Source organism: Oryctolagus cuniculus, chromosome 15 (assembly GCF_964237555.1).
Source record: "Oryctolagus cuniculus chromosome 15, mOryCun1.1, whole genome shotgun sequence".
Taxonomy (NCBI): Eukaryota; Metazoa; Chordata; class Mammalia; order Lagomorpha; family Leporidae; genus Oryctolagus; species Oryctolagus cuniculus.
In genome coordinates, this window is record NC_091446.1 from 35,019,685 (window position 1) to 35,091,773 (window position 72,089).

At 40.4% G+C, this 72,089-nt stretch overlaps 2 protein-coding genes and 1 pseudogene across 2 annotated transcripts; 2 read left to right on the forward strand and 1 right to left on the reverse strand.

Moving 5' to 3' along the window:
* The first annotated feature begins 7,870 nt into the window (after positions 1-7,870).
* Positions 7,871-33,992, forward strand: LOC138845497 (cytochrome P450 2C15-like). Its single transcript, XM_070058332.1, has 7 exons — positions 7,871-8,003; positions 10,876-11,036; positions 13,007-13,183; positions 20,034-20,166; positions 21,593-21,780; positions 29,173-29,314; positions 33,350-33,992. Exons 1-7 carry the CDS (start codon positions 7,907-7,909, stop codon positions 33,529-33,531), a joined length of 1,080 nt encoding a protein of 359 aa, XP_069914433.1. The 5' UTR covers positions 7,871-7,906; the 3' UTR covers positions 33,532-33,992.
* Positions 33,993-38,472: 4,480 nt separating this feature from the next.
* Positions 38,473-39,250, reverse strand: LOC100351690 (general transcription factor IIF subunit 2 pseudogene; annotated as a pseudogene).
* A 1,698-nt stretch (positions 39,251-40,948) lies between these two features.
* On the forward strand, positions 40,949-50,761 carry LOC138845335 (cytochrome P450 2C25-like). The gene is made up of 6 exons (XM_070057555.1): positions 40,949-41,141; positions 41,549-41,601; positions 45,410-45,572; positions 45,759-45,908; positions 49,437-49,524; positions 50,576-50,761. The coding sequence occupies exons 1-6, from the start codon at positions 40,964-40,966 to the stop codon at positions 50,634-50,636; spliced, it is 693 nt and encodes a 230-aa protein (XP_069913656.1). The 5' UTR covers positions 40,949-40,963; the 3' UTR covers positions 50,637-50,761.
* The last annotated feature ends 21,328 nt before the right edge of the window (positions 50,762-72,089 follow it).

A 72,089-nucleotide genomic window follows, 5' to 3' on the forward strand; every position in this document is an offset into this window, starting at 1 on the left:
CAATATATCCATTTAGCAGCATACCCTAAGATGATGCTTTCTATTAAATTATTCATTCAAGTTCACTCAGCTTTCAACAGGATGAGGAAGTGGTTGCAGGCCAATCTGACAGGAAAGCAGAGTTGCTAACCACTTACTGTTAACTCCTATAATGTTTAATCATTTTATTTAGTTTCCTCCAATTCAATCCATGATGAATCATCAGCCCTCATGGTTGGTGCAGGTTTGTTTATAGGTGGGGCTCAGCTCAGTAACCTCCATGGTGTGGTGTGATGCAACTAGCCATTGTGTCACATGGGTCTCTGCACCAGACTGGGACATGATGCATGGACTTCATCCTGTTGAGGATCTGCACTTGTGGGAAGGGCAGCAAATGCTGAAGACATTCAATGCAGATTCACTGGTGATAAGGGAGCATTTCTCACTGCTTCAACCATGTCCATGGTTGAAATGGAGGGTGCTGTCATGATTCAAGTATTCACCTCTCTCTGCATTAAGGCAGCATTTTTTTAGAGTGGTCATCACAGCAAGACAAAAACCTGGCATTAGCATATCAACATTAGCTGCAACATAATTGAAACCCACAATCAGTTTTCTTCAAGTTTGCAAGAAAATGAATATTCGGAAGTGTCTGCTTACATGGACAGGTCCACACCCCTGATACATCGGGTTATATGCAAGGTAGCAAAAAATCCTGGGAAAAATTCTCACTATTCAGAAAACAACAATTTGTTTCAACTTCTGCAAGAAAGATCAGGGCTCTGGATATGAAACCAGTTCCAGCAAAACACAGAAGTCAAAACACAATAGAAACTACTAAGGGCAACTGATGAAAAGCTCAGGATTTCCACAGCGAGCTGAGGGACTAGTGTGCAGAATCAGACCACTTGTCTGCAGGACAGTGGCTCAAATTCAAAGACCTAGAAGCTCCCTTGGGGGAACAGAATGCAGGAAATGTGGAAACAAGAGATGTAGAGAATGTTGACCACCCAGGGAAGGGCACAGAGCCGAGTGCACAGTTAGACATTCCAAAGTAAAAGAACAACCCAGTTGTTGGGATGCTCTTACTGCTTTGGGAGATTCCTCTGCTTGCCATCTCTTTAATCTCATGTAATTCTCATTATCAGCATGTTGGCACTCAGCGCTTTATTCCAGCTCCTTCCAGAGACAACCTCTCCAGTGAGCTCTCGGTAAACACTGTTTACCATCCAGCAGTTTGGAAGGCAGATGGATGATTTTGAGGTGCACTGACTGAAGGGGGTTTCCCACAAGAATCATGAATATTTGAAAGATCTTCATCCAAAGTAAAGGACGCCACAGTTCTTCCTTGATTCTTGGCAATCCACAGTTTCTCAGCTTCATCTCTTTCAGGTACTTGAGTCCATTGAGGTGAAAAATTTTTAGAAACCTTGACCAGACACACTCCAGTGTACTGTTTGGCTCCAGTCACATAGAATTCCCTGTGGTTGGCCCTGAGTCTATTGGAGGTGGAAGTGAGTGAACTGGAGCAGCGGCCTCAGGTTCTTGGGTGCTGTGGGGCAAGTCTCCTGAGCAAAATGTAGCCAGGGTAGAAGGTGGACTGCAAGGAGGCAGTGCTGATCACTGGCCAGGGTACTAGGAAACCTGGAAGTGAGGAATTCAGGAGGTTATGATATTAAAATATGAATTGTGTGGTCAAGGATGGTAGTGTGGAGGAATCACCATGTTCATAAATTTGTATGTATGAAATGCAGGAAATTAGTATTCCTTATATTAAAATAAGTGCTGGGAATCAATGACTTTGAACAGTCCTTGTCTTGACGGTTGAGGAGCAGTTTTTTGTTTTCCTTCATAGTATTTTGTTGAACACTTTATTCAACATAGAGTTAATCATATTTGTATAGTGTAAATTGAAAATGATATTAGTAAAATCAAGAGTTTGAATTAGAAAAAGAGGAGGAGAGCCTAGGGAGATTACTGACACCATAAACAAGAGTGTCAAATTGTTAAGTCAACAACAGGAGTCACTGTTTACGTACTCCTCATGTAGGATCTCTGGCCTTAATGTGTTGTTCAATGTGAATTAACACTATAACTAGTACTTAAACAATATTTTACACTTAATGCTCTGTGTGGGTGCAAACTGATAAAATATTAATATATACTAAATTGATCTGTATATAAAGAGAATTGAAAATGAATCTTGATGTAAATGGAATGGGAGAGGGAGCGAGAGATGGGAGGTTTGCAGGTGGGAGGGTAGTTATGGGGGGGGAAAGCCATTGTAATCCATAAACTGTACTTAAGAAATTTAGATTTGCTAAATAAAAGTTTTTTGTTTTTTTTTTTTTAAAAAAAAAGAGGAGGAAGAAGGGTGGGAGTATGGGTGGGTGGGTCAGCATTGTGGGAATATTAACTGTTGTACCTGTGAAATGCATAGTTTGCAACTGTAAAATTGTATAGTTCTGCATATATTTGCAAAAATTTACATCTAACGGTACAGTTTACAAACTTACCAGGGGATACCAAATCCCTTTAAACTCAGTGGTAAAAAAAGCATTTTAAGTGTTAAAGTCAGTATTTGATAGGATTAATTTTGTTAAACTGATCATATAGATTGGATTAAGTTTTTGGTAATACAAATGGAATTAAAAAGGAGTGAATATTCCAACATGGGAAGCAATCCACACAGCAGACTCACAGAATGGAGCATCTGGGACTTGATTTGGAGCCAATAACGATGCTGAACTGCAGGTGGTGGCTTTACGCATTATGCCACAGCACCAGTCTGGAACACTGGGATTCTAAGACAATCACTTTTACTAATGTACTGATGACACTATATATCACTGAGGTAAGAATTGCTCATTTCTGAACATCAAAATAAATTTGGGGCTGGTGCCGTGGCTCAACAGGCTAATCCTCCGCCTAGCGGCGCCGGCACCCCAGGTTCTAGTCCCAGTCAGGGCGCCAGATTCTGTCCCGGTTGCCCCTCTTCCAGGCCAGCTCTCTGCTATGGCCCGGGATTGCAGAGGAGGATGGCCCAAGTGCTTGGGCCCTGCACCCCATGGGAGACCAGGAGAAGCACCTGGCTCCTGCCTTCGGATCAGCGCGATGCGCCGGCAGCAGCGCGCCAGCCGCGGCGGCCATTGGAGGGTGAACCCACGGCAAAAACGAAAACCTTTCTCTCTGTCTCTCTCTCTCACACTGTCCAGTCTGCCTGTCAAAAGTAAATATTCCTTAAATAAAAGTTTGAAAGAAAAAAACACTAAAAAAATAAAAATAAATAAATAAATAAATAAATAAATAAATAAATTTGGAATAGTTGATCTCAGAGATCATTTTATCTTTCGATTTTATATGATCGTGGGACTAGTGTTTGGTGTAGCACTTAATGTGCCATTTGGGACTCCTGCATTCCCTAGCAGGGCCTGAGTTTCAGTCTCAGTGCTGCTCTCCATTCCATCGTCCTGAGAATGCACACACTGAGAGGAAGCAGGCTTGACTCATGTTCTTGGGGCCATGCTACCTATGTGGTTAACTTGTGTCGAGTTCTTGGCTATCAGTTTTAGTCTAACACATCAACAGATACTATGGACATTAGAGGAGTATCCCGCAGATGGGAGGTTGCTCTTTCTCATCTTTCTTTCCCAGTACATCTCTCTACTTTTCAAAAAAGATTATCCATGATTTTTATAAACAGTATGTGCATATAAACAGTCCAGGCAAGACGTCAACTCATGGGAAAGGAGGAGAAACAGAGCAGGGTCACTTATCTTCAAGGAGTAATGTGTTTGCTGTACAGAGAGTGACAGAGCTCAGAGAACACAAAATAATTGGTGTGGTTCTGTTAAGAGTTTAGAACTATGTGAATTAGGCAGAAAATTTCTTCTCTTTCTCCTGAATGTTGCATGAATCATAAGTGGAACTGTTCAAGTTCTAAACTGTATTGAACCCGATTTTGATCAATTATTGTGCTAATCATTCACTAAATTCATGTTAATTTTGAAAGTCACAGGTTAGAGTGAATCACACAATAGTGAATCAAAGCACACTCTGAAAATGTTGGTGAACCCAGTTGAACTGAATGCCTTTTTCAAAGAAGAGAACAACACATGGAACACATGGAATCAGTTCAGAAGTCGAACATCAGCAGTTTGTGTGTCTTTGATCTTGGGACTGAATCTCCAGGCCAAGTTTCTCATCCCTCAAATGGAATCATTTTACCTTTTTTAGGCAAAGTTAACAGAATCCAAATAATGTGTAGGGTGTGAAACTCTTTGTTAATTGTCAGAATCTCTCTATTCATGACCAGCAAAACATTCTCTAAGGTGTTTCAAGACAAAACTTTATTTTTGCGAATAATTTTAGAAATAATAGCACTAGCCAATTTACAGAAACATCTGATAATACTGTAAAAACATGCCTTTGTATAAGCATAGTCGTTGGTGATCTAGTAACGTTTATCTTTCAGTGAGGTTTAGATTCTCATGAACACAGTGTCACCTCCTGCTCAGGTCAACAAGTTGTGGTTCTTTGAGCTGTGGGTCCACTGAATGATTTCCCTTCCTCTTCTCCTCTATTACATCTGCAAGAGCATTCTTTCTAGTATTTCCCTGAATTGCTGCATTATTTCACTTTTCATTTCAGACCATGACAGGCCCAAACCAACAGAATCATTCTTGGCTAGAGTTGAACTTGAGGTGAGGGTAGTTTTAGTTTCCAGCAAATTCTCTGAGATTGTCTCTTCTCTTGTTGGCACCAACCAAGCTTTCCTCAACAGTGATTTAAAGTGAAGAATCCTGTCTTTTTCTATTCGTGTGAGCACATGTGATTTTTATCCTTGGAGTCAATTAAAGGAGCTCCTATTGAGTGTAAGGTCCGTTTCATTATGAACATAGTTTGTTGTTTATTGAGAGTAAATATTAGTTTACGTTTCATTTATTTGTTGAAGTTGTTCTGGAGGCTGCCTTTGTGTAGGACACAGTACACAAGATGGGCGTCAGAACTCATAGAAATCCCCCGGAATAGACACTGTGGCATAGTAGTGCAGCTGCTGCTTTTGACACAGGCATTCAATGTCAGAAACTTAGGTTTGATTCCTGGCTTCACTGTTTGAGCTGGTTTATGCTAGTGCTATACCTGCTATACCTGTGGTCAGCATATGATTTCTCAGCTCCTGGGGCCCTTGCACCCATGGGGTAAACCTGGATTGGCTTCTGGGTTTCTGATTTGACCTGTCTCAGCCTTTGCTGTCACTGGAATTTGGGGGAGTAAACAAAGATACAGGAAATGATACTCTAAGTCTGTTTACTCTTTCTCTTTTTCTCTCTATCTCTCTTTCTGCCTTCCAATAAAGAAAAATAAAGTTTTAAAAGTTATATTAAAATGTATTTAAAGCAACTATCCAGACCAAATTGAACACAAAATCTCAAATTCTCTTCTGTGATTTGTGAGCTCTTTGACCCTGGCCAAGTCCTCTGTTGTCTATGAGTCTTTATTCATTTGAAAAACAAAAATTAATATTCTCTGCTTTCTCGAGTTTTCCTTTTAAAATTTAATCATGGAAATCATGCCACTTGATTTACCTAGTGACTTGGTAATTGCTTTTGTTCAATATGTATGGTTTATGGTTACTTTCTCATGTTTAGTTATCTATAATATTAGTAGAGTATTTAAATATTTGAAGAGCTGCCATCATTGAGTACTAAGTGTTTAATTTTTGACATAGCTATAAGACACATTAACATATATATTGTATATGCATATATAATACATTGATATGCAAGTCCTAGCATACTGTGATTTCTTTAGTCATAAATTCTCCACTGGTCATTATAACACAGACATAGAATTTGGCATGATTTTGTTGTATGATAATTAATTCTGTATCATGACTGCACATTGAAACCCTTGTTTGTTTGTTTTTTTTCAATTACCAATACATTTGCACAACCTAATATAATGAAATTACAATTTCCCGAGTGGGCACAGGAAACAAATTGATGGGACTAAATAATATGTTGTTTTCATCTCTGTCATGGAGGCAAAGTCCACTCAGAAGAGAGGATAAAGTGCATCGTTGCTTGACCCATCAGAGAAGCATATTAGCAACAGTGGTATAAAAGCCTGTGTTTTCCAGCTCACAGGATCCCAGGAAGAAGAGAATGGATCCAGTTGTGGCCCTGGTGTTGGGGCTCTGCTGTTTACTTCTCCTTTCACTCTGCAAGCAGAATTCCGGGAGGCGGAAGGTCCCTCCTGGCCCCACTCCTTTCCCCATCATTGGAAATACTCTCCAGATAGATGCTAAGGACATCAGCAAATCCCTAACTAAGGTAAGTATTCATTATGCTCCCCCTGTGGCATGCTAAGGGTAAACAGATAGACTCTTTTTAAAATAAAATCTATTCTTGGATGCACAATCTTAAAATAGATGATTACATATCAAAATGCTCCCTGTAAGCTTTGATGCTTCTTCTAACAATTTCAGGAGTTGAGTAAAGAAATATTTAGGTCCTGCAGGTAGAATCAAAATAACTAAGTGACAAAAATCAGGAGTATGCTCACCTTCTTTGATTTCAGCCATTTGCCTGAACATCAGTGATAAGTGAAGAGCTTCTGATAGAAATTTCATTCAGGAAATCATCTATTGTATTATACATGTGGTTTCTTTTTTCAGAATATCCATGAATCTTAAACTTCTCGGCAGATTCAATAAAAACTGGTATCACTATGGATTCTGGAGTAGTCTAGGTGAATGAAAGAAAGAAGTAAACTTTCAGTGGCCAACTGGTGGCATCATAATTCTTTTAGATTCTGAGAAACCCTGCTGTGTGGCCCAGAATGCACAGGATGGAAGAAACTGCTCCTCCCTGCGATGCTGCATGCCATGTCCTGGTCCTTCCTCTGGTGCTGCTGTTGCTTCTTCTTCTTCCTCTTCTTCTTCTTCTTTTCCTTCTCCTTCTCTTCTTTCTCCTCCTCCTCCTGATGCTCCTCCTACTTTTCACACCACCATTTCCCTTGTCACCCCTCCCTCCTCCTCCTCCTCCTCCTCCTCCTTTTCTTCCATTTCCTCTTCTTCTCCTCCTCTGTCGTGTTCTATTCTCCTCCTCATTCTTATTCTACTTCTTCAAGATTTATTTGATTTACTCAAAAGACAGAGTGACAGAAACATTGGACAGCAAAGCAAGAGATCTGGCCAGCGTTGCAGCAAAGCCACTTGAGCCTCCTATTGTGATGCCAGCTTCTTTATTTATAAAGTAGTGCAAATAAACTTGTTCAGTGTATTATTTGAGAATTAAATTTAAACTGCATACCAACTACCTCTGCCAGTGTATGGTGCAATATAGGTCATTCAGGAGTGGAGGCATAATAGTCACTATCATATTTAGTTATAAATAAAAATATTTGAATCCAAGTCAGAATAAAGAGATTACATAGACAATGCTAATTTCCATCTGAATCAGACACACTCTGTGGCTGAAATGTACTTTCTTTGGTGATATTTGTTTCCCTTCCATTTCTCAAAACTCTATGGCCCCATGTTCACTGTGTATCTGGGCATGAAGCCCACTGTGGTGCTACATGGATATGAGGCAGTGAAGGAGACCCTGGTTGATCTTGGAGAGGAGTTTGCTGGAAGAGGCAGTGTGCCTATACTTGATAAAGTTAATAAGGGACTTGGTAAGTGTGTGTGTGCGTGTGTGTGTGTGTGAGTGTGTGTGTAACAGTGGTAATAGGGTGGAAAGGATGGAAAACAGAGACTTAAAAAGCTCCACAGAACAGCTTGGCCATCTGTGTGGCTGCCTCATGTCAGCTTCTTCCTACTTGCTGGGATCTCCCTCCCTCCTAGTTTCTATTTCTCATTCTGGCAGGAATCGTTTTCAGCAATGCAAAAACATGGAAGGAGATGTGACGCTTCTCGCTCATGACCCTGCGGAATTTCGGGATGGGGAAGAGGAGCATTGAGGACCGAGTTCAAGAGGAGGCCCGCTGCCTGGTGGAGGAGCTGAGAAAAACCAATGGTGGGTGACCCTTACCCCACATCACTGACCTCACACTGCACCCTTAATATGCTGCCCTGGGAAACCTTGCAAGGTGGGTATAGCCTTCATCCTGAGGCCTGGTTGCTGCTCCCATGGTGGGAGGGGAGGTTTGGAGCAGAGAAGTGGGGAGTTTGTGCGGATCTGTGTTGTGTGTTCAGCATGGTTCTGAGTCTATTGTGGTTAGAAAAATAAACTTAATACTCTTCTGTCCCAAGCGGTTTCTATAATTTTTTTAAAAATTTTTTGACAGCAGAGTTAGACAGAGAGAGAGAGACAGAAAGTTCTTCCCTTTCTGTTGGTTCACCCCCCAAATTGCTGCCACAGCTGGCATGCTGCACAACTCTGAAGCCAGGAGCCAGGTGCTTCCTTTGGTCTCCCATGAGGGTTTATGGCCCAAACACTTGGACCATCATCTAGTGCCTTCCTGAGCCACAGCAGAGAGCTGGACTGGAAGAGCAGCAACCGGTACAGAATACAATGCCCCAACTGGGACTAGAACCCAGGGTGCTGGTGCCACAGGCAGAGGATTAGCCTAGTGAGCTGCAGTGCCAGCCAGTTTCTATAATTTGCAATCAGAAATCATGACTATAGTTTTTGAATGCAATTTCTGAAAGTATTGAAGAGCAATATTTTCCCCATAGACTGAATGCTGCTACCTATCGCAGAACATTTCATGGTGGAAACTTGGCAAATGCATATGGTGGCAATGACCCATCAGCCTCTTAAGGGACAAGAACCGCCCCTCGTGGGCGTTCACATCTGCATGCTCAGCTTCAGTGACATGTCTGAGGTTCCCCAGGCCCGTGCTTAGTGCTGGACACCAGTGGTGCTACGTGTAGATTGTCTCCCCAGGCAATACCTAACAAAGTTCTTGTCACTTACTATGCTCTGCCATCCATATTTTTCTAAATTGCTGCCCCTTGTTGTGTCTACTTCCTTTATTGATTTAAATTTTGAGTAAATATATCCTGTAACATAATACACGTACACTCTACCATAAAATGATTTATTTAACAAGATTTCCACAGTTAAAATAGCTCTTAATTTCATTTTCCAAAGTAGAGAGTGTTTCTTTTCTACTTTGCTTTTCTCCTTCTGTTCTTTAGGATTTGAGTCAGAAATTGCGATTATAATTTTTCTACCACCACAAAGTCTACTACTCCATGATGTGTTGTTCACAATGTGCCTGATTATGAGCTCAGATAAAAATTGCCTTGTCTTATAATGCTCACTTCTAAGCAAAGTAAAAAATTAAAATTAGGTGTTTTATAAATAACACATACGTACACACACAAATACCCAGGTCTCAAGGTTTTCCAAATGATCCTCTACCTCACTGAGGTAAAATAAAATTTCATCTAAAAACTTAGATTTCTGTACACGTTAAAAAGTTTTAAAAAGTGTGATATAGAAACAACTAAATCAGGTCTCCTAATGTCCTATACTCCACCATGTATTGTGAATACCTCAATTCCAGACACACTTATTGGGGCGTACAGAGTGTATATAGCTATTTATTTGGGAGAAATTTTCATATAATGCTTGTTGATAACTTGATTATAACATTTGCATTGTACAGATCTCCCAGCTAAAATGAACACCTCTCTTGTGTTTTCATTTCTTTACCTGTAAAATAATGGCTTAACTTATGGGTAAATTTTAAATTTTATTAAAAAATCTTTTTTTATTTGTTAGCATTGTATGGAACAAAATGTTAGAATCTACTAAAAGGCAGCTTTGTTCAAGTATGTTAAATATGGAAAGCAATTAGAGATATTGGTTATTCCTTTCTTAAGAATTGATTTGTTGTTTTTCTTTAATGTTGAAACTCATTTTAAAAAGACTCCAATTTTTTTTATTTTTGGCTTCCTTTTTCTGAGACGTATGCTTGAAATAAAAAAAAAATTAAAATTGTCACTTTACTCCTTTGAGTAAACAAATCCAACTGAAACTTATTTTTCCTTATTTATTTTTCAAAGTTTTCCTTTAAAGTTAAAGTCAAACATATAGATAAACACACAGAAAGAGCTCAGAGAGAGAGAGAGAGAGAGAGATATCTCTCATCTACTAGTTCACTCCCCAGATTCCCACATAGCCAGGCCTTTAATGGAGCCAGAAGTGGGGTACTCAATTAGATCTCCCACTTGAGTGGCATGAACTCAGCTATTTGAACCATCACTTAATCTTTCCAAGAGTCTGAATTGTCAGGAAGTAGAGTTAGGAGTGGGGCCTAGTATTGAACCCAGCACTCTATCTGGAATGCATTTCGTCTTCAATTGTATCATAAGCATTAGACCAATAGCTTGCTTCTACTGTTCATTTTTTAGTTTTTTTTCTCATAGTATATGTATGCTTTGACATTTTTTCTTTAAAATACATGAATTTACCCATAAGCTATCTCTTAATTTCTTCCCTACTGGTTCAACACATCATTTTTCATTATTTGTGACTATTCATTATTTTATCTTTAAGAAGTTTCCTGACCCACACTATTTTCTGTGTACTATTTCAGTGCCTATTGTCTACAGACATTGCATAGGTAACTGATTCTAGTTTGAAAACTTGAATTATTAATTTTAAACAGTTTTCATTTTCCTTCTCAAATAGCAGATCTCTTGTGATAAAAATGTGAACATAAAAACATTAAATGTGAATTGAGTATTAGAGAAATATCATTATTTAGCCAGCTGGGATGTAATGGTCAACTTAGGCTTACAGTAAAGCGATGTTTGATTTTATGTGTGCCATTTTTTTTTCTGTCACCGGAATTTGTAGGCAATTTGTAGGACAAAAATAATGTGCTTTATTTGTATATTTTAATGGTGTTTTAAAATTGTTTTCAATCCTTCAGCCTCACCCTGTGATCCCACCTTTATCCTGGGCTGTGCTCCCTGCAATGTGATCTGCTCCATTATTTTCCATAATCGCTTTGATTATAAAGATGAGAAGTTTCTTAAACTGATGGAAAAATTAAATAAAAATGCTAGGCTTCTGAGCTCTCCATGGTTGCAGGTGAGAATGAGATCTTTTGTTCCTGAGAAACCATTTATGTTCCTTTATCTGACAGGTGGAAAGATCTACATGAACCAAGATGTGAAGAGAAAGTTCATAGTGCACAATCCCAGTAGAGCTGATGTCACAGAACACTGTGAAAGATGATGGAAACTTTTGGCCAGCGCTGTGGCTCAATAGGCTAATCCTCCACCTTACGGCACTGGCACATGGGGTTCTAGTCTGGGTCGGGGCCCGGATTCTGTCCCGTTGCCCCTCTTCCTGTCCAGCTCTCTGCTATGGCCCGGGAGTGCAGTGGAGGATGGCCCAAGTGCTTGGACCCTGCACCCCATGGGAGACCAGGAAAAGCACCTGGCTCCTGCCTTTGATCGGCACAGTGTGCCGGTCGCAGTGTGCTGGCGGCAGCGGCCATTGGAGGATGAACCAACTGCAAAAGGAAGAACTTTCTCTCTGTCTCTCTCTCTCACTGTCACAAGAAAATGAGTGTCCAAATACTGGGCTAGTGTTTGTGTTCATTATCTTCTTGTCCAGTGATTTTTCCACTAAACTCCAAGCCCTATTTCTATAAAGGCGCTTTGATGACTGGACAAAGAATGTCTTTGTCAATGAATGTATATCCACGCCCTTTTATTCTTAAAATATTTATTTATTTGAAAGTCAGGATCAAAGAAAAAGTGAGTAAGAGAAAGAGAGAGAGAGAGAGAGAGAGAGAGAGAGAAGATCTTCCATCTGCTGGTTCACCTTCTGAATGCCCAAAAAACCAGGGTTAGGCAAGGCAGCTGCGAGGAACCAGGAATATAAGTGCTTGAGCCATCACAGATTGCCGCTCAGGCCCAGTGGCAGGAAGTGGAGTAGTTAAGAATTAACGGAGTTGGCTGGCGCCACGGCTCAATAGGCTAGTCCTCCACCTAGTGGCACCGGCACACCGGGTTATAATCCCGGTCGGGGCGCTGGATTCTGTCCCGGTTGCCTCTGTTCCAGGCCAGCTCTCTGCTGTGGCCAGGGGGTGCAGTGGAGGATGGCCCAGGTGCTTGGGCCCTGCACCCCATGGGAGACCAGGAGAAGCACCTGGCTCCTGCCTTCCAATCAGCAGGCAGCCGCGGCGGCCCTTGGAGGGTGAACCGACGGCAAAAGGAAGACCTTTCTCTCTGTCTCTCTCTCTCACTATCCACTCTGCCTGTCAAAAAAAAAAAAAAAAAAAAAGGAAGTGAACCAAGAATTAACGGAGCACACAATGTGGGATGCTGGCATTCACTGCAGTGGGTTTACCTGCTGGATGACAATGCTCTGATTTCCTATTATATTTCAATTTTGTAGCAAAGCATTTATGTAAAAAAATAAAATTCATATAAAGAAGATTTTACACTATAAAAATTATATAGGAGTCTGGGAAATGACTTTCATCTTTAATTTTCTTGTCAGACTACTCTCCTTCAATATGTCTATAAGCATACAGAACTACCACACATTTACAGTAGAAGTTTTCCCATGATGATGGACACCATATTTTTATTTATTTATATATTTATTTTCTTTTTTTGATAGGCAGAGTGGACAGTGAGAGAGAGAGACAGAAAGAAAGGTCTTCCTTTGCCGTTGGTTCACCCTCCAATGGCCGCCGCGGCCGGCGCGCTGCGGCCGGCGCACTGCGCTGATCCGATGGCAGGAGCCAGGAGCCAGGTGCTTTTCCTGGTCTCCCATGGGGTGCAGGGCCCAAGCACCTGGGCCATCCTCCACTGCGCTCCCTGGCCACAGCAGAGGGCTGGCCTGGAAGAGGGGCAACCGGGACAGAATCCGGCGCCCCGACCGGGACTAGAACCCGGTGTGCCGGCGCCGCTACGCGGAGGATTAGCCTAGTGAGCCGCGGCACCGGCCGATGGACACCATATTTTGTTCATATTTATAACTATAACTCCTAAATAGGGTATATATGTATGTATAATTCAACAAATTATTGTTTTCTGTTTTAGGTCTGCAATAATTTTCCTGCTCTTATGGATTACTTCCCAGGAATTCATAAGACATTTTTAAAGAATATTGATTATACAAAAAATTTTATTATGGAGAAAGTGAAAGAACACCAAAAATCCCTGGATGTTAACAGTCCTCAGGACTTTATTGATTGTTTCTTGATCAAAATGGAGCAGGTAAATTGTTCACAGCAGTTCATTATTTTATTTCTTGTACATTTTGAGGTTCATTGAATAATTTTGTATCTACAAAGGATGTTAACATGGTCAGACTAGTTTGACAAGCACTTTACAAACCACATAAATTAACTGCAAATAGCATAAAAATATTAGAGTATTCATATAAAGTTTGTGAAAATAAAGAATTAAAAGGTAAGTTTATTTTGGTCTAAAAATGGAAGCTTGTGATTTTTTAAAATAATGTACATTTCCATAAATGTTTTGAAGACACATAATGTAAAATTAAATTGTTAAATGGTTAGAATATCTGGGACTTGCTCTTTAGATGAAAAGAATCTACCAAGGAGGAACATAATGCACATCTCAGGTGACTTGAAAACAATTACAAATAAAATCACTGACTATCATGCTGTAATATGAAGTGACATCATCACTGAGCAAGTGTAAGGGAGAGGGGCACATAGCTTAGCTTGGGAGGGTTTTGCATATCTTGCACATTGAAGGAGGTTTTAGAAATCTGCAGTGTAGGACAGGAGAGGGAATTTCAGGTGGAGTGAGTGGTGTGTGTGGCGGTGTTCAGTGTGCAGTGGGAAAGAGTAGGTGGAAGGAAGACAAAGACTTAGTTCACTGTAACACAGTAAGTTGTGCAGAGGTGGAGAGAGAGGTTGGTGTCTAGGAGGCAACTTGCAGGTGTGGGTCACGTCATCACTGCACTGTTTGTGTACAAGGCTATTTATTCCCTGTTGCATTACCTTGGCACCCTGTCCAAAGGTCAGTTGGAAATAAATCTAAGTTGGTTTATAGGCTGTCATTTCCACTACATTAACCAATTTCATTGATGAACATAGATGCAAAAATCCTCAATAAAATTCTAACCAATAGAATTCAACAATAAGCTAGAAATTTCATCTAACCAGACCAAGTAGGATTTATCCCTGGTATGCAGGGATGGTTCAGCATTCACAAATCAGTCAATGTGATACACCACATTAACAAATTGCAGAAGAAAATCTGTATGATTATTTAAATAGATGCAGAGAAAGCATTGGATAAAATACAACATGCTTTCATAATGCATCTTTTTCGCGTTAGGAATTAAGAATATACTGGCTTCGTAGGAAGGATTTGGGAGGATTCCCTCTTTTCAATTGTTTTCAATAGCTTGAGAATAATTGGCGTTAGTTCTTTTTTAAATGCCTGGTAGAATTCAGCAGTGAATCCATCGGGTCCTGGGCTTTTCTTTGTTGGGAGGGCCTTTATTACTGATTCAATTTCTGTCTCAGTTATGGGTATGAGTTTGTTAATGTGGTGTATCACATTGATTGATTTGTGAACATTGAACCATCCCTGCATACCAGGGATAAATCCCACTTGGTCTGGGTGGATGATCTTTCTGATGTGTTGTTGCATTCTATTGACCAGAATTTTATTGAGGATATTTGCTTCTATGTTCATCAGGGAAATTGGTCTGTAATTCTCTTTCAATGCTGCATCTTTTTCAGGCTTAGGGGTTAAGGTGATGCTGGCTTCATAGAAAGAATTTGGAAGGATTCCCTCTCTTTAGTTTGTTTAGAATAGCTTGAGAAGAATTGGAGTTAGTTCTTCTTTAAATGTCTGGTAGAATTCAGCAGTGAATCCATCGGGTCCTGGGCTTTTCTTTGTTGGGAGGGCCTTAATTATTGATTCAATTTCTGAGTTGGTTGTGGGTCTGTTTAGGTTATCTATGTCTTCATGGTTCAATTTAGGTAGGTTGCATGTGTCCAGGGATCTATCTAATACTGCTAGATTTCTGAAGTTGTTGGCATACAGCTCTTTGTAGTAATTTCTGATGACTCTTTTTATTTCTGTGGTGTCTGTTGTTACATAGCCTTTTTCATCTCTAATTTTATTGATTTTGTTCTTCTCTCTTCTTTTTTTGGTTGGTTGGCCAATGGTGTGTCAATTTTGTTTGTTTTTTCAAAAAACCAGCTCTTTGTTTTGAAGATCTTTCGTAATTTTTTTTTGGATTCAATTCTGTTGATTTCTTCTCTAATTTTAACTATTTCTCTTCTCCTACTAGTTTTGGATCTGGTTTGCTGTAGTTTTTATAGATCCCTGAGATGCATTGATAGCTCATTTATTTGGTGGCTTTCCAATTTCTTGATGTAGGCACCTATTGCTATAAACTTTCCTCTTAACACTGCTTTTGCTGTATCCCATAAGTTTTGATATGGTGTGTTGTTATCTTCATTTGCTTCCAGATTATTTTTGATTTCTCTTTTGATTTCTTCTGTGACCCAGTGTTCATTCATGTGCAAGTTGTTCAGTGTCCATGTGTTTGCATATGCTCTAGAGATTCCTGAGTTGCTAATTTGCAGCTTCATTCCATTGTGGTCCAAGAAGATGCATGGTATGATTTCTATTCTTTTGAATTTGCTGAGATTGCTTTATGGCCTATTATGTGTTCATAGAGTAGGCTCCATGTACTGCTGAGAAATATGTGTATTCTTCAAGTGTAGGATGAAAAGTTCTGTAGATGTAAGTTAGATCTCTTTGGGCTATAGTGTCGATTAAATTTGCTGTTTCCTTGTTGATCTTCTGTCTGGTTGATTTGTCTCTATCTAAAAATGGAATATTTAAGTCCCCCAGTACTACTGTACTGCAGTCCATGTCTCCCTTTAAGTTCCTTAACATATCTTTTAAATAACCCGGTTCCCTGTAGTTAGGTATATACGTTTATAATAGTTACATCTTCCTGTTGAATGATCCTTTAATCATTATATAGTGCCCCTCTTTATCTCTCTTAACATTTTTTGTGTTAAAGTTTATTTTGTCTGATATTAAGATGGCTATGCCAGCTCTTTTTTGGTTTCTGTGTCATAGAATATCTTTTTTCAACCTTTCACTTTCAGTCTGCATGCATCTTTGTTGGAAAGATTTGTTTCTTGTAAACAGCAAATAGATGTGTTTTGTTTTTTAATCCATTCAGCCACTCTGGGTCTTTTAACTGGACAGTTGAGGCCATTTACATTCAATGTGACTATTGATAAGTAGTGACTTTGCCCTGCCATTTTCCAAAGATATTTCTACTTTGAAGAAGATATTCATACTTTGAACTTCCTGTGATCTTTTTTTAAAAGACTTTATTCATTTTTATTTGAGAGGTAGATTTATAGACAGTGAGAGGGAGAGACAGAGAGAAAGGTCTTGCATCCATTGGTGCATTCACCAAATGGCCGCAATGGCCAGAGCTACACCCATCTGAAGCCAGGACTTCAGGACTGCCACCTCCCAGTCTCCCATGTGGGTGCAAGGACCTAAGGACATGGACCATCCTCTACTGCTTTCCCAGCCGTAGCAGAGACTGGATGGGTAGAGCATCAACCTTGACTAGAATCAGTGCCCATATGGGATCCTGGCTCTGCAGTTGGAGGATTAACCTAGTGCGCCACGGTGCCAGCTCCACTTCCTGTAATCTTTTACTGAGAGATTTTCTTCCTTTACCTTCTTTGTATTGATGGCCGTGTTTCTGTGTTTCTGTGTGTAACACATCTTTAAGCACCTTTTGCAGGACTGGATGAGTGGTGACAAATTCTTTCAATTTCTGTTTGCTATGAAAGGTCTTTGTTTCACCTTAATTCACAAATGAGAGCTTTGCAGGATATAATATTCTCGGATGACAGTTTTTTTCTCTTAGGACTTGGGCTATATCTCGCCATCCTTTTATAGACTGCAGGGTTTCTGAGAGAAGTCTGCTGTGAGTCTAATTGGAGATCCTCTGAGAGTAATCTGGCATTTCTTTCTTCCACATCTTAGAATCTTTTCTTTATGTTTCACTGCGGTGAGTTTGATTGCAATGTGTTGTGGCAAGGATCTTTTCTGGTCATGTCTATTGGGAGCTCTGTGTGCTCCCTGTACTTGGACATCTCTCTCCAAATCCAAAAATCTGCTAGTATTTCACTAAAAAGGCCTTCTAATCCTTTCTCTCTCTCCATGCCTTCAGGAACTCCCAGAATCCAAATGGTGGGTTTTATTATAGTATCCTGTATATTCCCAACAATGTTTTATAGATTTCTAATTTCCTCTTCTTGTCTTTGATTTGACTGTATACTTTCCTGTGCTCTGTCACCTTCAAATAGAAGTAATCATACTTCCTTTTTATTTTAATGTATTTATTTCTTTTTCATGTGTAATTTTTCTGGCTAGACCTTCTAGGGCTATGTTGAAAGGCAGTTGTGAAAGTACAGTTCCTTGGTGGATTTTTTCCTCCATTATTTCATAGAACAAGATTTTAAGCTTTAAGAAATTATTAAGATTCAGTTTTGTAATTTTTAATATGTCATATCAATATAAGAAAGCTTCCTTCTATTTGTAATTTTCAGAGATTTTTTTATCATGCACAGCATTTAAATTTTCAAGTCCTTTTTTAAGATTTATTTATTTATTTGAAATAGTTACAGAGAGAGAGAAGGAGAGGCAGAGAGGGAGAGAGAGAAGTCTTCCATCCACTGGTTCACTCCCCAATTGGCTGCAATGGCCAGTGCTGTGCCAATACGTAGCCAGGAACCAGGAGCCTCCTTGGGGTCTCCCACATGGATGCAGGGGCCCAAAGACTTGGTCCATCTTCTACTGCTTTCCCTGGCCATAACAGAGAGCTGAATTGGAAGTGGAGCCTGCGGGTCTAGAACTGGCACCCATATGGGATGCCGGCAGTGTAGGCTAGGGCTTTAACACACTGTGCCACAGAGCCAACCCCTCAAGGACTTTTTAAAAAAGCTGTTGAGATAATTTTTTCTCATTCTAAAAATTTTGTTTTTATATTTATTGCTTTTCTTTAAACCATCCATGCATATCTTCGGTAAATTCCACTTGATCAGGACATGTAATCCACAAAGATATTTAAATTGCACCAAAATATGCATAACAGAAAAGTTGTATTGATTATTTTTAATGTAATGTCAGCTGGCATTAAGCACATTCACTTTGTTTTGTAACTGTCACCACCATTCATGCCAGAATTATTTTATACTACAAAACAGAAACTTCATATCCATTACATAGTAATTACTTACACCCCAATCCTTGCCAACCTATCATTCTATCTCTGTCTCCTGGAATTTGGCTATTTTAGTGACTGGCTTTTCCTACTTGGCATAGTGTTATTGTTATTATACACTGTATCTTTTTATATTATATCTAGTAACACATTTGTGATTCTGCTATCATAATTTTTATTTAAAGTCACATAGAAACAAAGCACTTATATTAAAAATTTAATAATATTAGTTTTACCATTACCTGTATAGTTACTCTTACTAGGAATATTTATCTCTTAATAAGACTTTTACTTGTTGTCCTGTGTCCATTTATTTCAATGTGAAAGCTGAATCCCCGTAATATTTCTTGCATGAAATATTTACTGTGAAGAGATCCCTATAACATTGCTTTAATCTGGAAAGTCTTAATTTCTGCTTTGCTATGGAAGGTTATATCTTTCCCAAGAAATAGGATTCTTGTTTGACACTGTTTTTGTGTCAGCACCTTAAATAGATCATATCACCAATTTCTTTTTCTTAAAAAAATATTTATTGATTGATTTGAAAGACAGAGGCACAGACAGGAGAGGAAGGAGCAAAGAGAGAGAAATCCTTCATCTGTAGGTTCACTCCTAACATGGTGCAAGGCCCGAGCTGAGCCAGGCAGAAGCCAGGAGACAAGAGCTTCATCTAGGTCTCCCACGTGGGTGCAGGAGCCCAAGTACTCATGCCATCTTCCACTGCTTTCCTGGGCACATTAGCAGTGGAGCACTCACAGTGTGTGAGAACTCCATGTAATTAGACATTTAGCTCTGGCATCAGCACTACTCCTGTTCTCTCCTTCATCTGTGGGCACAGTGAACGTCTCAGGTCTGTCTTCATGACCACAGCCTCTCTTCACCTCGTACCTCCTGATTCATTCCTGTGCCTGTCCCAGTCCATCTTGCCGGTTGCCTCCCTTCTGGACACAGTGGTGCTGACCTCATCTTTTCTTGAGGAACCCATTATCATTCTAGGTTTTGCTGCCATATCTGCTTTGCACGATTTTGATTTCTTAATGAATCTGCAAGTAACATTTATTCCATATCAATTTTTGACAGGAGAAGAGAATTACAGACTCTTATTTTGGGCTTATACTACATTTCATGATGCTCCTAACATATTAATAGATTTATTCTTGAGACTGTGCTTGTGTACAATTAAGAGATAATTTCTTTTTTTTTTAACTTTTATTTAATGAATATAAATTTCCAAAGTACATCTTATGGATTACAATGGCTTCCTCCCCCATAACTTCCCTCCCACCCGCAACCCACCCCCTTCCCTCTCCCTCTCCCCTTCCATTCACATCAAGATTCATTTTCAATGTTTAATAATGGCTTAAACCACAGATTGAGTCCATTTATCTCAAATGCAAATTGTCTCAAGTTGAGCAGGCATGGCAATACTAGAATATTTTGTACATAGACTCTTATACTATTAATTAAATCTTCCTCTCCCAAGATGATGTCTGTTTCTTCTCAAAAGTGTTTTCATCACAAAGGAGAAAACAGGCTTCTGTTTGCCTTCTTTTGTGAATTATTCATGACATACCTCACTGAAGCATCTCATAATGGGATTTTTATGCAAGAACTAAGTAAGCGGGTAGTCAATGAGTTTGATGTCACCTTTTCTGTAGTCTACCATATCCAACAGCATGTCGTCTTAATATGGCACTTTCAGTTTTCCCTGTTATCTTTCTTCTTTTTTAAAAAATAATGTGAGTTATTTTGGATTTAGTGTAATAAAAATGCTGGCAAATAATTTGTTAAATTGCACCAAATCACTCTTAGGAAACCCATTTGGAGTTCACTCTGGAAAGCTTGGTAATCGCTGTGTCTGATTTGTTTGGAGCTGGGACTGAGACAACGAGCACAACGCTGAGATACTCCCTCCTGCTCCTGCTGAAGCACCCCGAAGTCGCAGGTACAACTCAGAGAGGAGCAAACTGCATTCAGGAGAGAAGCTGGGGAGCTGAGGCTACTCTCCTCCCCCTGGTTTGTGCTAGAGGAGTCTCACTGCTTAAAAACTTCTCTGCCAACAACTGTACTCTGGGCAGTGTAGTAATCAGAATAAAACAGGCCAACGTGGTACAGTGCGGGAAGAGATCAGAGAGAAGTGCAGACAGCATGGCTGGAGGAAGAGCAGTGATGTTCGGGGGCTGTGCTGGATCTCATGGGAGTGATGTGTGGTAGGCACCGCATGGCATTTTCTTTTCATAACAAAAAGACTCCATTGAGGAGTAGGTATAGTCTTGCTGCTGCCTTTCCTCATTCTGACAATTCGGTGCTCTATTGCAGGGAAAAGGACAAGGAAGCTTTTCTTACTGAAAACCAACTTGAAATTCAGTGAGACTTCCTTAGGTAACTCCAGTCTGAGTAGCTTTCTGAAAGTTTAGATGCATAATACAGTTAGAAGATGCACCCAAAATAATTGGAATAGGAGAGATCATTAATTTGAAACATCTATCTCAGCATGAGAAATAAATCTAACCATGATATAGAAAATTGTGAATTGAAAAATGGTGTTAAATTGAATCCAAGAAGGTAATAACATCCAAACACATAGAATTTTCTCACCAGGAAACTATATGTGCTCAGAATGATGAAAAAAAAAATGAATACTGATATAACCAAAATTTGTGGTCTACATATATCCTGCTAAGTGGAGTGACTACTGTGTGCCTGTCATGATGGGCATGTGTGTATATGGGATAGAGATGTAGATGAAAATTCTCATATGTCTTACGAGGAAATAATTAACTATATGTTAGAATCAGTAATAAAGAAATAGACATTTTTAAGAAACATGATGATGAATTGCAGGAATGCTCAAAATGGCTACATTTGTGAAGTAGGAGGATGATAAGAGTATCCTTCCAAATTAACACACATTCCAAAATATGCAAATACATATACACACTCCAAAAGCTAAAAATAATATGTTTTAACACACATACACAGACACACAAACACCGGATGTAATTCAATTAAAGCCCCATTGATTTTCAAAATTAGATTTGATTTTTTTTTCCCTTTTGCAAAGGCAGTGTTTTCTTGATTTAATTATATTCTGAATTTTTTGGGGGTAGCACTTAATTACTTCTATTTATGTCAGTTTCATGTGTGCCGTTTATATGGCCCTCTGTGTATTAATATATCATAATAGTAGTTTTTAGGAGGGTGCACTGTATATTTTCATATAGTAACTCATATTTCCAGGTGTATTTCTGGGCTTGTAGCTTATAATTCTTTCCACATACCTTCATTAAGATTCATGAAAGCCTAAATTGTTATGACAACTGTGCCACTTTTCTCATTTTCCCCGTTATTTCTTACTTGTGTCTTATCAGCTAAAGTGCAGGAGGAGATTGAGCGTGTGATTGGCAGACACCGGAGCCCCTGCATGCAGGACAGGAGCCACATGCCCTACACAGACGCTGTGATACATGAGATCCAGAGATTCATCGACCTCCTCCCCAATAACGTGCCCCATGCAGTGACTCGAGACATTAAATTCAGAAACTACTTTATCCCCAAGGTAATCTTGTTTCTTTTACATTGACCCTCAGTGCTCTTAAACTTCTCCCCCGCAGTGTGGTTCCAGTCCCCTGCCAACATCATGTGATTTTCTTATTCTGATGATCTTATACCCAGCACTATTCATTGTTAGCAATTTATCTGTATATTATCCTGCTATCTGGGTTAATGGTTTTTATGTGTTATTTTCCAATTCTTGTGTCTTTAACTTTTCTTAAAAAAGTATTTATTTGAAATCAGAGTGACAGAGAATGAGGGAGTGACAGAGATTTTTCCATCCATTGGAAAAATTGTACCCATCCCCAAATGGGTACAACAGCTAGATCTGGTACCAGCAACTCCAACCTGGTCTCCCATGTGGTTGGCAAGTGTCCAAGTACTTAGGCCACCTTTTGTTATCTCTTCAAGTGCATTAGCAAGAAGTTGGATTTGGAAGCTTAGGACAGCCAGGATTTGACTGACATTATGATATGGGATGCCAGGGTCACAAGTGGTGACTTAAACTGCTGAGCCACTGTCAGTCGCCTCAACTTCTCATCATTGTATTATTGCACTGGCTAGGATTCCAGAATAGCATTTATCAGAATTGTTGATAGCAGAAAACCTTGATTCATCCCAGATTTTTAGGAAAGGGTGGAGTTTTAATACCTTAGTATTGAGAATGATGTTTTAATTAGATTTTAGTAGATAATATTTATAAGATTAGAAAAGCTTGCCCTTTTCTTATTTATATAAATTTTTCTCAAGAACTAATCTATAATTATACCAAATTCAAAATGTATAATTGGCTTCATTTTCCTCATCTAATGCCTGTATTATAAGTAAATATCTGTATTATAATTGGATTTGAATTACTATACATTGTTTTGGACTACAGTATTTATATTCATAACAGACCTTGTTCTGTCATTACCTCCTTTAGAATTTTCAGATATTTTTTATAACAACATAATGGTAGCCTCATAAAATTTATGTGAGAAATATCCTTAACATGGTTCTGTTTTATTAATTTTTAAAATTTTAATTATTTTTAACAGATTCAACGTGATTTGTAGATATATTTCTTAGAACATAATGATACCCCTTCCTCCCTCTATCCCTCCTTCATGGCTTTTCCTCCCTCTCTCCTTCCTTTTCCCCTTCCTTCCTTCCTTCCTTCCTTCCTTCCTTCCTTCCTTCCTTCCTTCCTTTCTTTCTTTCTTTTGAAATAACACACTTTAAATTTACATTACAATAAAAGGCTTAATACTTTACCAAGTAAGTTTAACTAGTAAAAAGTGAAAAGACCCTGATTCAGTGGGAATAGACAATGGTTATAAAAAAATTGAAAGGGAACATGACCATTTTACCCATATAGTGTAAATTTTAGAGTCATCACAGATCATAAAACTATTGTAGTATAATAATATTGCCGCACATACCTTCCCCCGCCCCCACCTCAGCCTGCCCCAATCTTCTTGTTCTGGCCACTTAATTGTACCTTTGTAATAACAAAGTTCTGGTGGAATCAGATCTGCCTTCATCCAGAAAGAATTCTTCTCTCTAATGGTAGAGTTAGAAACATACCAGGGGACTCCAATTTAATCCCATCAAGGTAGCATGTACCAATGCCATCTCACCAGTCCAAGTGATCAATTTCAGGTCACAATTGATCATAATGAAAGGACTAAGAGTCAAAGGAAGCACATAAACAAGTCTAGTACCTACTAATACTAACTGATAGAATAAATAAAGGGGAGAGTGATCCAACATGGGAAGCGAGATACTCAGCAGACTCATAGAATGGCAGATGTCCTAAACAGCACTCTGGCCTCAGAATCAGCCCTAAAGGCATTCCGATCTGGCTGAAAAGCCCATGAAAGTATTTCAGGCATGGAAAGCCAAGACACTCTGGAAAAAAAAAAAAAACCCTAATGAAAGATCTGTGTGAGTGAGATCCCAGTGGAAAGAACAGCTCTTCAAAGAAGGAGGTACCTTTCTCTGAAGGGAGGAGAGAACCTCCACTTTAAATATGACCTTGTCTAAACAAGATAAGAGTCGGTGAACTCAAAAGGCTTCCATAGCCTTGGAAACTCGTGACTGGTGCATAGGGAGATTACTGATGCCATAAACAAGAGTGTCAATTTGTAAAGTCAACAACAGGAGTCACGGTGCACTTACTCCTCATGTAGGATCTCTGTCCTTAATGTGCTGTACATTGAGACTTAATGCTATAATGAGTACTCAAACAGTACATTTCGCTTTGTGTTTCTATGGGGGTGAAAACTGTTGAAAGCTTTACTTAATGTATACTAAGCTGATCTTCTGTATAAAAAAAAAAAAGAAGAAGAAGAAGAAATTATCAATTCCCAACTTGACTCTCACTGGGATTAAACATGACAATAGGTGATCTGATTTCATCATCATTTAAAAAATCATCTATTATTTTTCACTTTATGTTTGTGTGGGAGCAAACTGTTGAAATCTTTACTTAATGTATGCTAAACTGATCTTCTGTATATAAAGAGAATCGAAAATGAATCCTCATGTGAATGGAAGGGGAGAGGAATTGGGAAAGGGGAGGGATGCGGGTGGGAGAGACGATATGGGGGGGAAGCCATTGTAATCCATAAGCCGTACTTTGGAAATTTATATTCATTAAATAAAAGTTAAAAAAAAAAAGAATTCTTCTCTCTACTACTAGGTGGTGTGAAGGATGTAACTAACACTTCCTGCACTGATTCATAGGCCCTAAGGATATATGAACACAGTTGCAGATTGATGGTAGGTGTTAGCTGATCTTTCTATGGTTCACATATTTCTGGAATCTTGAGAGTGATTTTCATCTTAACACCTTTACAATGGCTTCTGACACCTTTTTATTTTTTGGTATATTTTTAGGCTTTGTAGCTACTATGTTACAAGCTACTCTACTTGAATTCAGCATATATAATTGTTAAAATAAAAATTTATGTAACTAAAGTTGTATTTTCATGGGGAAAATGGATGGATAAGCATGCAATTATTAATGTCATCCTGTGGAAAAGATGGAATTTCTGACTTTAGCAGGAGGTGATATGGCTTGTCATGCTGATGACAGATTTAGTATAAGGGTTAGGATTTCAGTCCACTCTGTTTCAGCAAAGGATACAGTGAAAAAAAGACTTTTGTTTCTTGCTATTGGAGGCTGAGGATAATATCATTGTGACTTGTTTCTTTCTCTTTAATGAACAAAATGGAAAGCAGAGGGAGGAATGTGTTAGGGGACCTGGTGGAGTGGATTGTTGTACTGGCTGAAAGATATCCATTCCTCAGGCTTACCCTGTGCCTGATGTCTTTAGAAGGTTTAATGCTCCAAGGGTGCTCCAAGCCCCTCATTCCCTCTGCACAGGGCACTGTGGTGTAGAAATCTGCAACACACATGGATGAGTCTAATCTCTCACAAATCAGTGCAGTGATTTATTCCACCATGGGCTAGGGCCACTGATCTCAGTGGAGGTAATGGTCTAGGATAGGAGTTAGCAAACTTCTTTTGTGATTGCCCAGATAGCAAACATGCTCTATTTTCCATGCTGTGGGGGTTCTTTGATTGCCTTTATAGAATAGTAGTCTTTGCTAGTTTAATTTCCTTTGGTAAATTCCAAGGAGTGGGATGGCTGGGTTGTATGGTAGGGTTATATTCAGGTATCTGAGGAATCTCCAGAATGACTTCCATAGTGGCTTGACCAGTTTGCATTCCCACCAACAGTGGGTAAGTGTCCCTTTTTCCACACATCCTCTCCAGCATCTGTTATTGGTAGATTTGTGAATGTGAGCCATTCTAACCGGGGTGAGGTAAAACCTCATTGTGGTTTTGATTTGCATTTCCCTGATTGCTAGTGAACTTGAACATTTTTTCATGTGTCAGTTGGCCATTTGGATTTCCTCTTTTGAAAAATGTCTATTGTGGTCCTTGGCCCATCTCTTAAGTGGGTTGTTTGATTTGATGTGTTATAGTTTCTTGATCTCTTTGTACTTTCTGGGTATTAACCCTTTAAGTGTTGCATAGTTTGCGAATATTTTTTCCCATTCTGTCGGTTGCCTCTTCACTTTCCTGACTGTTTCTTTTGAAGTACAGAAACTTCTCAATTTGATGCAATCCCAAATGTTAATTTTGGCTTTGATGCCTGTGCTTCTGGGGTCTTTTCCAAGAAGTCTTTGCCAGTACCTATATCTTGCAGGGTTTCACAAAAAAGCTGTCTGAACCTTAATGTTTATTGCAGCTCAATTCACAATAGCTAAGACCTAGAATCAACCCAAATGCCCATCAACAGTAGACTGGATAAAAAAAATTATGGGGCATGTACTCTATAGAATACTATATAGCAGTAAAAAAACATTGAAACCCAGTCATTTGCAACAAAATGAGGAATCTGGAACACATCATGCTGTGTGAAATCAGCCAGTCCAAGAGGGACAAATATCATATGTTCTCCCTTATCGGTGACAACTAACAGAGCACCAAAAATGAAACCTGGTGAAATAAAATGGACACTATGAGAAACAGTGACTTGATCGGCCCTTGTCCTGACTGTTGATGTACAACTTAATACTTTATCCCTTTTAGTATTTTTTTTTTTGCCCTAGTTAATACTATTGGTTGAACTCTGTAATTAACACAAAATTATTCTTAGGTGTTTAAATTTAACTGAAAAGTGATCCCTGTTAAATATAAGGGTGGGACAAAGAGAGGGAGGAGATGTACAATTTGGGACATGCTCAAGCTGACTTGCTCCAAATGGTGGAGATAGAATTGTGCCAGGGGATTCCAATACAATCCCTTCAAGGTGGCATGTACCAATCCCATCTCACTAGTCCAAGTGATCAATTTCAGTTCACACTTGATCATACTGATAGGTCTAAGGGTCAAAGGGATCACATAAACAAGACTAGTGTCTGCTAATACTAACTGATAGAATCAAAAAGGGAGAGAATGATCCAACATGGGAAGCGGGATACACAGGAGATTCATAGAATGGCAGATGTCCTAACAGCACTCTGGCCTTGGAATCAGCCCTTAAGGCATTTGGCTCTGGCTGAAGAGCCCATGAGAATATTTTAGGCATGGAAAACCAAGGCACTAAGGAAAAACAAACAAACTAACAAAACAACAACAACAACAACAGCAAAAACAAAATTAAATGAAAGATCTCTGTGAGTAAGTTCCCAGTAGAAAGAACAGGCCATCAAAGAAGGAAGTACCTTTCTCGGAAGGGAGGAGTGAACCTCCACTTTGACTATGACCTTGTCTAAATAAGATAGAAGTGGGCAAACTCAAAAGGCTTCCACAGCTTTGGCAACTCATGACTAGAGCCTAGGGAGATTTCTGACTCCATAAACAAGAGTGTCATTTTGTTAAGTCAACAAGAGGAGTCACTGTGCACTTACTCCTCGTGTAGGATCTCTGTCCTTAATATGTTGTTCAATGTGAATTAATGCTTAACTAGTACTCACACAGTATTTTACACTTTATGTTCTATGTGGGTGCAAGCTGTTGAAATCTTTACTTAATATATACTAAATTGATCTTTTGTATATAAAGATAATTGAAAATGAATCTTGATGTGAATGGAATGGGAGAGGGAGCAGGAGTTGGGAGGGTTGCCGGCAGGAGGGAAGTTAAGGAGGGGGAAAAGCCATTGAAATCCATAAGCTATACTTTGGAAATTTATATTTGCTAAATAAAGTTTAAAAAAAAAGAATAGTTGTCTTCGACAATGTGTAAATGAATGAGGATACTTTTTTCAATTTTTATAGAAACTGAAATTTATGTATCTTGTAGTTTTCTTGCATCAAAAGTATTATTTTGCCTCTTTTCAATTTAAACAGTCTTGGCTCTCAGACCATGGAAAAACAGGGGGAGAGACTGGACTTGGGAATGTTGTTTAGTGATGACATTACTCTCCAGTAAAACTATCTGTAGTAATGTGTGGTCTATTTGGGGATTTGCGTCCTTCTGAACAAAGTCTGCCTGTACAAGGTGTCAAAAATTTCCCCTTACCTTTCTCTAGAAGTTTTATTGCTTTAGCTCTTATGTTTAGACAAGTGGCTCCTTTCAAATTGATTCATATTTATGGTATAATGATTATGCTTCATTTTTTACTTTATAAATGTCCAATTATTTGAGTAATGTTTGTTGAAATATATTTATATTTTCATTTTTTATTTTATAAACTGTAATATATACATATATGTATGTATGTGTGTGTATATATATACATATATATATATACTTCAAAAAGTTTGTGGAAAAAGAAAGCAAAAGATAATGTACATTTTCCATGAACTTTTTGAAGACACTTGTACCTTCATCTATGACATGTTAACTTAGGACTGGTTATGACAATTCAACTTCCTAAATATCCCCCCAACAATGTTAGCTATGATTGATAATCCTTGCCTGAAATGATAATCCTGCACTGAATTGCTCCAAAATTTTGATGTTTCTAATTTCATCATCCTGAGTTAGGATTAAACTATAGTAAAGATCTCCCTCATTCTTAAATGAAGACAAACAAACTGCTCTACAATGATCAGTAGTCATGAGTTTCTACTTGCTACTGCACTTTCTTTTATTAAAGAATTGGTGATTTTTAAGCAGGTCAGATGTTTATTTACATATGTCCTCTGAACAGGTTTCTGGACCTTTCACAAACCAACCAACTTCTGTCTGAAACCACACATGTGAGATGTGTGAAAACTGGACTGAAGGACAGCAGCATGTGGCAGTAGGAACCAGAGTCCAAGCTTGATGAGGAGCACAGTCACAGGTTTTGGCACCCACCCACTCACACACTCACATCTTCAAATGCTGTCACAGGGCATTTAGCAAAATCACTGCCACTGCCATGAACTAATCTCTGCTCTTTACTTGGTCTGTGTGGCTGGGGATGTCACTGCTCTTCCTGGGACTTGAGCTTTCTCTTCTATTAATCAAAAACTCAATAGAGTAATAGTCTGGAAGATGCCACGGCTCACTAGGCTAATCCTCTGCATGCAGCGCTGGTACTCCGAGTTCTAGTCCTGGTTGGGGCACTGGATCTGATCCGGTTGCTCCTCTTCAAGTCCAGCTCTCTGCTGTGGCCCGGGAAGGCAGTGGAGGATGGCCAAGGTCCTTGGGCCCTACACCCGCATGGGAGAACAGGAGGAAGCACCGGGCTCCTGGTTTCAGATTGGCGCAGCGCGCTGCCGGCAGTGGCCAATTGTGGGGTGAACCAATGGAAGGAAGACCTTTCTCTCTCTATCTCAATCTCACTGTCCAACTCTGCCAGTCAAAAAAAAAAAAAAAAAAGATTTTCCTAAATGATTCTCACTGTTTTTTCACCCAACACAGTGACTTCTTTATACTTCGATTATTTGTGTCTGTTTTATTCAGGGCACAAACATCATAACATCACTGACATCCATGTTACATGATCAAAAAGAATTTCCTAACCCAAAGGTATTTGACCCTGGACACTTTCTGAATGAGAGTGGCAACTTTAAGAAGAGTGACTACTTCATGCCTTTCTCAGCAGGTAATAAAATTCATTTCCACGCAACTTCAGAGGAGAAGATAACTTTTTTGATTCAAACTTTTTGGCTCATATAAGTTGAACAAATTTCATGTATTCCATATGTACAGCTTTAACAGCAGAATGATACTACTCACCCTATACTCTGTCCCTCCCATACTCTCACCCTCCCTCCTCCTTCCTTGTCTTTGCATTTAATTTTTATGATGATATACTTTCAGTTTATTTCATGTTCACAAGATTAACCCTCAAGTGAACAATGAATTTAACCAGTAGTAAGTAGAAAAACCACTTTCCTCAACAGTGTTGATAAGGACCATAAACAGTAATCAAATCTCATAATGTGATTTCTGTTCATATACATTACATATTTTTTGTACTTTTTGTACACTGTTAACACAAATCAGGGAAAACATATATTTGTGTCTCTGGAATTGGCTCATTTCACTAAGCATAATGGTTTCCAGTTGCATGTATTTTGCTGCAAGTGACAGGATTTCAAGCTTTGTTATTACAGGTTGAGTAGTATTCCACAGTGTACATATATTTCATTTCCTTTATCCAGTCATTAATTGATGGAAATCTGAGTTCCGCGGAGTTTCCCCTATGTTCTCTAGTAATTTTATGGTATCAGGTCACAGATTTATGTTCTTGGCACATTTTGAGTGGATTTTTGTGTAAGGTATAACATAGGGGTCTTGTTTCATACTTCTGCATGTGGAGATCCAATGTTCTCAGGACCATTTGTTGGAGAGACTGTCTGCTCCAGGGATTGATTTTAGTGCCTTTGTCAAAGATAAGTTGGTTGCAGATTCAGGGACTTATTTTTGGAGTTTCTATTCTGTTCCATTGCTCTACGTGCCTGTTTTTGTTTTTTGTTTATTTGCTTGTTTTTGTTTTGCATTTAGCAGGCTGTTTTTTATTATAACTGCCCTGTAATATTTAATAATCTTTGAAATCTGGTATTGTGATGCCTCCAGCTTTGTTTTTTGTTGTTGTTGTTGTTTTGTGTTTTTTTTAACTCTTATTTCGTAAATATAAATTTCCAAAGTACAGTTTATGGATTACAATGGCTTCCCCCCCCATATTTTCCCTCCCACCCACAACCCTCCCATCTCCCACTCCCTCTCCCATTCCATTCACATCAAGATTCATTTTCAATTATCTTTATATACAGAAGATCAATTTAGTATATATTAAGTAAAGATTTCAACAGCTTGCACCCACACCGAACATAAAGTGTAAAATACTGTTTCAGTACTGGTTATAGCATTAATTCACATTGAACAACACATCAAGGACAGAGATCCTACATGAGGAGTAAGTACACAGTGACGCCTCTTGTTGACTTAACAAAATGACACTCTTGTTTATGGCATCAGAAATCTTCCTAGGCTTTAGTCATAAGTTGCCAAAGCTATGGAAGCCTTTTGCGTTCGCCAACTTCTATCTTTTTTTTTTTTTTTGAACAGCCAGAGTAGACAGAGAGAGAGAGAGAGAGACAGAGAGAAAGGTCTTCCTTTGCTGTTTGTTCACCCTCCAATGGCCACTGTGGCCCGCGTGCTGCGGCCGGCATATGGCGCTGATCTGAAGCCAGGAGCCAGCTGGTTCTCCTGGTCTCCCATGCAGGTGCAGGGCCCAAGCACTTGGACCATCTTCCACTGCACTCCCAGGCCATAGCAGAGAGCTGGCCTGGAAGAAGGGCAACTTGGACAGAATCCGGCGCCCCGACTGGGACTAGAACCTGGTGCCACAATGCCTTCCCCAAGAACTTGATAGCTATTTGGTATCAGCTGGAACTACATACTTCCTCCACTGGAGCTGATATATTTCCTCTTTGAACACAATATGGAACACCACTCCCAATGTCCAGGAACTTTCCCTGCTCATAATACATCCTCATTATTGACAAGGTTACTGGGGCTCTGGGTTGTTAACACATTTCTTTCACACTGAGAAATCTAAGTTATAGGTTGACTGATTTCTCCCTCTAGATGCATACTGGTGGCACCTAAGAGTTCTTCCTAGAAGCTAAAACTGGTTAAGAATTTCCTCACACACCATGATAGATATTTAACTCCACAACTTTATTGAAATTCTTCTATGTGGTGTCCTTCACTGTGCAGTGTCATGCATGGAGATAATAGTATAAGCAAGCACAGAACAGACTCAAAGATCTCACAGCAAATTGCAACAAGCTGAGTAAAGATAAACGGAATGCGTTATTTTTAATGCTGTGAGAGAAGGATGCATAGTCTGCAGAGGGTAGATAGGAAGTATGTGGAGAGAAAATATCTGGTTCTGGCTTTCTCAGACCCAATTGTGAGGCATGAAATGGAGTACCCAACAATCTAATAGTAAAAGTGAAATTTCATCTGCCCCAAAAGAAACAGACATAATGGACATAAGAGAATGGCAGCACAGTATTAAGGAGAATGAATAAAAGAATCAGAATTGTCACTCTAGCTGAAGGATGTTAAAACATCTGCTAAATAGCCATTGCTTTGTGGAACCAGTGGAAATTCATCATGATACTCTGAGATGATTCCAGAGCACCCTTCTAGTTTTCCAGTAATTGTCGCATGTCTTGGATGTTGGATGTATGCAACTTCAATATATGTGTTTTCTTGGCCAAGGACTCACTTTCCTTTATTCTTATGACTGTTGAGGTCTACTTTGTATATGTCACTGTAGATACCATGTTGGCAGGATACACTTTTTCAAGACTCACATGTCAGGCCAAATCAAAATGTGGCAAATTATGGTTCCTGGTGATACATACTTTAATGAAATTAAGAATATTAAGTTATGAGTCCACATAGCACAAATTTTTATCTTTAGTCATTTAAAGTGTGCAAAGTACAAAGGGAACCTGACTTTGATCCTGAATGTAATAGAAACATTTTTTTTTTTAATTTGAAAGAGCAGTATGATGCAAAACTTGAAACTTGATTATGCTTTGGAGATTGTTGAAGAATGTACATAGCTAGAACTAAGAAGAGACAGTGGAAAGGAAAGATAATGGAACATCAGATCGAGAATAGGAAAGCAAATGATGTAGTTGTCTCTAAAGAAAACTACATGGGGGTGGGGGTGGCTATCGCTATGGCACAGTGGGTTAACATCCTTGCTTGAGGTGCAGGCATCCCATGTGTGTGCTGGTTCTGGACCTTGCTGTCTTACTTCTGATCCAGCTCTCTGCTATGGCCTGGTAAAGCAGTAGAAGATGGTTCAAGTGCTTGGGCCCCTGTATTCATGTGGGAGACCCAGAAGAAGCTCCTGGCTCCTGGCTTGTGATCGTACAGTTCCAGCCATTTCGGCCAATTGGGGAATGAAATATCAGATGGGAGACCTGTCTCTCTCTCTCTCACACACACGCATCCTCTCCTTCTTTTTTCGACAGGCAGAGTTAGTGAGAGAGAGAGAAAGAGAAAAAGATCTTCCCTCCATTGGTTCAACCCCAGATGGTCGCTACAGCCGGCGCGCTGCACGGATCTGAAGCCAGAAGCCCGGTGTTTCCTCCTGGTCTCCCATGCGATTGCAAGGCCCAAGCACTTGGGCCATCATCCACTGCCTTCCTGGGCCACAGCAGAGAATTGGACTGTAAGAGGAGCAATCAGGACAGAATCCAGTGCCCCAACCTGGACTAGAACCCGGAGTACCGGTGCGCAGGCGGAGGATTAGCTTAGTAAGCCACAGCACCGGACTCTCTGCGTAACTCTGACTTTCAAATAAGTGAAAAGAATCTTTTAAAAAAAAACTTCATGGAACAGTTATAATGTGGTACTAATCAATGAAGTTGTTCTCATGGAGATGCTGCTTAATAAATATTTGTTAACGGAAATAGTTGTTAAGATCACATGTCGGTTGTGTAGCAAGTGTGTCCAACTTTTGTTCATCTTTCTGGACAATCAATTTTAATTCATCTATCCATCCATCCATTACTGTACATTCTCTTTGTACAGTTAAAAATACTGTATTTGTTACATTCACAGTTACACACTGGAAGTGATTACCCTCTCTGTTTGTTATTTTCAGGAAAACGGATATGTGTGGGAGAGGGCCTGGCCCGCATGGAGCTGTTTTTGTTCCTGACCTCCATTTTGCAGAACTTTAAACTGCAATCTCTGGTTGAGTCAAAAGACCTGGACATCACTGCAGTTGTCAATGGATTCGCTTCTGTGCCACCTTCGTTCCAGCTCTGCTTCATTCCTATTTGAAAAGGGGCAGACTGGCTTCTGCTGCACCATCATCTTCAAAGGCATTGTCCATCACCTTGCTGCATTTGAGACGTCTTCTTTAACTTTTCTCACATCTTACTGTTCCCTTAAGATCTAGTGAAAACCTAATTTCTGTGGGTGATCCCCTGAGACTGCCTGCCCTGACCATGCAGGAGGTAGAGAGGACATGGTAGTGCCATGCCTCCTGGGAGGGACCCCACAGCCTGGCTGCTGGCAGGTGGCGGGAGCCCCAGGCACATTATCCTCCACTCCTGCCGGTCAGGTAAACTGCTCCCAGGTTGGTCCAAGCCCATCAGGAAAGCTACTGTAGCCTATGTGACCTTCAAGATGATTGGAGAAGCACAGTGGTGCCAATATGGCCTCTATCCTATAGAATTGGTGCTGCCCTGAACTGGTTACACCCCTTCTGCCTGCCCTTTAGAAAGTGTGCATGCTCACTAATAAAGTGGATGTCTTTACCGAAATTTGTCTCAAGTGCTTTTTGTCGCAGAGCACCACCTCCCCATCCATGCCGACAGCATACAGGCCTTCTGAGATGAACCCTTAAACCTCCATTAAAGTAGTTTCATAGGGTCATTTTGTAAGAATATCTACTGTTACTATATTTGCAATATTTAGACTGATTCTCACATGACCCTACTATATCAATGCCAATTTACCATACGTTAATCAATATAAAACAGAAAAAAATGGTAAGAGTAGACCCATTCTCCCCTCTGCATCTTCTAAATAAAAACATTACTACTTGCAGGGTCAGTTCTCTGGATTCTCTTCTTTAATTCAGGAAGTGAAAAAGAAATGAAAGAATATGGAATCCCAAGAGGCCACACACCTCTTCATTACAAGTAGAGAGAGGGATGAAAGGGAAGAAAGCAGAAAGGATTCTTGTCCAGGTGTCACCTAGAGTTATTGGAGGTATTGCTTGAAAGACAATTATTCTGGCCAACGCTGCGGCTCAATAGGGTAATCCTCCACCTGCGGCGGCGGCACTCAGGTTCTAGTCCTGGTCAGGGTGCCGGATTCTGTCCGATTGTCCCACTTCCAGTCTGGTTCTCTGCTGTGGCCCAGGAGTGCAGTAGAGGATGGCCCAGGTCCTTGGGCCCTGCACCCGCATGGGAGACCAGGAGAGGCACCTGACTTCTGGCTTCGGATCAGTGCGGTGCGCCGGCCGCAGTGGCCATTGCGGGGTGAATCAACGGAAAAGGAAGACCTTTCTCTCTGTCTGTCACTCTCTCTCACTGTCCACTCTTCCTTTCAAAAAATAAATAAATAAAAGACAAACAATTCTAGAAACTGTTCAAACCTATAGGGAAATATTGGGAGGATCAGCTAAAGTGAAGATGAACATTAAGTTTTACAATTTATGTTACATGTTTGGTTTAATATCCTCTTCCCATTAATAAAAAAAAATATAAAAAGCTATAATGCTATAACTAGTACTGAAACCGTATTCTACACTTTGTGTTTCTGTGTGGGTGCAAACTGATGAAATCTTTACTTAATATATACTAAATCGATCTTCTATATATAAAGATAATTGAAAATGAATCTTGATGTGAATGGAATGGGAGAGAGAGCGGGAGATGGGAGGGGTGTGAGTGGGAGGGAAGCTATCGGGGGGGAAAGACATTGTAATCCATAAACTGTACTTTGGAAATTTATATTTACGAAATTAAAAAAAAGAAAAAGCAAAAATATTTTTTTTTCAACTACAGAAAAATAAAACTTGCAGAGCAAGCACTGTGGAGTAGCAGGTAAAGCTGTTGCCTGCAGTGCCAGCATCCCATGTGGACGCTGGTTCAAGGCCTGGCTGCTTTACATATGATCTAGCTCTCTGGTACAGCCTGGGAAAGCAGTGAATGATGGCCCAAGTCCTTGCACCACTGCATCTGTGTGGGAGACCGAGAAAAGCTCCAGGCTCCTGGCTTTTGATTGGTGCAGCTGCAGCCATTGTGGCCAATTGGGGAGTGAACCAGCAGATGGAAGTCCTCTCTCTCTGCCTTTCCTTCTCTCTCTGTGGAACTCTGACTTTCAAATAAATAAATAAATCTTTAAAAAAATAAAATTTGGAACCTCCCCTACATCTGCATCTTCCCTCATCAGAAAACAAAAAATAGCAATTACCTTTACTTTGCTGTTGGCCATAGGCATATTTTCTGTTACTTAATTCTTCTAATAAATCTAGGAGACAAATAATGTTTGTGTTAGTTACCATTACTACTATTATAAGTTACCATGAGTTGAGTGACTTAAAACAATGCAGATGATTATCTTACAGTTCCAGAGTTCCAAGTTCCAATACCAGCATCATTGAATTAGTATCAAGGTGTCAGCTGAGCTGGTTCCTGAAGAAGAATTTAACAGATAATCCATTTCTCTTACTCTGCATATGTATATCCATGTGTAGTCTGCCATCACTTTTGGCCTTCAGGAGAGGTAAAATCTCCATTGATAGCCAATAGGACATATCCCTGAGTGTCATTTTTACCAATCCTTGGTAAAGTGTCTATTACATTTACAGCAAAAAGACTTGGGAATGTCTGGGGGTTTGCTTGGGCTGAGACATAATCAGGAGTGTTCTCCTTCGCTTACCTTTACACCACTGCTGTTCAGTCCCCTCCTGATCTGTTATAAAAGACCATGGTGCCCACCTCTAAGAGCTTGTCTAGATTACCCTCACGTTCTACTACAAGTCCCTGGAGTTTATCCTAATGTCTGAAACAGACTGGGTTAGGAAACTGCCTTTTTAAATCACTTATCGGAGCTGGTGCTGTGGCTTAGCAGATAAGGCTGCCAACTGCAGTCTGGCATCCCAAATGGGTACCGGTTTGAGTCCCGGCTACTCCACTCCCAATCCAGCTCTCTGCTATGGCCTAGGAAAGCAGTAGAAGCTGGTCCAAGTGCTGGGGCCCCTTACCCATGTGGGAGTCCTGGAAGAAGTTCCTGGTTCCTGGATTTGGGTTGGCACAGTTCTGGAGTGAAGTAGCCGATAGAAGATACATCTCTCGCTCTCTCTCTCTCTCCATGTGTGTGTAACTCTTTCAAATAAATAAATAATGAATCTTTAAAAAAATAAAATCACCTATGCCTCTACAGAGCAGGATCTAATGGACTATATGTCTTTAAAGTCTCCCTCAAACGTTCTAAGAAGGCAGGGAAATTTTTCTGTGGCTTGTGATCGATCAGGGAGAGTTTTGCACAAAGCAAGCTTGGGCGTAAAAGACCCCAACTCATTTAGGTAAAATTTTTCCTTCCTCTAGCTTGGTGGTGCATCTTTTCTTTATGTTCTGGGGATTAAAGGAATCACAACGGTATAGGAGGCATAAAATGCCTACTGTAGATGGTTTGTTTCCTAGTCGGAATGAGAGGATAAAGAAGGAAGTCTCACTCCATCAAGAGGAAATATTGACAATTTGATGCAAGAGGATATAGATAGCCAATTCAATGGAATTTAGAATATAACATGTGGCATGATTGAGAAATTCAGCAAGGAGATAGAGAATGTAAATCATTACTTGAATTTGAATAATTCAATGAATTTCCCTTTCATGAAGACCAGTGTGATCTCAGGAGGCCCACCTAGTCAAATCAGTATTATCTAACCCTGTTATGATCCCTCATACAATCACATTTGCAATGCCCCTCTCAGCATTTAAAACGATATATTTAGAAGTTCATAGCTTCAAAGAATTAGGACATGAGCACCTTTGCTCAGGAGACGAGATCATTGTTCATATTATCCTGCTATTATTATATCCATTTAGCAGCATACCCTAAGATGATGCTTTCTATTAAATTATTCATTCAAGTTCACTCAGCTTTCAACAGGAGGAGGAAGTGGTTGCAGGCCAATCTGACAGGAAAGCAGAGTTGCTAACCACTTACTGTTAACTCCTATAATGTTTAATCATTTTATTTAGTTTCCCCCACTTCAATCCATGTTGCATGATCAGTCCTCATGGTTGGTTCAGGTTTACTTACAGGTGGGGCTCAGCTCAGTAACCTCCATGGTGTGGTGTGATGCAACTAGCCATTGTGTCACATGGGTCTCTGCACCAGACTGGGACATGATGCATGGACTTCATCCTGTTGAGGATCTGCACTTGTGGGAATGGCAGCAAATGCTGAAGACATTCAATGCAGATTCACTGGTGATAAGGGAGCATTTCTCACTGCTTCAACCATGTCCATGGTTGAAATGGAGGGTGCTGTCATGATTCAAGTATTCACCTCTCTCTGCATTAAGGCAGCATTTTTTAGAGTGGTCATCACAGCAAGACAAAAACCTGGCATTAGCATATCAACATTAGCTGCAACATAATTGAAACCCACAATCAGTTTTCTTCAAGTTTGCAAGAAAATGAATATTTAGAAGTGTCTGCTTACATGGACAGGTCCACACCCCTGATACATCGGGTTATATGCAAGGTAGCAAAAAATCCTGGGAAAAATTCTCACTATTCAGAAAACAACAATTTGTTTCAACTTCTGCAAGAAAGATCAGGGCTCTGGAATATGAAACCACTTCCAGCAAAACACAGAAGTCAAAACACAATAGAAACTACTAAGGGCAACTGATGAAAAGCTCAGGATTTCCACAGCGAGCTGAGGGACTAGTGTGCAGAATCAGTCCACTTCTCTGCTGGATCAAAGTGGAGCTACTGGGATGTGAACCGGCACCCCTATGGGACGCAGGCACTTCAGGAGGAAAGTTTTCGTGCGATGCCACACCACTGGCTGTGCTATCTGGTTTTTATGTCTAATCTTTTCTTTCCACCTCCTTCACTCAACCAACATTTTTCATTTCTCTTCACAAATGTTCACTGAAAAACAATTGACCAAGAGAAACAAAAGTACCAGTCATGTTACTGCTACAGACACAGGCGCTCAAGTGTTCAGAATCAAGGCTGAGGCTCAGTGTCACCCTGCAGGGGGCCCACCAGCCAGATCCCCAGGCACTGGCTTAATCTTTTCTTTTTTCCTCTTATACTATCCATATTCTAGCCTCAGCTCCCACATATTTTTGTGGATCCCTTTTACATTCTGAATACCAACTTCTCTCAAGGTTTCCTTCAGGTAACCCACAGGCTGTTTTGTGATGTCCACCAGGTCCCTCAGGTTGGACTACCAGTGCTTCTCAAAGGCTGAAAACAGCCTGGCTAAAACTTGCTGTCGTCAGCTCGGGCTCGTTTTCCATCTTGTTTCTCCTTTCATAGTCAATGTTGTATTGATGATTAGCAACAGGTTTGTAACTGGTTGTTACAAGTATACCCAGTTGTTGGGATGGTCTTACTGCTTTGGGAGATTCCTCTGTTTGCCATCTCTTCAATCTCATGTAATTCTCACTGGCCACATGTTGGCACTCAGCTCTTTATTCCAGCTCCTTCCTGAGACAGCCTCTCCAAGGAGCTCTCAGTAAATACCGTTTACCATCCAGCAGTTTGCCAGACACATGGATGATCTTGAGGAGCACTGACTACATCTGGTTTCGCATCAGAATCGTGAATATTTGAGAGATCTTCATCTAAAGAAAAGGACACCACAGTCCTTCCTTGATTCTTGGCAATCTGCAGTTTCTCAACTTCTCCTCTTCCAGGTGCTTTATCCCGTTGCTGTGGCAAATATTTAGAAACCTTGACCAGACACACTCCAGTGTACTGTTTGCACCAGTCACATCGAGTTCCCCATACTTGGCCATGAGTCTGTTGGGGGTGGAAGTGAGTGAACTGGAGCAGCAGCCTCAGGACCTTGGGTGCTGTGGAGCAATTATCCTGAGCAAAAGGCTAGCGCGGTGGAAGCTGGACTGCAAGGAGACAGTGCTGATCACCTGCCAAGATTATAGGAAACCTGGAACTGAGGAACACTGGAGGTTTCCATATTAAAATATGAATTTTTGGGAAAAGGAAGGTGGTGTGGAGGAATCACTATGTTCGTAAATTTGTATGTATGAAATGCATGAAGTTTGTGTTCCTTATATTAAAAAAAAAAGTGCCAGAGAAGCAATGACTTTGAACAGCCTTTGTCTTGAAGGTTGAGGAACAGTTTTTTTTTTCCTTCATACTATTTTGAACACTCTCCTCAACATAGAGATAATCATATGTGTATAAATTTAATTGAACATAGATCTTAGTAAAAATAAGAGTGGGAATAAGAGAGAGAAGAAAAAGAAGGGTGGGAGGATCAGCATGTGGGAAGAACTCACTGTTGTAACTATGAAATGTATGGAATTTATAACTGTAAATCTGTATACTTCTTCATACATTTGTATAAAGTTAATTCTAAGGGTAAAGTTTAAAAACTTGACATGGGTTTCCAAATACCTATAAGCTCAGTGGTAAAAATAGCATTTTAAGAGATAAAGTGAGCATTTGGATAGGGTTAAGTATTAAAGTGATCATATAAGTTGAATTAGCTGTTTCACAATAAAACCAGATAGAATTAAAAAGAGTAAATACTCCAACACTGGAAGCAGTCCACATGGCAAACTCACAGAATGAACAGCAGGACTTGAACCAAAGCCAATATGGATGCCCTAGTGGAGGTGGCAGCTTTACCCCCTAAGCCACAGCACTGGCCCTGGAAAACTGGGATTCTAAGACAATCTCTCTTACTGATGTATTTGTGACACTGTATGTCACTGAGGTAAGAATTGCTCATTCCTGAACATCAAAATAAATTTGGACTAGTTGATCTCAGAGATCACTTTTATTTGAATTATATATGATCATGGGACTAGTGTTTTATGTAGCACTTAATGTGCCATTTGGGACTTCTGACATTCTGAGTTTCAGTCTCAGTGCTGCTCTCCATTCCAACTTCCTGATAATGCAAACTCTTGGAGGCAGCAGGCAATGACTCACATTCTTAGGCCATGCTACCTATGTGGTTGACTTGCATTGAGTTCTCAGCTCTCAATTTTAGTTTGACAGAGCAACAGTCACTGCAGGCATTAGAGGAGTAACCAGCAGATGGGAAGTCTCTGTATCTTCTTTCCTTCTCAGTCCATCAATCTACTTTTCAAAAAAGATTATCCATGATTTTTATAAACACTATGTGTATATAAACAGTCCAGGCAGGACGTCAACTCATGGGAAAGGAGGAGAAGCAGAGTAGGGTCACTTATCTTCAAGGAGTAATGTGTTTCCTGTACAGAGAGCGACAGAGCTCATTGTACACAAAACAAATTGGTGTGGATCTGTTAAGGGTTTAGAACTATGTGAATTAGGCAGAACATTTCCTCTCTTTCTCCTGAAGATTGCATGAATCAAGAAGTGGAACTGTTCAAGTTCTAAACTGCATTGAACCCGATTTTGATCAATTATTTTGGTAATTATTCACCAAATTCATATTGACTTTGAAAGCCACAGGTTAGCGTGAATCACGCAATAGTGAATCAAAGTATACTCTAAAAATGCTGGTGAACCCAGGTAAACTGAAGGCCTTGTTTCGAGGAAGACAGCAAGACATGGGACACTCGACGTCAGTTCAGAAGTCTAACATCAGCAGTTTGTGTGCCTTCAGATATGGAACAGAATCTCCAGGACAAGTTTCCTCATCCCTCAAATTGAATGATTTTACCTTAGGAAAAGGTAACAGAATCTGAAGAATGTGTAAGGTGTGAAACTCTTTGTGAATTGTCAGAATCTCTCTATTTGTGGCCAATAAAACATTCTCTAAGTTGTTCTCGACAAGACTTAATTTTTACAAATACAGTTCAGAAATAATAGCACTAGCCAATTTACAGAAACATCTGATGATACTGTAAAAATATGCCTTTGTATAGCATAGTCATTGGTGATGTAGTAACGTTTATCTTTCATTGAGGTTTACCTTCTTGTGAACACAGTGTCTCCTCCTGTTCAGGTCAACAAGTTGTGGTTCTTTGAGCTGTGGGTCCATTGAATGATTTCCCTTCCTCTCCTCCTCTGTTTCATCTGCAAGTGCATTCTTTCTATTATTTCCCAGAATTGCTGCATTATTTCACTTTTCATTTCAGACCATGACAGACCCAAACCAACAGAATCATCCTTAGCTGGAGTTGAACATGAGGTGAGGATAATTTCACTTTCCCAAGAGTTTCCCTCACATTCTCTGGGATTCTCTCTTTCCTTAGTTTCAATGACTAAATTTTACCTCTATAGTGAATCAACAGGAAGAACTCTGTCTTTTTCTGTTCATGTGAGCACATGTGAGTTCTTTATCCTTGGAGTCAATTAAAGGAGTTCCTATTGGGTGCAATGTCTGCTTTATTATGAACATAGTGTGTTGTTTATTGAGAGTCACTAATATTTTAGGTTCCCTTTGTTTGTTGAAGTAACTCTGGAGGCTGCCTGTGTGTAGGGCATAGTACACAAGATGGGAATCAGAAGATCTCATAGAAATCCCCCAGAACAGACACTGTGGCGTAGTCATTCAGCTGCTGCTTTTGACACAGGCTTTCAATGTCAGAAACTTGGATTTGATTCCTGGTTTCAATTTTTGTGCTGGTTTATGCTAATTCTATACGGGGGGGGGGTATGGGGTGGGGGCACAAGAAGATTTCTTAGCTCTTGGGCCCCTTTCACCCATGTGATAAACCTGGATTGACTTCTGGGTTTCTGATTTGACCTGTCTCAGCCTTTGCTGTCCGTGGAATTTGGGGGAGTGAAGCAAGATACAGGAAATGGTTCTCTAACCCTGTCTAATCTCTCGCTCTCTCACTCTCTCACTCTCTGCCTTCCAATAAAGACAAATAAAGTTTTCAAACCTAAATTAAATTGTATTTAAAACAACTCTCCAAAATAAATTGAACATAAAAACAGAAATTCCTTTCTGTGACTTGTGAGCCTGTGATCCTGGCCATGTCCTCTGTTTCCTATGAATATCTATTCATTTGAAAATTAAAATTAATATTCTCTGCTTTCTCAAGTTTTCCTTTTAAAATTTAATGTCAAAAATCATGCCCATTGATTTAGCTAGTGATTTGGTCATTTCTCTTCATTCAATATTTACGGTTTACGGTTACTTTCTAATGTTTAGTTATTTATAATATTAGTAGAGCGCATTCAATGTTTGAATTCTGCCATCATTGAGTACAGAGTGTCTCACTTTTTGATATAGCTTCAAGACACACTCACATATATATTGTATATGCCTGTATAATAAGTTGTAAAAGTCATAGCATACTGTGATTTCTTTTAGTCATAAATTCTCAACTGGAAATTATAACACAGACATAGAATTTGGCATGATTATGTTGTATCATAATTAATTCTCTATCATGACTGCACATGGAAAACATCTGTTTTTTTTTTTTAATCCAATTACCAATACAAGGGCACAAACCAGTACAATGAAATTTCCATTTCCCAAGTGAGCACAGGAAAGAATGCAATGCGACTAAAGAATATCTTGTTTTCATCTATGTCATGGAGGCAAAGTTCACTCAGGAGAGGGATAAAGTGCATCGTTGTTTGACCCATCAGAGAAGCATATTAGCAAGAGTGGTGTAAAGCCTGTGCTTCCCAGCTCACAGGGATCCCAGGAAGTAGAGAATGGATCCAATTGTGGTCCTGGTGTTGGAACTCTGCTGTTTACTTCTCCTTTCACTCTGGAAGCAGAATTCTGGGAGGGGGAAGCTCCCTCCTGGCCCCACTCCTTTCCCCATCATTGGAAATATTCTCCAGATAGATGCTAAGAACATCAGCAAATCCCTAACTAAGGTAAGTATTCATTAGATTGACTCTTTTTAAAATAAAATCTACTTCTGGATGCAGATTCTTATGACAGATGATTATAAATCAAAATGCTCTCTGTAAGCTTTGATGCTTCTTCTACCAATTTCAGGAGTTGAGTAGAGAAATATTTAGGTCCTGCAGATAGAATCAAAATAACTAAGTGACAAAAATCAGGAGTACTGCTGAACTTCTTTGAATTCAGCCATTTGCCTGAACATCAGTGATAGTGAAGAGCTTCTGATACAAATTTCATTCAAGAAATCCTCTATTGTATTATACATGTGGTTACTTTTTTCAGAATATCCATGAAAATTGAACGTCTCTGCAGAATCAATAAAAACTGGTATCACTATGGATTCTGGAATGGTCTAGGTGAATGAAAGAAAGAAGTAAACATTCAGTGGCCACCTGCTGGCATCAGAATTCTTTTAGATTCTGTGAAACCCTGCTGTGTGGCCCAGAATGCTACAGGATGGAAGAAGCTGCTCCTCCCTGGGATGTTGCTTGCAATGTCCTGGCCCTTCTCTGGTGCTGCTGCTTCTTGTTCTTCCTCTTCTTCTTCTACTCCTACTCCTACTGCTCCTCCTCCTTCTCACCCCCTCCTCTTCCTTCATCCCCCTCCCTCCTTCTTCTCCTCCTTTTCTTCTTCTTCCTCTTCTCCTCCTCCATCTTCTTCTCCTCCTCCTCCTCCTTCTTCTTCTTTTTGAAGATTTATTTGATTTAATCAAAAGAGAAAGTGAGAGAAACTAAGGACAGACAAAGCAAGAGATCTCCTGGCCAGCACTGCAGCAAAGCACCTGGAGCCTCCTCTTGTGATCCCGGCATCTATACGGGCACCTTTTTAAGACCAGGCTGCTTCTTATCTGATCCTGCTATCTGCTAATTATCTTGGGACAGCATCAGAACATAGTGCAATTTCTTGGGACCCTGCACCCAGGTGGGAAACTACAAGAAGCTCCTGGATTCTGGAATCAGCATGGCCTATCCCTAGCGCTATGGCAATTTGGGTAGTGAAATAGCAGATTGAAGATCTCTCTCTCTCTCTCTCTCTCTCTCTCTCTTCCCCCCCCCCCCACCATCTCTCCTCCCCTTTCTGTAACTCTGCTTTAAAAAAAAAAAAACATAAAAAAGATACCCCAGGCTGGGGCTGTGGCATAGCAGGTAAAGCCACCGCCTCCAGTGCTAGCATCCCAAATGGTCTGCTATGACTTCGGAAAGCAATAGAAGATGGCCAACGTACTTGGGCCCCTTCACTGGTATGGGAGACCCAAAACAAGCTCCTGGCTTCAGAGTGGCCCAGATCCAGCCATTGCGGCCATTTGAAAAGTGAATCATTGAATGGAAGACCTCTGTCACTCTCTCTCGCTCTGCCTCTTTGACTCCTTCAAATAAATAATTAAATCTTTAAGAAGAGAGATATCCCATTTGCTGTTTGACTGCACCAAGGGCTGGAGTGATCAGGGCTGAGAAAGGTCAGAGCCTGGGTCAGAGCAAGGAGCTCTTCCTGGGTCTCCCACATGGGTGGCACATTTTTTTTACAAGATTTTTTTACGTATTTGAAAGGCAAAGTGTCAGAAAGAGACACACAGAAAAAGACATCTTGTTTGTTCTCTTTCTGTCTTTTAAATGCCAGTAGATTTCACACTGGGCTGGACATTAGACTTAGTTGTGGTGACATTTAAGGACATACAACACTAGTGACATCGGAACCTGACTGAGTCAGGATCCTCATGAGAAGGGCTTGCCATGTGATCCTGAGTAAGCTGGGTAGTGATTTCAAGCGACAGAGTTTGAATAGGCAGCAAATAGCCTCTAATTCCTGGCTGCAGGAAACTGGAGATTAATTTAGAATTCCAGTCCAGGTTTCTTTATTTATAAAATAGTGGAATTAACCTTGTTGAGTGTATTATTTGAGAATTACATGCAAACCTCATACCAACTACCTGGGCCATTTATGGCACATCATAGGTCATTCATGAGTAGCAACCATAATAATCACTATCATATTTAGTTATAAATAGAAATACTTAAATCCATGGAATTTTAAAAATATAACATCGACAATGCTAATTTCCGTCTGAATCAGACACACTATGTGACCTTCATATACTTTCTTTGGTGATATTTGTTTCTCTTCCCAGTTCTCAGAACGCTATGGCCCCGTGTTCACTGTGTATCTGGGCATGAGGCCCACTGTGGTGCTGCATGGATACGAGGCAGTGAAGGAGGCCCTGGTTGATCTTGGAGAGGAGTTTGCTGGAAGAGGCAGTTTTCCTATGGCTGAAAAAGTTAATAAAGGACTCGGTAAGTGTGTGTGTGTGTGTGTGTGTGTGTGTGTGTAACAGTGGTTATGAGATGGAGTGTTTAGAAAACAGAGACTTGAAAAGCTCCTCAGACAGAACTGGGCCATCTGTGTGGCTGCCTCATGTCAGCGTCTTCCTACTTGCTGGGATCTCCCTCCTTCCTAGTTTCTGTTTCTCATTCTGGCAGGAATCACTTTCAGCAATGCAAACACATGGAAGGAGATGCGATGCTTATCGCTCATGACCCTGCGGAATTTCGGGATGGAGAGGAGGGGCATTGAGGACCGAGTTCAAGAGGAGGCCCGCTGCCTGGTGGAGGAGCTGAGAAAAACCAATGGTGGGTGACCCTTACCCCACATCACTGACCTCCCACTGCACCCTCAATATGCTGCCCTGGGAAACCTTGCAGGGTGAGCGGAGCCTTCATCCTCAGGCATGGCTGCCTCTCCCATTGAGGGAAAAGGTGGTTTGGAGCAAGGAGTGGGGAGTTTGTGCACATCAGTGCTGTGTTTGCAGCCTCGTTCTGTGTGGTGTGGGTGTGGAAGTTCATTTAGTACCCTCCTGTCCCAAATCAGTTTCCTTTATTTTAAATCAGAAATCATGAAAGTAAGTTTTGAGTGTTATTTTTATGAAAGAAGGTTTTCCCCATAGCCTGAATGCTATTACCTATTGTAGAATGATTCATGGTGGAAACTTGGCAAAGCATATCGTGGCAATGACCCATCGCAACTTATGGGGCATAAAACGACCCTCGTGGGCGTTCACATCTGCATGCTCAGCTTCACTGACATGTCTGAGGTTCTCCAGGCCTGTGCCTAGTGCTAGACACCAGTGGTGCTGTGTGCAGTTTTGTCATCCTAGGCATATCCCAACAATGTTCCTTTCACTTACTATTCTCTGTAATCACTCTGTTTATAAAAATTGCTCTCCCTTGTTGAGTCTACTTCCTCTATGGATTTATTTGGTTTGAGTAAATACAGCCAGTAACATAATTCTGCACATACACAAACATGAAGTGATTTGTTTAACAAAATTTCAACTGTTGATAATAGCTGTTTATATTGACTTTCCTTAGCAGAATGTGGCTTTGTTTCTGCTTTGTTTTCTCTCTGTGTTTATTAGATTTTGTTTGAGAAATTGTGACATATTTTCCTCCACAACCAGGTCTACTGCTCTGAGATGTGTTGTTCACAATGTGTCTGATTATCAGTTCATTTTCCAAATTACCCTGTTTTATAATTCTCTCTTCTAAGCAAAATGAAAGATTGAAAATCAGGTTTTCTGTAGGTAACACATACATACACAGAAATACACAGTTCCCAAGGCTTTCCAAATTCTCCTCTACCTTGTTGGTGTAAAAAAAAAGTTTGTCTAAATATGTAGAGTACTATAAATGTTTAGAAAGCCTGACACAGAAGCAAGTAACTCAGGTATCCTAATGTCCTGTTCTCTACTATGTATCTGACCACTTTTAATCAAGATGTCCTTTTAGAGGGGGCTATGAGGTGTCTATAGCTATGAATTTGGGAGCTCTTTACCTATTAAGTTTATTGATCATTTGATGGTAACATTTGCACTGTACAAATCTGCCATCTAAAATGAAAACCTCTCCTGCATTTTCATTTGTTTATCTGTAAGATGAGAAACTTGACTTAACTTATGGGTAAGTTTTAAATTTTATTAAAACACATTTTGCTATTTGGTATAATTGTACAGAAGAATATGTTAGAATCAACTAAAAGACAGCTTTGCTCAAGTATGTTAAATATAGAAAGCAATTCGAAATATTGGCTGGTCATGTCTCAAGAAAGGAAATTTTTTTTTACATTGAAATTCTTTTTTTTTTTTTTTTTTTTTTTTTTTTTTTTTGACAGGCAGAGTGGACAGTGAGAGAGAGAGACAGAGAGAGAAAGGTCTTCCTTTTGCCGTTGGTTCACCCTCCAATGGCCGCCGCTGCAGCCGGCGCACCGCGCTGATCCTGGCAGGAGCCAGGAGCCAGGTGCTTTTCCTGGTCTCCCATGGGGTGCAGGGCCCAAGCACCTGGGCCATCCTCCACTGCACTCCCTGGCCATAGCAGAGAGCTGGCCTGGAAGAGGGGCAACCGGGACAGAATCCGGCGCCCCAACCGGGACTAGAACCCGGTGTGCCGGCGCCGCAAGGTGGAGGATTAGCCTATTGAGCCACGGCGCCGGCTACATTGAAATTCTTGATAAAGAAGACTCCAATTACTTTTTGGCTTCCCCAATCTAGGATGCATGCTTGAAATAAATAAACTAAAATTCTCACTTTGTTCCATTAAGAAAACAGATCCAGAGATCCATGTTTTGTTTTTTCTTTTTGTTGTTGGTTTTTTTTTTTTTTTTTTGGACAGGCAGAGTGGACAGTGAGAGAGAGAGACAGAGAGACAGGTCTTCCTTTGCCATTGGTTCACCCTCCAATGGCCGCTGGGGCCAGCGCACCGCACTGATCCAAAGGCAGGAGCCAGGTGCTTATCCTGGTCTTCAATGCAGTGCAGGGCTTCAGTATTTGGGCCATCCTCCACTACACTCCCTGGCCATAGCAGAGAGCTGGCCTGGAAGAGGGCAACTGGGACAGAATCCGGCGCCCCGACTGGGACTAGAACCGGTGTGCCGGCGCTGCAAGGCGGAGGATTAGCCTAGTGAGCCGCTGCGCTGGCACAGATCCTTCTTAAACTTATGCTTTCCTTCTTATTTTTCTAAAATTTTTCTTTAAAGGGAAAGTCAACCGTTTTGATAGACACACCACACACTCATACACACACACACACACACACACAAAGAGGTAGGGAGGGAGGCAGGGTGGGAGAGAGAGACAGAGATCTCATCTACTAGTTTACTCCCCAGATTCCCACATAGCCAGGCCTATAATTAAGCCAGAAGTGGGTACTCGATTAGGTCTCCCACTTGAGTGGCATAAACTCAGCTACTTGAACCATCACCTGTTGCTTCCAATAGTCTGAACTCTCAGGAAAATGGAGTTAGGAGTGGGGCCTAGTGTTGAACCCAGCACTCTATCTGGAATGCAAATCATCTTAGATGGTATCATAAGCTTCATAATTTAGTTTTTGGTTTTTCTCATATTATATGCATGCCTTCGGCTTTGACAATTTTTCTCATTTAAGTATGTGAATTTTCTCACAATTTGTCTCTTTTTCCCTCTCTACTGGTTCAACACTTCATTTTTCATTATTTGTGACTATTCGTTATTTTATCTATAAGACGTTTCCTGGCCCACACTATTTTCCGCCTTCCATTTCAGTGCTTTATATCTACAGACATTGTGCACATGCATGATTCTGGTTTGAAAATTGAATTATTAAAACTGTTTTCATTATCCTTCCCAAATAGCAGATCTCTTGTGATAAAAGGGTGCATAGAAAAGCAATAAATGTGATTGAGTATTCGAAATTTCATTATTTAGGCAAATTTCATTATTTAGCTATTATTTAGTCAAATCAGGCTTACAGTAAAGTGATGCTTGTTTGATTTCATTTGTGTCACTATTTTTTTACTGTCACAGGAATTTGTAGGCAAGACATTTCTTACCATTTCTAAATTAACATGGACAAAAATAACATGCTTTATATATATATTTTAATGGTGTTTTAAAATTGCTTTCAATCCTTCAGCCTCACCCTGTGATCCCACCTTTATCCTGGGCTGTGCTCCCTGCAATGTGATCTTCTCCATTATTTTCCATAATTGCTTTGATTATAAAGATGAGGATTTTCTTAAATTGATGGAAAGATTAAATGAAACTGTTAGGATTCTGAGCTCTCCATGGTTGCAGGTGAGAGCGAGATCTTTTGTTGCTGGGAAGCCATTTATGTTCCTTTATCTGACAGGTGCTAAATGCTACATGGACCAAGCTATGAAGAGAATGTTTAGACAGCACAGTCCCAGCAGAGCTGATGTCATTGAACACTGTGAAAGGTGATGGAAATTTTTTATTTACACACAGCAAAATGAGTGTCCAAATACTGGTCTAATGTTTGTGTCCATTATCTTCTGTCCAGTGATTTTTCACTAAACTCCAAGCCCTATTTCTATGAAGCCACTTCAATGACTGAACACAGAATGTCTTTGTCAATCAATGGACATCCAGGCTGTTATTTTTAAAAGATATTTATGAATATGATGGCAGGATCAGAGAGAGAGGAAGAAACAAAGGGGAGATGAGGAAGAGGAGAAGGAGAAGGAGGAGAACAAAAGAGAGAGATGCCTTCTATCTGCTGCTCATTTTCTGAACACCCACAACAAACATGGCTAGGATTCAAACCTGCACACATATGAGATGCAGACTTCACAAGTGGTAGCTTTACCTGCTGCACCACAATGCAGTCATTTCCTATTATATTTTAAGTTTATAGCAAATGATTTATGAAACAAAATGAGAATCATATAAAGAGGAGTTTATACAATAGAACAGGACAGTGCCACGGTTTGCTAGACTAATCCTCTGCCTGCAGCGCCAGTACCCTGAGTTCTAGTCCTGGTTGGGGCACTAGATCTGATCCGGTTGCTCCTCTTCCAGTCTAGCTCTCTGCTGTGGCCCGGTAGTTCAGTGGAGGATGGCCCAAGTGCTTGGGCTCTGCACCCGCAAGGGAGACCAGGAGGAAGCACCTGGCTCCTGGCTTGGGATCAGCGCAGTGTGTGGGCAGCAGCGGCCGTTGAGGGATGAACCAATGGAAAAGGAAGACCTTTCTCTCTGTCTCTCTCTCCCTGTCCATTCTGCCTGTCAAAAAAAATTATGTGTGAGTCTAGGAAATTAAATTTACCTTTGATAACCTGGTCAGACCTCTCATGCTCAAATATTTCTATAAGCATATAGAAATACCACATATTTACAGTAAAAGCATTCTTTTTAAGATGGACACTATTTTATTCCTATTAATATCTATAATTCATATTTATGGCAGGGTTTGCATGTATATATATATACATACATGCATTATCAGGTATGTATTATTGTACTCTCTTTTAGGTTTGCAATAATTTCCCCGCTCTCACTGACTATATCCCGGGGATTCATAACACCTTCGTAAAAATATTGCTTATACAAAAAATTTTGTTATGGAGAAAGTTAAAGAACACCAAAAATCTCTGGATGTTAACAACACTAGGGACTTTACTGATTGTTTTTTGATCAAAATGGAGCAGGTAAGATGTTCACAACAGCTTGTTATTTGTTTTCTTGTGTATTTTTAGATTCATTGAATAATTCTGTATATACAATGGATATTTAAATGATCAGGCTGGTTTGACAAGCAATTTACATATCTACAGAATGAGTGAACCCCCAGTATTATGAAAAATATTAGGGTACTTTATATAAATTTTGTGGAAATAAAAAATTAAAAGATGAGTTATTTCGGTGTAAGAAAACGAAAGCCAATATATATTTCCCATAATGTACATTACCATAAACATGTTGAAGACACATACTATAAAATTAAGTTGTTAAATGATTAGAATACCTCCTGCTTGTTTTTAGATAAAAATAATCCTGCAAAGGAGAAACATGGAGTGCATCTCCTGTGCAAATAAATAATTACAAACAATTAAAAAATCACAAAGTGTCATGGTGTAATGTGAAGATGACATCATCATTGCACAAGTGTGAGGGAGAGGGCAACATAGCTTAATTTGCATATCCTACACATTGAAGGAGGTCTTTATAAATTTTCAGTGCAGGACAGGAGAGGGAATTTCAGATGGAGTGTGTGGTGTGTGTGGAGGTGTTCAGTTGTATAATGGGAAAGAATAGGTAGAAGAGAGAAATGAATTTTGCTGAGTGTAACACAATAACTTGTACAGACCCACAGAGGTTGGTGTCTTGAAGGCAACCTGGGAGCATGGATCATGTCATCACTGCACTCTGTTGAAAAGGTTATTTGCTTCCCATTGAATACACTGGCACCCTGGTCATAAGTGAAATGAACATAAATATAAGTTTGTTTGTAGGCTGTCAGTTCCATTCCATTGATCTATGTGTTTGTTATCGTGCCAGCTGTACCATCTTGAAGTCTTAACGACTGTACTTTTCAGGTAGAGAAGTGTGAGATTTTTAACATTGGTTGTTCTTTCTCAAGACCATTTTGGCTATAATAGTTTCCTTGAATTTCAATAAAAATTTTAGGACAAGCTTATAAATTTCCACAAAGACACTTGTGAATATTTAGAGGGATTGCATTAAATCCATAGTTCTTTTCATTGTTGTCACGTAAAAAAATGAGGAGAAACTTACATAACATGAAATGAACCATTTTAAAGTCCACACTGGTGTTATTTAGTGTAGTCTCAATGTTGTCCAAACACCAACTCTCTACTTTCAAAACCTTTACATCACTGCACAGAAACCTATCCTCTCCATTAAATGATAACTTCCCAAACCCCTACCCTGTCAGGAAGTGAGCTTTAATCTGCGTTTTGTCTCTGTGGATTTGCATATTATAGATACATCCAGTAAAAGCATGGTATTCCATGTTATATGTACACATACCAGAATTTGTTTATCTTCTGTTGATGGATGTTTGTGTTATTTCTTCTTTTGGCTCTTGGACATAATGATTCTATGAACATCTACATGTAGGTTTCTTCATGGACACACTTTCATTTTTCTAGCGTATACCTAAATGTGAAATTTCTGGGTCATATGATAATTTATTTTCTTTATAAGTACATGGGAATGCTGTTAACATTCTAAGTCTGTAACAGTCTATTTTGAATTGATATTAACTTCAAATTGTATTCATTTATTCTTTCCCTATCTAGCTCCATGACCCTCTTTCTTTGTTATTTGTGGGTTGTATGAAAAAAAATTTATTCATGTCATCTTTAGATATAAATACATACTTCTTTTCTATGTGAATACATTTATTTCTTTTTCATATCTAATTTCTCTGGCTAGACCTTCTACAGCTATGCTGAATAGCAGTGGTGAAAGTACACATTGATTGTATTATTTTCCTCCTTTTTATTTCAGAGAATAAGATTTAGGCTTTAAAAATGTAATAAGATTCAGTTTTGTAATTTTTCAAAACCTTCTGTATAATGATAAGGAAGTTTATTTGTATTTTCTGAGTCCCTTTTTATCTTGCAAGCATTATATTATTCAAACTTCTTTGTTTCAAAATTTTATTAAGGCATTTCTTATATACAGATTTAGGAACATAGTCATTTTTCCCAACCTATCCTTCCTCCCACTTGCATTCCTAACTTCTTTTTCTCCCCCCTCCCCCTCCTCTTCCCATTCTTATTTTTTGCAAACATCTATTTTCAGTTAACTTTATTACCCTACACTAGGCTAAGAGTTCAACAAATAGTATGAGGAAAAAGAAAAAAGCTCTTCAATGGTTGAGACAAGAGCTATTCAAAACCATCACATCTAAAAGTGTCAATTACATGCCTACAGATCTTTAAGTAAGCTATTAGTTGGCACAGATCAGAAAGAATATATAGTATTTATATTTTCTGGACTGGCTTATTCCACTAAAGATAATGGTTTCCAGCTGCATCCATTTTGTTTGAAAAGACAGGATTACTGGTTTTTTAACTGATCTATAATGTTCTATAATGTGTATATATCATAATTTCTTTTTCAGGCTTCTGTTGATGGGCATCTGGGTTAATACCATACCTAAGTTATTGTGAAATTTGCTGAAATAAACAAAGGGGCACATATACTTCTTTCATATGCTGATTTCCTTTTATTTGGGTAAATTCCTAGGAGTGGAATGACTGGGTCTTATGGTAGGACTGTATTCAAATTTCTGATGTACGTCTATACTGCTCAACACAGTGACTGCACAAGTTTACATTCTCATCTACAGTGGATTATGGTGCCTTTTCCACCATATTCTCATCAGTATTTGTCGTTTGTTGAATTCTGTATGAGAACCATTCTAACTGGTGTGAGGTTAAAATTTTGTTTTTTGTTTTTTTTTTTTTTTCTTGTGAACTTTTATTTAATGAATATAAATTTCCAAAGTACAGCTTATGGATTACAATGTCTTCCCCCCCATAACGTCCCTCCCACCCGCAACCCTCCCCTTTCCCACTCCCTCTTCCTTTCCATTCACATCAAGATTCATTTTCAATTCTCTTTATATACAGAAGATCAGTTTAGCATACATTAAGTAAAGTTTGCTCCCACACAGAAACATAAAGTGAAAAATACTGTTTGAGTACTAGATATAGCAATAAATCTCAATGTACAGCACACTAAGGACAAAGATCCTACATGAGGAGTAAGTGCACAGTGACTCCTATTGTTGACTTAACAAATTGACACTCTTGTTTATGGCCTCAGTAATCACCCTAGGCTCTTGTCATGAACTGCCAAGGCTATGGAAGCCCCCTGAGTTCACTGACTCTGATCATATTTAGACAAGGCCATGGTCAAAGTGGAAGTTCTTTCCTCCCTTCAGAGAAAGGTACCTCCTTCTTTGCTGACCTGTTCTTTCCACTGGGATCTCACTAGCAGAGATCTTTCATTTAGGTTTTTTTTTCCCCCAAAGTGTCTTGGCTTTCCATGCCTGAAATAGTCTCATGGGCTTTTTAGCTGGATCCGCATGCCTTAAGGGCTGATTCTGAGGCCACAGTGCTGTTTAGGACATCTGCCATTCTATGGGTCTGCTGTGTATCTCACTTCCCATGTTGGATCGTTCTCTCCGCTTTTTATTCTATCAGCTAGTATTTGCAGACAGTATTTTTTTATGTGATCCCTTTAGTTCTTAGTCCTATCATTATGATCAATTGTGAACAGAAATTGATCACTGGGACTAGTGAGATGGCATTGGTACATGCCACCTTGATGGGATTGAATTGGAATCCCCTGGTATGTTTCTAACTCTACCATTTGAGGTAAGTCAGCTTGAGCATGCCCCGAATTGCACATCTCTTCCTTCTCTTATTCCCACTCTTACATTTAACAGTGATCACTTTTCAGTTAAGTTTCAGCAGTTAAGAAGAATTGTGTATTGATTACAGTATTCAACCAAAATATTAAGTAGAACAAACAAAAAAATACTAAGAGGGATAACATTAAGTTGCTCATCAACAGTCAGGGTGAGGGCTGATCAAGTCACTGTTTCTCATAGTGTTCATTTCACTTTAACAGGTTTCCTTTTTGGTGCTCAGTTAGTTGTCACCTGTCAAGGAGAACAAGTGGTATTTGTCCCTTTGGGATTGGCTTATTTCACTCAGCATGATGGTTTCCAAATTCCTAAAAGGGATCACTTTTCAGTTAAAATTTAAACACCTAAGAATAATTGTGTGTTAATTACAGAGTTCAACAAATGGTACTAGAACAAAAAAAAATACTAAAACAGATAAAGCATTACATTGTACATCAACAGTCAGGACAAGAGCTGATCAAGTCACTGTTTCTCATAGTGTTCATTTCACTTCATCAAATTTCCCCCTTGGTGCTCAGTTAGTAGTCGCCGATCAGGGAGAACATATGGTATTTGTCCCTTTGGGACTGGCTCAATTCACTCAGCATGATGTTTTCCAGATTCCTCCATCTTGTTGCAAATGACTGGGTTTCATTGTTTTTGACTGTTGTATAGTATTCTATAGAGTACATGTCCCATAATTTCTTTATCCAGTCTACTGTTGATGGGCATTTGGGTTGGTTCCAGGTCTTAGCTATTTTGAATTGAGCTGCAATAAACCTTAAGGTGCAGACAGGTTTTTGTTGCCAATTTAATTTCCTTTGGGTAAATTCCAAGGAGTGGGATGGCTGGGTTGAATGGTAGGGTTATCTTCAGGTTTCTGAGGAATCTCCAGACTGACTTCCATAGTGGCTTAACCAAGTTGCATTCCCACCAACAGTGGATTAGTGTCCCTTTTTCTCCACATCCTCTCCAGCATCTATTGTTGATAGATTTCTGAATGTGAGCCATTCTAACCGGGGTGAGGTGAAACCTCATTGTGGTTTTGATTTGCATTTCCCTGATTGCTAATGACCTTGAACATTTTTTCATGTGCCTGTTGGCCATTTGGATTTCCTCTTTTGAAAAATGTCTATTGAGGTCCTTGGCCCATCTCTTAATTGGGTTGTTGGTTTTGTTTTTGTGGAGTTTCTTGATCTTTTTGTAGATTCTTTTTATTAACCCTTTATCTGTTGCATAGTTTGCAAATATTTTTTCCCATTCTGTCGGTTGTCTCTTCACTCTCCTGACTGTTTCTTTTGCAGTACAGAAACTTTTCAATTTGATGCAATCCTAATAGTTGATTTTGGCTTTGACTGCCTGTGCTTCTGGGGTCTTTTCCAAGAAGTCTTTGCAGGGTTTTTCCAATGCTCTCTAATAATTTGAAGGTGTCAGGTCGTAGATTTAAGTCTTTAATCCATGTTGAGTGGATTTTTGTGTAAGGTGAATGGTAGGTGTCTTGTTTCATGATTCTGCATGCAGAAATCCAATTTTCCCAGCACCATTTATTGAATAGACTGTCTTTACTCCAGGGATTGGTTTTGGAACCTTCATCAAATATGAGTTGGCTGTAGATGTTTTGATTGGTTTCTGGTGTTTCAATTTTGTTCCATTGGTCTATCCATCTGTTTCTGTACCAGTACCATGCTGTTTTGATTACAACTGCCCTGTAGTATTTCCTGAAATCTGGTATTGTGATGCCTTCAGCTTTGTTTTTGTTGTACAAGATTGCTTTAGCTATTCAAGGTCTCCTGTGTGTCCATATGAATTTCAGCATCATTTTTTCCAGATCTGAGAAGAAGGTCTTCGGTATCTTGATTGGTATTGCATTGAATCTATAGATTGCTTTTGGGAGAATGGACATTTTGATGATATTGATTCTTCCAATCCATGAGCATGGAAGATTTTTCCATTTCTTGGTATCCTCTTCTATTTCTTTCTTTAAGCTTTTGTAATTTTCATCGTAGAGATCTTGAACGTCCTTGGTTAAGTTTATTCCAAGGTATTTGATTGTTTTTGTAGCTATTGTGAATGGGATTGATCTTAGAAGTTCTTCCTCAGCCATGGCATTGCCTGTGTATACAAAGTCTGTTGATTTTTGTGCATTGATTTTATACCCTGCTACTTTGCCAAACTCTTCTCTGAGTTCCAATAGTCTCTTAATAGAGTTCTTTGGGTCCCCTAAATAAAGAATCATATCATCTGCAAAGAGGGATAGTTTGAGTTCTTCCTTCCCAATTTGTATCCCTTTAATTTCTTTTTCTTGCCTAATAGCTCTGGCTAGGTCCTTGAGATGTGCTGAAAGCTCATTTATTTGGTACCTTTCCAATTTCTTGATATAGGCACTATTGCTATAAACTTGCCTCTCAATACTGCTTTTGCTATATCCCATAAGTTTTGATATGTTGTGCTGTTATCTTCATTTACTTCCAGAAAATTTTTGATTTCTCTTTTAATTTCTTCTATGACCCATTGTTCATTCAGGAGCATGTTGTTCAATCTCCATGTGTTTGCATATGCTCTAGGGATTCCTGAGTTGCTAATTTCCACCTTCATTCCTTTATGGCCTGAGAAGCTGTATGGTATGATTCTAATTCTTTTGAATTTGCTGAGACTTGCTTTATGGCCTAGTATGTGGTCAATCCTAGAGAAGGTTCCATGTACTGCTGAGAAGAATGTAAAGTCTTTAGATGTAGGATTGAAAGTTCTGTATATATCTGTTAGATCCATTTGGGCTATAGTGTCCTTTAAATCTACTGTATCCTTGTTGATCTTCTGTCCTGTTGATCTGTCTATTTCTGAGAGTGGAGTATTGAAGTCCCCCAGTACTATTGTATTGGGGTCTAAGTCTCACTTTAAGTCCCTTAACAAAATTTTTAAATAGACCGGTGCCCTGTAGTTAGGTGCATATACATTGATAATTGTTATATCTTCCTTTTGAATTGATCCCTTAATCATTATATAGTGTCCCTCTTTGTCTCTCTTAACAGTTTTTGTGGTAAAGTTTATGTTGTCCGATATTAAGATGGGTACACCCACTCTTTTTTCATTTCTGTTAGCATAGTATATCTTATTCCAGTCTTTCACTTTCAGTCTGTATGCATCTTTGTTGGAAAGTTTCTTGTAAGCAGCAAATAGATGGGTTTTGTTCCTTAACCCAATCAGCCAATCGGTGTCTTTTAACTGGACAGTTCAGGCCATTAATGTTCAATGTGACTAATGATAAGTGGTAACTTTGCCCTGCCATTTGCCAAACATAAGTTCTAATATATGCTTTGAATTCCCTGTGATCTTTTGCTGTGAAGTTTCCTTCCTTTACCTTCTTTCATATTGATGACCGTGTTTCTGTGTTTGTGAGGTGAAAATTTATTGTGGTTTTCATTTGCATTTCCCTTATGGTTTTTTTTTTTTTTTTTTGGACAGGCAGAGTGGACAGTGAGAGAGGGAGACAGAAAGAAAGGTCTTCCTTTGGCATTGGTCCACCCTCCAACAGCCGCTGCTGCCAGCATGCTTTCTTGCTTCTTTTTATAACATGTAATTTCTGGCGGAGCCAAGATGGCGGAATAGTGAGGGCGCGCACCGATAGTCTGGGAAAATTTAGTTTAATAAAAGGGGAGTTACGGTAGCCTCAGAAAAAAGAACCAGGAAAATATTGCAGACGAAACTCTTCTGGATCCAGTGGGCGTAAATCGGAGGACCTACTGGGAGAACAAGGTTGCCCACCGCGCGCGGAAGCCGAGCTGCGGAAGCCGAGCCGCGGAAGCCGAGCCGCGGGACTGAGCTGCGCAAGCTGCAGGGTCTGCGCGCAAGTGCTCAAAGGGGAGTGCAACAGCGGGAAGACTTGGGATGTCCAGGGCTCCGAGTCCACACATCGGCGCTGGAAGGGGAGCAGACCTGTGTGGAGAGCGTGGGAGCCCACAGTTCGGGACACCAGCGGCAGACTCAACACACCAGCGCTGGAACGCGAGGTGAGCCGAACCTCAATAACCCGAGACACCGGCAGGCAAGCGGAGAGAGGAGACTAGAGGGAACGACCCCCGGGGGGGGGGACTTCACCAAGCTAACTGGAAGAGAGAGAGAGGGGAAAAAAAAAAAAGGTGACTGGTATGGACACGGGTTTCTCTCTCTCCGCTCACCTCTCAAGGGCGAGCAAGACAAAGAGCAGGCGCCATCTTGGACATACGTCATAAGCAGAGCGACCTCAGGTCTGCACCAGCCCTGAGCCTAGCAGAAAATCCTGACTCTGGGCGGGGCGAATTAACAGGAGATTAGGACCTTGTAAATTTGTGGTGCTACTGAACTGAGAGTGTGAAAAAAGAGACGGTGGGGGAGAGAACTCACGGAATTCACGTGAGCACTCTCCAGAGACGCTACAATTCCGTAACTTTGGCAACCCAGTGGGAGACTGAAGGAGAATTTGAGCCCACTCCGAGGGCCGAACAGATTCCCTGTGTGGTCCTTGGGAAAGAGCTTCCAATCTCTGGCTCCTGTGGGTATATCATTTGCCTGCTAACTACCTCCAACTTCATTCAGCTGTGCAGAACAACTTCCCTTTTGAATCAAAAGAGAGAGAGAGGTTTACCACGCCCAACCTGGGAGTATCACCTTTGGCACAGCAAACAGAGCTCTCAGGCCACACCCATCTCAAGCCCTAAGGCTCCATCAAAAACAGATAGTCCACTTAATCTAGAGTCATAGTATAACAAGAAAAAGCACCACAGTGAAGAAACAAAATATCTCCAATATGCCAAATAACAAATGCAAAAACCAAGGTAATAAAAACAAGGAAGTCACCATGACGCCCTCAAATGAAAAAGACACCCCAATTCAAAATTATGAGGATGATGACATAGAAGAAATGCAAGAAGCAGATCTCAAAAAATTGATAAGAACATTAAGAAGTTCTCAAAAACAAATTCTTGAACTACAGAAATCCTTAATGGACAAGATAGAAAATCTCTCTCGTGAAAATGAAATATTAAGGAGGAATCAAAATGAAACGAAACAACTAGTACAACAGGAAACTGGGATAGTGACTGAAGTGAAGAATTCAATAGATCAAATGAAAAACACAATAGAGAGCCTTACAAACAGAATGGGAGAAGCAGAAGAGAGAATATCAGACTTAGAAGACAGAGAACAGGAAAGGATACAGTCAGACCAAAGAAAAGACGAGGAAATTAGGAATCTAAAACATATTGTCGGGAATCTTCAGGATACTATTAAAAAACCCAACATTCGGGTTCTAGGAGTTCCTGAAGGCATGGAGAGGGAGAAAGGATTAGAAGGCCTTTTTAGTGAGATATTAGCAGAAAATTTCCCAGGTTTGGAGAAGGACAGAGAAATCCTAGTACAGGAAGCTCACAGAACCCCTAATAAACATGACCAAAAGAGATCCTCACCACGACACGTTGCAATTAAACTCTCCACAGTGAAACATAAAGAAAAGATCCTAAAATGTGCAAGAGAGAAACGTCAGATTACTCTCAGAGGATCTCCAATCAGACTCACAGCTGACTTCTCATCAGAAACTCTACAAGCTAGGAGGGAATGGCGAGATATAGCCCAGGTACTAAGAGAGAACAACTGTCAGCCCAGAATATTATATCCTGCAAAGCTATCATTTGTGAATGAAGGTGAAATAAAGACTTTTCATAACAAACAGAAATTGAAAGAATTTGTTGCCATTCGTCCAGCCCTGCAAAAGATGCTTAAAGATGTGTTACACACAGAAACAAAGAAACACGGTCATCAATATGAAAGAAGGTAAAGGAAGGAAACCTCACAGCAAAAGATCACAGGGAATTCAAAGCATATATTAGAACTTATCTTTGGCAAATGGCAGGGCAAAGTTACCACTTATCATTAGTCACATTGAACGTGAATGGCCTGAACTGTCCAGTTAAAAGACACCGTTTGGCTGACTGGGTTAAGGAACAAAACCCATCTATTTGCTGCTTACAAGAAACACATCTTTCCAACAAAGATCCATACAGACTGAAAGTGAAAGGCTGGAAAAAGATATACCATGCCAACAGAAATGAAAAAAGAGCAGGCGTAGCCATCTTAATATCAGACACCATAAACTTTACTACAAAAACCGTTAAGAGAGACAAAGAGGGACACTACATAATGATTAAGGGATCAATTCAACAGGAAGATATAACAATTATCAATGTATATGCACCTAACTACAGGGCACCGGTCTATTTAAAAATTTTGTTAAGGGACTTAAAGTGAGACTTAGACCCCAATACAATAGTACTGGGGGACTTCAATACTCCACTCTCAGAAATAGACAGATCAACAGGACAGAAGATCAACAAGGATACAGTAATTTAAACGACACTATAGCCCAAATGGATCTAACAGATATATACAGAACTTTCAATCCTACATCTAAAGACTTTACATTCTTCTCAGCAGTACATGGAACCTTCTCTAGGATTGACCACATACTAGGCCATAAAGCAAGTCTCAGCAAATTCAAAAGAATTAGAATCATACCATGCAGCTTCTCAGACCATAAAGGAATGAAGTTGGAAATGAACAACTCAGGAATCCCTAGAGCATATGCAAACACATGGAGATTGAACAACATGCTCCTGAATGAACAATGGGTCATAGAAGAAATCAAAAGAGAAATCAAAAACTTTCTGGAAGTAAATGAGGATAACAGCACAACATACCAAAACTTATGGGACGCAGCAAAAGCAGTGTTAAGAGGAAAGTTTATATCAATAGGTGCCTACATCAAGAAATTGGAAAGGCACCAAATAGATGAGGTTTCTATTCACCTCAAGGATCTAGAAAACCTACAGCAAACCAGACCCAAATCTAGTAGGAGAAGAGAAATAATTAAAATCAGAGAAGAAATCAACAGGATTGAATCCAAAAAACATTCCAAAAAATCAGCCAAACGAGGAGCTGGTTTTTTGAAAAAATAAACAAAATTGACACCCCATTGGCCCAACTAACTAAAAAAAGAAGAGAAAAGACCCAAATCAATAAAATCAGAGATGAAAAAGGAAATGTAACAACAGACACCACAGAAATAAAAAGAATCATCAGAAATTACTACAAGGACTTGTATGCCAGCAAACAGGGAAACCTATCAGAAATGGATAGATTCCTGGACACATGCAATCTACCTAAATTGAACCAGGAAGACATCGAAAACCTAAACAGACCCATAACTGAGACAGAAATTGAAACAGTAATAAAGGCCCTCCCAACAAAGAAAAGCCCAGGACCAGATGGATTCACTGCTGAATTCTACCAGACATTTAAAGAAGAACTAACTCCAATTCTTCTCAAACTATTCAGAACAATCGAAGAAGAGGGAATCCTCCCAAATTCTTTCTATGAAGCCAGCATCACCTTAATTCCTAAGCCAGAAAAAGATGCAGCACTGAAAGAGAATTATAGACCAATATCCCTGATGAACATAGATGCAAAAATCCTCAATAAAATTCTCGCCAATAGAATGCAACAACACATCAGAAAGATCATCCACCCAGACCAAGTGGGATTTATCCCTGGTATGCAGGGATGGTTTAATGTGCACAAGACAATCAATGTGATACACCACATTAACCGACTGCAGAAGAAAAACCATATGATTATCTCAATAGATGCCGAGAAAGCATTTGATAAAATACAACACCCGTTCATGATGAAAACTCTAAGCAAACTGGGTTTGGAAGGAACATTCCTCAATACAATCAAAGCAATCTATGAAAAACCCACAGCCAACATCCTATTGAATGGGGAAAAGTTGGAAGCATTTCCACTGAGATCTGGGACCAGACAGGGATGCCCACTCTCACCATTGCTATTCAATATAGTTCTGGAGGTTCTAGCCAGAGCTATTAGGCAAGAAAAAGAAATTAAAGGGATACAAATTGGGAAGGAAGAACTCAAACTATCCCTCTTTGCAGATGACATGATTCTTTATTTAGGGGACCCAAAGAACTCTACTAAGAGACTATTGGAACTCATAGAAGAGTTTGGCAAAGTAGCAGGATATAAAATCAATGCACAAAAATTAACAGCCTTTGTATACACAGACAATGCCATGGCTGAGGAAGAACTTCTAAGATCAATCCCATTCACAATAGCTACAAAAACAATCAAATACCTTGGAATAAACTTAACCAAGGACGTTAAAGATCTCTACGATGAAAATTACAAAACCTTAAAGAAAGAAATAGAAGAGGATACCAAGAAATGGAAAAATCTTCCATGCTCATGGATTGGAAGAATCAATATCATCAAAATGTCCATTCTCCCAAAAGTAATTTATAAATTCAATGCAATACCAATCAAGATACCGAAGACCTTCTTCTCAGATCTGGAAAAATTGGTGCTGAAATTTATATGGAGGCACAAGAGACCTCAAATAGCTAAAGCAATCTTGTACAACAAAAACAAAGCCGGAGGCATCACAATACCAGATTTCAGGAAATACTACAGGGCAGTTGTAATCAAAACAGCATGGTACTGGTAAAGAAACAGATGGATAGACCAATGGAACAGAATTGAAACACCAGAAATCAACCCAAACATCTACAGCCAACTTATATTCGATCAAGGATCTAAAACTAATTCCTGGAGCAAGGACAGTCTATTCAATAAATGGTGCTGGGAAAATTGGATTTCCACATGCAGAATCATGAAGCAAGACCCCTACCTTACACCTTACACAAAAATCCACTCAACATGGATTAAAGACCTAAATCTACGACCTGACACCATCAAGTTACTAGAGAACATTGGAGAAACCCTTCAAGATATTGGCACAGGCAAAGAGTTTCTGGAAAAGACCCGGGAGGCACAGGCAGTCAAAGCCAAAATTAACTATTGGGATTGCATCAAATTGAGAAGTTTCTGTACTGCAAAAGAAACAGTCAGGAGAGTGAAGAGACAACCGACAGAATGGGAAAAAATATTTGCAAACTATGCAACAGATAAAGGGATAATAACCAGAATCTACAAGGAGATCAAGAAACTCCACAAAAACAAAACCAACAAACCAATTAGGAGATGGGCCAAGGACCTCAATAGACATTTTTCAAAAGAGGAAATCCAAATGGCCAACAGGCACATGAAAAAATGTTCAAGGTCATTAGCAATCAGGGAAATGCAAATCAAAACCACACTGAGGTTCCACCTCACCCCGGTTAGAATGGCTCACATTCAGAAATCCACCAACAACAGATGCTGGCGAGGATGTGGGGAAAAAGGGACACTATCCCACTGTTGGTGGGAATGCAAGCTGGTCAAGCCACTATGGAAGTCAGTCTGGAGATCCCTCAGGAACCTGAAGATAACCCTACCGTTTGTCCCAGCCATCCCACTCCTTGGAATTTACCCAAAGGAATTTAAATTGGCAAACAAAAAAGCAGTCTGCACCCTAATGTTTATTGCAGCACAATTCACAATAGCTAAGACCTGGAACCAACCTAAATGCCCATCAACGGTAGACTGGATAAAGAAATTATGGGATATGTACTCTTTAGAATACTATACCGCAGTAAGAAACAACGAAATCCAGTCATTTGCAACAAAATGGAGGAATCTGGAACACATCATGCTGAGTGAAATAAGCCAGTCCCAAAGGGACAAATACCATATGTTCTCCCTGATTGGTGACAACTGACTGAACACCAAAAAGGAAACCTGTTGAAGTGGAATGGACACTATGGGAAACGGTGACTTGATCAGCATAGCCCTGACTGTTAATGAACAACTTAATACATTATCCCTCTTAGTAGTTTTTTTGTCTGTTCTACTTAATATGACTGGTTTAATTCTGTAATTAATTCAGTTATTCTTAAGTGTTGAAATTTAACTGAAATGTGATCCCTGTTAAACATAAGAGTGGGAATAAGAGAGGGAAGAGATGTATAATTTGGGACATGCTCAAGCTGACTTGCCCCAAATGGTAGAGTTAGAAACATACCAGGGTACTCCAATTTAATCCCATCAAGGTGGCATGTACCAATGCCATCTCACTAGTCCAAGTGATCAATTTCAGTTCACAATTGATCATAATGAAAGGACTAAGAGTCAAAGGGAGCACATAAGCAAGTCTAGTACCTGCTAACACTAACCGATAGAATAAATAAAGGGGAGAGTGATCCAACATGGGAAGTGAGATACTCAGCAGACTCATAGAATGGCAGATGTCCTAAATAGCACTCTGGCCTCAGAATCAGCCCTAAAGGCATTCGGATCTGGCTGAAAAGCCCATGAGAGTATTTCAGGCATGGAAAGCCAAGACACTCTGGCAAAAGATCTCTGTGAGTGAGATCTCAGTGGAAAGAACAGGTCTTCAAAGAAGGAGGTACCTTTCTCTGAAGGGAGGAGAGAACCTCCACTTTGACTATGACCTTGTCTAAACAAGATAAGAATCGGAGAACTCAGAGGGCTTCCATAGCCTTGGAAACTCATGACTGGAGCATAGGGAGATTACTGATGCCATAGACAGGAGTGTCAATTGGTAAAGTCAACAACAGGAGTCACTGTGCACTTACTCCTCATGTAGGATCTCTGTCCTTAATGTGCTGTGCATTGAAATTTAATGCTATAACGAGTACTCAAACAGTATATTTCACTTTGTGTTTCTATGGGGGTGCAAACTGTTGAAATCTTTACTTAATGCATACTAAACTGATCCTCTGTAAAAAAAAAAAAAAAAAAAAAAAAAAAAAGAAAAAACTATCAACTCCCAACTTGACTCTCACTGGGATTAAACATGACAATAGGTCTGATCTGATTTCACCATCATAAAAAAAAAATCATCTATTATTTTTCACTTTATGTTTCTGTGTGGGAGCAAACTGTTGAAATCTTTACTTAATGTATACTAAGCTGATCTTCTGTATATTATGATAATCGAAAATGAATCTTGATGTGAATGGAAGGGGAGAGGGAGTGGGAAAGGGGAGGGTTGTGGGTGGGAGGGACGGTATGGGGGGGAAGCCATTGTAATCCATTATTCGTACTTTGGAAACTTATATTCATTAAATAAATAAAAAAAAATAACATGTAATTTCTTCTTGAGAGCTGGACATGTTGTGTCAATTCTAGAAATCAGAATTTTCTGCATCGCAAAAACTGTTGTTTTTCCTTGACAAAGCCTGCAACTGCATACTTATTTAGAAATTTTTAGATTATTTTAGCAAAGGATATATTTCCTGTCATGTGACCACTCAACTCTTGTTCTGTTTTCTTTGCTACTGATTGTCGCGTCCCTCGACCAGCAAGGAAGACACGACCCGAACTCTTCTTCCAGCAGTTTATTCAGGAACCTTTTACAAACTTCTTCTTCCACCTCCTTTCCTCTCCCCTCCCTCTTATAGCCATCAGCGCACCAATCAAAAGCAGCCAAGTGGCAAGCATTGATTGGTACAGCAATGTGGAAGCCAGAAGGGAGCTCAGCCATCTCCTTATTAGGAGTTGTTTGTTTCTCGCCAGTCCTTCCAGGGGAAAGGAGCCGGCGCCATCTTTAGGGCGCAGTGCAATGGCTCCGCACAGTTCCCCCTTTTTGTTTTAGAACCAGGCATCTAAGGATTACAGGAGAAGGTAGGGGTCTGTCCCCCACTGCCAGGCATCCACCTGGAACAGCATCCTTTTTGCGAGGGTGGGATCTGGGATGCCAACCCACATGCAGACAGACTTGCCTTCCAGAGAACGTAATGGCTCATTCTCTCCGCAGTGCTTTGCCTCGCACCCTGCACCCATGCCTAGCATTCAAGGAAGGCCAGCCATGCTTGCGGTGATTGTCCAGCCTCAAGGGCATAAAAGGCTTGAGCTATCATGGCCAATTCCCGCCGATGAGCTGTCCTCATCCTGCACAAACACCACAGGCAAAATAACACAACAAGTAACAGCAACCCCGTCAAAGCTCCAAGTCCCGCCCACTCCTTCAGGCTGGAGACGGCTGTGCGGATCCAGGATGACAATCCAGATGTGAAGGAGACATCCACATGCGTGTAGTTGATGGTGACCACGGCAAGGCGCAGTTGCTTCAAGGTGTAGTCAAATTCCGCGGACCAATTCTGCAAGAGCATCTGAGACAACTGTTTAGAGTAGTTTGCTGCCTGAGTCATGTTATCATACTGAACAGAGGTCACACACAACCCTGAAAATTTCCACTCACATTTATCCGGGGAGAAAATGTAAAGTATCCTTTCTTTGCCCAAATGTTATTGCGCCCTTGACATCCCGCCACGGCAAGATACCATCCCCACGATTGCCATAGCAACGAGGGGCCCATCGTGGCTGAGAAGGAATGGTAGACCCCTGGTCCTTCTTCTCCATGGCAGGCCACCATCCTGATATCCAGGAAGCATTGGCCAATCCAGGGGTTGTTGGAAAATCTACCCAGGCTGCAGATTTATTATAGAACTTTATGCAAGAGCTATTTTCATAAGTAATATTATTACTAATCAAAAAAGATAAACTGCCTTCTAAGGTGTAATTTCCTGCAGGTGCATATTGAGAATCTGTATCCATGGGCAAGTAAGGGACTCCCAAGGTAAGATTGGTGGCAAAAAAGCAAGGGAACACTTGAGCGTTATACATCACCGGCATCGGCTTTGGGAATACTGATAGAATCCCCCATCTCTGCTCCACCTGTGTCCGCTGCATTTGAGGTAGAAGTATCAAAAGCAACAGCAGGATTCTCCTCGTGGCAGACCCGCCTGACCGCTCGCTCCGGAACCCACACCGGGTAATGTTGATCCTGTGGAAAAACACAAACAGCACCTCGTGCCCATGCCAGCACAGGATCAGGGCCACGCCACTGGCCCGTCAAGAGATCTTTCCATTTTACCAACCCTCTACTTGGGTTTCCTTGTTGCTGATGCCTGTCCGCGGCTGAGTGCCCATGCACATCCAAATTTAAAAAATTAATTGTAAATAAGACTAAGGCAATTCTCTCTCTCGGGGTGCGGCTATAGCCAACTCCCCCTTTTTGTTTTAAAAGATATTCTTTCAGTGTGCGGTGTGCTCGCTCAATTATGCCCTGGCCCTGAGGATTGTATGGCAATCCATGGACAAGTTGAACCTCCATTTTTTGGCAATAGGTGGTAAAGGTTTGAGAGGTATAGGCCGGGCCATTATCAGTTTTTAGCACCTGGGGTTTCCCCCAGGCGGCCCATGCATCCAGACAATGAGCAATCACCTGATGTGTAGATTCACCACTGAGGGGAGAGGCATACATAATGCCTGAGCACGTGTCCACTGAGACATGAACATATTTCAATTTCCCAAATTCCGATACATGGGTCACATCCATCTGCCATACTCTCCCAGGCAGTAACCCTCTAGGGTTTATGCCAACACTAGGTTGCGCACGAGTAACAGCACAGTCAGCACAATCAAGTACAATCTGTCTGGCATCTGCGCGGGAAAGATGAAATTTCTGCTGCAAAGCACGCACGTTGACATGAAAAGATTGATGGAAAGCTTTAGCAGCCTCTGCAGAAGTAGTAAAAAAGATGAATTCCTGTCTAGTACACAGGTCTACTTGCGCATTGCCTTCACATAAAGGACCAGGCATGCCTGTGTGGGCTCTAATATGCTGAGCAAAAAAGGGATTTTTCCATGACCAAAGCAACTGCTGGGCTATATGCAATAGGGATGCAATTGGGCTAGAAGGTTTAATCGGCCCTGCGGTTTCCAATATCTTTAATGCGTTCACCACATATAAGAAATCTGACAACAAATTAAAGGCAAAAGAGCACTGCTTAAGGACCTCAATAACTATTTTTAACTCCACAACTTGAGGTGAGCCTGGCTGAAACTGATGAAATACCGGGTCATTACCCTCTACCATATAAACCCCACAGCCTGTTTTTGACCCATCCGTAAATATATTTGGAGCACCTAGTAATGGCTCAGCGGCTGTAATTTTTGGAAATACTACCGGATGTTCTTTAAAAAATTGTAACAATGGACTTTTTGGTAAATGATTGTCTATAAAGCCTGGGAACCCACAGCAAAACACTGCCCAATCATCTAAAAGAGCACATAGGACGTTGACTTGTTTGGCATCATAAGGAACAATCACTTCACACAGCAATTTTCCAAAATATTGTAAACATTGTTGCAAACCTTCCAGTGCTAGCTTTGCCACCGCTGCCGGATAATACTCAATAGACTTGGCTGGAGAACTCCTTGGATGTATCCACAAAAGCGGACCTTCCTGCCATACTAGCCCTGTAGGTTGGTTAAGTGTTGGGAGAATGCATAATGACAATGGCAGATTTTCATTCATTCTGCATAAGAATGCCTCCTGTAATTTCTTTTCTACCTTCTCTAGGGCCTCCCTGGCCTCCGGAGTTAAGCACCGCGGTGAGTCCAACGCCGAATCACCGCGCAAAATGACATAAAGTGGCTTAAGTTCATAATTGGGAAGATTCAAATAACCCCTAACCCAATTTATATCTCCTAATAATCTCTGAAAATCATTTAGTCTTTAAACTATCTTTGCGCAATTCCACCTTTTGAGGAACAATTTGAGTACTAGTTATGCGGGATCCCAGATAAGTTGCAATGCTTCCTTTTTGAACCTTTTCAGGGGCAATAAATAACTTCTTACTTTCTAACAACTGAATCAAATATGCAAAGCCATCATCTAATACGAATTCGTCTTTTGCTGCTAAGAGGATGTCATCCATGTAATGAATGCATTTTAAGGAAGAAAATTTCTTACGTAAAGGCCCAATCGCTTGACCCACGAATAGCTGACACATTGTGGGGCTGTTAGCCATGCCCTGCGGAAGCACAACCCATTCATACCTCTGAATTGCACGCCGGCAAGGTAAAGGCAAACCTTTCACAATCCTTTGTATGTAGGGGTATGGAGAAGAAACAGTCTTTAATATCTATTATTATTATGGGCCATCCCTGTGGAAGTGTAGATAGAAGAGGCAGCCCACGTTGCACAGGCCCCATGACCTGCATCTGCATATTAATAGCTCTCAAGTCATGTAGCAACCGCCACTTCCCTGATTTCTTTTTTATTACAAAAATAGGAGTATTCCAAGGCGATACAGAGGGTCTAATGTGTCCTAAATTCAATTGTTCTTGAACCAATTGCTGTGCTGCGACCAATTTGTCTGAGGACAGAGGCCACTGAGGAACCCACACTGGGTCCTCGTGCTTCTAAGTAATGGGAATACCTTCCTCAGCGGCTCCTATGAAAAACCCAGCCCTTGGTGAGGAGGCCTCTGCACTACTTCAGTGGGCTCATTTCTTCCTTGTAAGAATTTTCCTATTCCATAATTCGGATGGTGTCCCATATCCTTCATCAATTTTTGAGAAACACTGGAGTATTCATTACTTAATTTATAGTTCATGTCTTTCAAAAGGTCTCGGCCCCATAAAGAGATAGGTAAATCCAAAACATAAGGTTGCACCGTGCCTGAATGTCCCTCTGCATCCTCCCAGTGCAGCATTACTGTGCTCATCTCAGGAGTTTCTGAATATCCCAGTCCCCGAAGGGATTGTGAGGATGCCTGCTTAGGCCACTTTGGAGGCCAATCCTTGGAGGCGATGATACTACGGTCTGCACCTGTGTCTAGTAGGCCAAGAATGTCCTTTCCATTTATTTTTATTTTTAATGTTGGTCTCTGGTCTAGTTCTAAAGACAAGAAGGTACAATCTACGCCTGTGGATCCAAAGCCTTCACTTCCTCGTTGTTTCTTTGATGCACTGAACTGCAAATGCTTGCTAGGAAGGATTACAAGTTGTGCAATCCTATCTCCTGGATTAATAGCTGTTATACCTCTAGGGGACTCAACCATGATTTTCACCATGCCAGTATAATCCGAATCTATGACTCCTGGATGAATTATGAGACCTTTCAAGGTAGAGGATGAACGTCCCAACAACAATCCCACTGTCCCTTCCTCTAGGGGTCCCTGAAAGTCTGACTCAATGGCTTGCACTCCCATTTTTGGTGTTAGTATGAGTCTGGCGGTGGCACAGAGGTCCAGGCCTGTGGAGCCTGCAGTGGCTCTCCGTGGTCTCTGGGATGTCTGAAGCTGGGCCACTGACTTTGCCTCCCCTGCTGCTGGTCCTGATGGGGGCCCTGATGCTGACTCTCGAATGCCCCATATATTTGTGGGCCCTGGGGACGAGGGCCCCGCTGCCCATTTTTTGGATGCACCCCACCATTGCCAGAAGCAAGGACGTTGCCGTCAATGTCCTTTACCAAGCGGCATTCATTAGCCCAGTGCTTTCCCTTCCTGCATTTTGGACAAATTCCTGGTCCTTCCTGTCTTTGTTCTTTGCCTCTTCCCCTTTGTGGACATTGCCGCTTCATATGTCCCATTTTTCCACAGCTGAAACATGCTCCAGCGTTCCCTGATCCCCTATTGCCCTTCGTGATTTGAAGGACTGCTGCAGTGAGGCCAGTGTTGGATAGCGGCCCTCCTATTTCCCTGCATTGTTTTATCCATACCTGAAGCCCATTGCTCTTCCATGGTGTTATAGCGGCTCTGCATTCCTTAGTGCACTGCTCAAAAACCAACTGTTCTATCAGCGGCATGGCGCGATCTGGATCTCCAAAAATCCTACCCGCAGCTTCCGCCATGTGCGCTACAAAGTCTGAAAACGGCTCAGTGGGTCCCTGTGTAATCTTTGTCAAATTCCCACCTACCTCTCCTCTGTTTGGTATAGACTTCCAAGCCTTGATGGCTATCTTGTTAACTTGTTCATACACTGCATGTGGGTAACCTGTCTGCTGGTTAGCGAATCTCCCTATGCCTAGCAGCATATCTCTGTCCCAATGCGGCTTCCCTGCTGCTGCATTTTCTGCCGCTTGTTCATTGGCAAAGTCAATCAGGAAAGCTCTGAAGTCTAAGTATTGTCCTAGTGACAATGCAGCACGAGCCAACCTGCTCCAGTCATTTGGAGTCATGCAGTATCTTTGAAGATTTTCTACTTGAGCCAGCGTGAAAGAGCCGCTGATGCCATAGGCTCTTACTGACTCCGCTACTGATTTGATTATCTTTATGTCGAGGGGTTCCTCGTACCTCTGCCCTTGCGGATCTTGGAAGACAGGATAGGCACTTAACAACTCCGCACCAACCTGTTTCCAGACTCCCGGACAGAAAGTCCGCCCTCTTCCTTGCACGGATAGAGGCTCATACTGAGGAGGAAAGGCTTCAGGCTCCTCCCCTAAGTTCCCCTGGAAAGTACCATGCTTAAGTTTCTTTTTTCCTTTTAGTTGCAACTTCCTCATTTGCCGATTTAATTCCCGTACTTGCTTTATATCAGACTCTTTGTTATCGCCACACTCTTCAGACTCACTGCTGCTTTCTGAGCTACTTTCTGCACTAGAACTACTTACTAAGGAGGGGCTGCGCAACTCGGAAAGATTGGGGTACAGTTTTTTCCTAGTTCTTTTCTGACTCTCCTTCAAAGTTTTCCCTTTTTCACTGGCAGCTCTCTCGGAGCACTCTTCCTGAAGCTCCTCCAAGGCAGCTTGACCGCTCAGAATAGCTTCACTACACTGCTCATCCTCGAGGCATGCTCGAGGTCTCA

What these genes read in the sequence shown, in the direction of transcription:
- LOC138845497 (XM_070058332.1), top strand. Translation starts at nt 7,907, where the DNA reads ATGACCCTGCGGAATTTCGGGATGGGGAAGAGGAGCATTGAGGACCGA. An exon ending in GGAGCTGAGAAAAACCAATG is followed by an intron (nt 8,004 to 10,875) that starts GTGGGTGACCCT and finishes TCAATCCTTCAG; the next exon opens with CCTCACCCTGTGATCCCACC. An exon ending in TCTTGATCAAAATGGAGCAG is followed by an intron (nt 13,184 to 20,033) that starts GTAAATTGTTCA and finishes AATCACTCTTAG; the next exon opens with GAAACCCATTTGGAGTTCAC.
- LOC138845335 (XM_070057555.1), top strand. Translation starts at nt 40,964, where the DNA reads ATGCTGGTGAACCCAGGTAAACTGAAGGCCTTGTTTCGAGGAAGACAG. An exon ending in TGATTTTACCTTAGGAAAAG is followed by an intron (nt 41,142 to 41,548) that starts GTAACAGAATCT and finishes TTTTCATTTCAG; the next exon opens with ACCATGACAGACCCAAACCA. An exon ending in AAAAGTTAATAAAGGACTCG is followed by an intron (nt 45,573 to 45,758) that starts GTAAGTGTGTGT and finishes TCATTCTGGCAG; the next exon opens with GAATCACTTTCAGCAATGCA.